A 72,089-nucleotide genomic window follows, 5' to 3' on the forward strand; every position below is an offset into this window, starting at 1 on the left:
GAAACTGTAATGTTTAATTAACTAAAATTCAGTAGAGAAAAAGGAAGGTTAAAAGAGGTTTACTTAGAGTCAAGACAAAAAGCTTTGAAATTAGCATTTCACTATTTCAGGACAAAGACCACTGTATCTAGGTATAGAGTACTATGGTTACTAACCACTTGGATAATTATTTATTCTTTTACCACCTTGTAGAGTAAAAATGTATATATTGCAATATGTTGAAAGTTTTTGTATTTTTTTATATTTAAAATTTTATTTTTATAGATTTAGTCTCTTTGCTTTTAAATCTAAAAATTTAGGTTTATTTGTTAATATTGGTAAAATTCTTTTTATTAAATTTGTTGGTGTAACTTTTTGAAATCAAAAGAAAAAACTCATTTAGTATATATATAACAAAAAATAAAATAAAATTGTATTGCACTTGAATTTAATAGAAAATTTTAATGGTGTTAATAATTTTTAAAAATTCGCATTATCATTTTCATTAGAATAAAATATTTAGACTAACTAATGATATTATAAAAATTGAGGTACCAAATTATGTCAAAATTAAAGTATAAAGATTAAATTTCAAGTTTAAACGAAATATAGAAATTAAATCTAGAATTTAACCATTCTTATGTAACCTAAAAAAAGTAGAGGAATTAGAATTGATATTTGGCCATTAGCTTCTCATGTTAAAAAAGAAAACAATTGACATTGTATAGGTGCCATGCAAAAATAGAGGTATTAGAATTTATATTTGATCATTAACTTTTCATTTAAAAGGAAGAAGAATTAATGGGGTCTTATAGCTCTTCATAGGGGTCTTTGACAAGGGGATCTGTTTTCATCTTATCTGTTCATTTTGTGCACTGAAGGGCTTAGTTTTTTGTTGAGAAAAGTGAAGAGGAGGGGTGATTTACATGGCCTTGCGGTTTGTCGAGGGAGCCTGACAGTTTCTCATTTGTTGTTTGCTGATGATAGTTTTCCTTTTTTTTTCTTTCATGCTAGTGAGTCGGAAGCTGGTTAAGGTGAAAGATGTGCTTAGAAAATATGAGGCAGCTTCTGGAAAAGTGATTAATTTCTTGAAATCAGGTATTATGTTCAGCTCAAACACAAAGAAAAATGTTTGACATGGTATTTGTAATGTTCTGTTACGGTGCCCTAAAATCACGGTCAGTGCTTGGGCTTTCCATCTCTCATTGGAGGCAATAAAAAACAGGTTTTTGTGTATATTAAAGAACGACTAAGTAAATGTATTCTTAGTTAGAAGAAAAATTTTTTGTCAAGGGTAGGGAAGGAGGTGGTGCTTAAAACGATTACTTAGCTATCCCGGTTTATAGTGTGAGTGTTTTTCTACTTTCTCATAATTTTTGTGATGACATGCAGAAGATGATGAATTCTTTTTAGAGGGGTTCTGATCGTGATTGTAAAAAGACTCATTGGGCTTCTTGGGATCGAATATATGTCCTGAAGAAGTATAGTGGCATGGGATTTCATCATTAGTACCAATTTAATTTGGCTCTGCTTGGGAAGCAATGATGGAGGTTCCTCACTTGGCCTGAGTCTCTTTCGTGAAAAATTTTCAAAGCTAAATATTTCTCGGATTATGGGTTTCTTGAGTTGCTGGAAGGTTCTTATTCTTCTTTTATTTGGAAGAGCATTCATAAGGCTAAAGTATTGCTTCTTAAAGGTATTAAATGGCGGGTTGGCACGGGAGATTTGGTTAATGTTTTTAATGACCCTTAGATTAATGATGGTAATAATTTTTATGTTAATGTTGTTCCAATAAAGGGTTGTGCTCATCTGAAAGTTTGTGACTTGTTTCACCCTAAGGGGGCTCTTGGGACATGGAGATGGTGGAAGGGCTTCTTGTGCCGTATGATGCGGAAATGGTTCTTAGTATGTCAATTAGTTATGTAACAGCCCGTTTTTTAGTGGTGTCAGAAACAGTGGTTTCGAGACCACAAATCCGACAAACTAGTTCGAAAAATATTATTATTTAATATTTACGAGTCAAATATGGTACAAAAATAAATGTTGAATTGGTAATTTATGCTATTTGAGAGAACAATTAAGTTAAAGTAATAAGACCCTAAAGTCAAGAGGTTTTAGAAAATGAGGTATTAGGACCTCGTTTCTATAAATCGAGCCGTAAATATTTTTATAAATATTTACGGAGTTTTATTAAGGTTGCATTAAAATTTTGTTTAGAAATTTTAATGTTTAGGTAGTTAATTAATTAAAATGGACTAATTTATAAAGGATGCAAAAGTCAATCGTTATTAGCTTAATTGTATTAATTGGCTAAAGAACCATAAGTTAAAGGTTTTAAAAGGTGTGGACGGTTTCAAGGTACAATTTAAACAATTCTAGGTAAGTTATAAGGGTTATAATGGTAAATTATTAAATAAATTAAAGATAAAAAATGTTAATTAAGTTATCATCTTCAATGTTTTACCACTGATTGTGGTTGATGAAACACCATTTATGAACCTCCTAACCTTTGACCAAGCTTCAATGTATGCATGTAAGTCCATTTTGATTCTGTTTCTTGTATTTTTTATATTTTTGAGATTGTTACAACTAGGTTTAGCTAGCCCCTATCTTCGTTTTTGAATCTGTTAAAGATTTTGAATGTTGCCATTGATGAATCTTTGTGATTTTAGATGTTAAATGATGAATTTGTGGTATTAGTTGTTATTTATAAGTATTTTCTTAAGTGATTTTGATGAATTTAACGATTAGGGTTTAAATTATTGAAATAGTAAAAAATACAAGGACTTAGTGTGAAATTGTTACAAATGTGAGCTGTAATGGATGCTATTAACATTCGGCTAGTATAAATTTTCAATAAAATTGGTTTATTTGCATGGTTAGGACATAGAGACTAAATTGAATAAAAATTAAAAGTTAAGGGTAATTTTGTAAAAATGTCAAAAATGACTAAATTGCATAAAATGAAGTGGTTTTACTTGTAACACCACAAACCCAGCCTGGACGTTATGGCCGAATCTAGCAATGTCACATTGAAGTATTTTTCGTAAAGTGTTATAACGCTGAAAAACCCTTAATATAATTGTCCTCTTTGTGTGCTCCTAATGGTGATTTTGAGATATTGACGTTCATTTCAAAACTTTCATCACAATCAAAAGGTATTTACTTTAAAAATATTTTGAATATCAAAATATTGTTTTATAGCGGAAGCTTTTTAAAACAATTGCATTCTTGCGTTTTCTTTGTAAAAATGTTGTTTCTTTTAAAAACTTGAGTTCCTAACACTAGCAGTTATAAACCAAAGCAAATTAAAAATCCCAAAATTAAAGTTAAAATCTATAATGGCCTTATTACAGTAAAAATACCCAAAATAAAATTAATTATAATTAAAAAAAATGTGAAAGTGTATGCAGTTGTGTGGCCGCCTTTGAGTCCCTCATAGCACCAATCCGCCTAAGCCTGGGGATTACCTATACAGATAAACAAAAGGGTGAGTTTACGAAAACTCAGTTTGTAATCCCATATCAAAATAACCATATAGTGAGCAGATACAGTCTGGGCCTAAGCCCATCTCAGTAAAGGTTCAATTTCAGTTAGGGCCTTAACCCAATGCAATATCAGTATCAGTTTGGGCCAGAGCCCATATTAGTGACAATAACAGTACAGATATGTAATCAAGAGATCCTACCCAGCCAGCCTCTACACTCCATCTCTGTCCAACCCTGCACTCCATGTGGGGATATAATCAACTCACCCATCCCTACACTCCAAGTAGTACCGGTTGCGGCACTAAACAGTATTTGCAGCAGAGTTGCCAATACAGTACACTTCCTCTAATCATAATAACCCATCCCCATGCAACACATCATGCATCATGTCATGTCATGTCATAGTATCATACATGTACTCAATGTGTCTAAAATGGCATGCTTAAATACAATCATACATCACATAGGGGCAAAATAGCCATTTACCAGATAGGGACATAACAGTCATTTTATCAATTGCGGGTCTAGGTAAACTTACCGACCCAACAGTAGGTCCACAGTTGCCTCAAGCGACCTGTGCAACCTAAACAGTCCAACAGTGAAAATGGGCCGACGGCTCATATTGAGGCCTATGTGGGCCCACACGCCTGTATGGCCTACACGGCCCATAATGGCCTTGGCCGTGCGTAATACACAACCTAGCCCAATAATTTCCACACGTCTGTGTGGTTTGCCCGTGTAGGGTCCACATGCCAGTAGGGCCCACACGACCCATTTCGGCCCAATATAGCCCAATACGACCTCAGCCCATGAAATCGCTCATGGCCAACCTTGTCAATCATCTGCCCATGTTTAGTCACATGGCCTACCACACGGGTAGCTACATGCCCGTGTGGTGTCAACTATTCGCACTTTTTGGCTTTTCACCGATTTACGATTAAAGGCAATGTTTACACACCTGTATTGACTACGGCTCGTAAGCACTTCAGAAAAATCCCAAACCTAAAGATTGATCAATACACACCCCTTTAATCACCATAGTGGTCGAACTAAAACCAACCAACAACTTACTCAATTTACGAGTGAACGAAACATACCCCTAACGCCTCACTCAACTGCTTACGAAGAGGTAAGGGAAGGGTCTCAATCCACACGATTTGCTGTTGAAAACAAAGCGTAGTCACTAACGGAAACACAAGGAATAAAAGAAATGGTTTATCACCAAACAACGACTACCCCAAATCATTATAACCTACCCTTCACTTACCAACGTATAACCAGCGGAGGACGAACGCACTCATTGTCTTGAACAATCGAAAAGAATGCAAAACGATGAGAATACAATTATAATTACACATTTACTTATGTTCTGGTCAAGCTATTTTCTCGAGTCATAGTTACTAAATTATTTATATCTGGAGCTACAAAACTCCAAATTAAGATCTGCTAATTTTCCGTAAGAGTAGAATCATATATCTTCTTACCATAAAATTTCTAGAATTTATGGATTAGCCAATAAGTATAGTTTATTCTTCAAAGTTACCCCTGTTCTGCTGTTTGACAGCTTCGACCTTCCTTTACTAAAACTTAATTATCTCATATTACGGAATTCAGATAATGTTCCTATCTATTTCTCTTGAATTTATTCATATGAATTCCAATCCATAATTATTTTTGAAAAATTTTTAGTGATTTTCCAAAGTTAAGACAGGGGAGTCGGGAATCACTCTAACCCTGTCTCACAAAAATTCAAATATCTCATAATATGAAATTCTTTTGCTTACATTGTTTCCTCTATGTGAAACTAGACTAAATAATCTTTAATTTCATATCTTATTCAGTCTCTAATTCAATTTCCACAATTTTTGGTGGATTTTCAAAGTCTGACTACTGCTGCTGTCCAAAATTGTTTTAATGCAATAAGACGATAACTATCATAAGTTCATTTTCAACTAATCATGAACTCACCATTTCATGGATCCCATGTTCAATTACACAATGACATAATAACATAACCATAAAGATTATTCATCATTCAAGCTTTCTTGCATACTTATCATATGTTCATATATACACATATACATAAACTTTCTCACCATAAGTCATTCTTCATCAAGGCATTGCTCATGAGTTTAACGTACATACCTGTACTCACTCGTAGTATATCACATAACCATACCTTCTTTAACATGCCCTCCTTGGGTCTTTCATCACATTATCCATTACATTACTCGTTGAACACTCGAAATACTATTGGATACGTGGAAACTTGCACATAAGTGCCACATAAACATACATAGCTGAAGCTACCTCATATCATGCAACGCTCGCAATGGAGCTACTCACGGGCTTGCTCATATAAGCTATCGATCAAGGTGTAACTACACGGGCTACTCACAAAAGCTTTCAGGTATTCAACCATTTAAGGATCACCTAGCCACCAGTAGGGCACACAAAACCATTGCCCAGAACTCAATCACACATAAAGCATCCATTATGAACTCGGACCACTCAACGAGCTCAGATGCCACATATATCATGAACCCAAACCACTCAATGAGTTTAGACTTCTTAATTCCTAGTGACATGTCACTTGTATCCTAAACTATTCCTAAGGTTCAAACGGGTTTTTCTCACTTGCACATTGCACCTCTATTACACTTGTTCGTGACGTCGTGAATAGCGACCATATTAGCATTCATGCTTACAATAGTACCAATTGCCCATTCATAGCATAATAAGGCATATTTTAAGAATTTACATAACATATATCACATATTTCATATATCACTTGTCATGTATCATCATTTTATTGCGTTTCATATAATATTTTTCCATGTCATATACACCATTCCATCAACTTTTCCAATATATTAAATCATAAAATATATGCAATAATAGTAAGGAATATAATTCAAGCATAACATTGCATTATTATTATCATACAAACTTACCTCAAATCCGAGCACAGCTAATTAGTCCATTTTAGTCCATAATCTCGTACTTTCCCGATTTAAGCCTGAATCTCAATTTTCTTGATCTAACATTTCAAATATAACTTATTTATTACTCACATTAATCAAATTAACCCAAAAATCATACTTTTAAAAATTTGCATTTTTACTCCTAAACTTTCACATATTAGCAATTTAGCCCCTAGGCTCATAAAATGAAATTTATTCAATTTCTTTGTACTTTAAGCCTCGCCGAATCATTTTCATAACTATAGCAGACCACAATTTTCACTAAATCACACTCTTATGAAAAAATTTTATAACTTTTATAATTTAGTCCTTTTTGGCGTTTTCACCGAAAACTACTTAGTAAAAGTCATTTAACAGACAACAAACATTCACATTCCTCCATTAAACATCAAAATACACATATGTAGCACATGTTTAAATTTTCAAACATTAACCATAGATTAAATAAATGATAGAAATAGATAGATCTTGTTACGATGATTTCAAAAAGCGTAAAAATCATTAAAAACGGGACAAGAACGGACTTACTATTGAGCTTGGAAAGCTTGAAAAAAACTTTAGAAATGGATTCCATGCAAATTTTAGCCAAAGATTGAAGATGAGCATAAATTTGGCTTTTATTTTCCCTTTTTATTATTTTAATTACCAAATGACCAAAATGCCCCTAACTTAAACATATTCTATTTCACCTATTTCATGTCCATTTTTGTCCAACAAATTAACCAATGGTCTAATTACCATATAAGGACCTCCAATTTTAAAATTTCATAGCAATTAGACACCTCTAGCTTCTAGAACTCAAGTTTTGCACTTTTTACAATTTAGTCCTTTTGACCAAATTGAGTGCCCAAACATCAAAATTTTTGAACAAAATTTTCATGAAATCATCCTGTGAAATTGTAGACCATAAAATATAATAAAAACAAATTTTACTGTGTCAAATTTGTGGTACTGAACCCACTGTTTCGACTAGGCCCTAATTCGGGATGTTACAATTTAAATGGACTATGTCATGAAACTATGAAAAGGAAATGCTCTGTAACACCCCAAACCTGGCCTGGACGTTATGGCCAAATCTGACGATGTCACATGAGAGTGTTTTTGAAACTGCATAGACCTTAAAATCATTCCAATTATTAACTTGTACTTAGCACAGGAAAACACATTCTAATTGATTTGATTTAAAACATTACTTTTTTTGCGGAAGCTTTTAAAAGCATTTTCGTATGCGTGGTGGTTTTGTAAAACATTCAATCCTTGTTAAAAACTCGAGTTTTCCTACTGCTAGTAGTAAAAACCGTAAAACATTTCAAAATTCCAAATTAAGCAAAAATTTGTAAAGGCTTTAATTACATCAAATTTTCCCCAAATATAAATTAAATCATAAGTAAACAGAAAATAGTCCAAGTGGAAAACCGTGTGGCCACTGCTGAGTCCTCCACTGCACCGACCCGTCAAGTTTAGGATTACCTACACAGATTAAACAGAAAAAGGGTGAGTTTTCGCAACTCAATGTGTAATCCTCACAGAAACAGACATGCATCAAATCATAATCAGAATCAGTTTGGGCAGGAGCCCCTTATAGAAATTAGTGTAGGCCTTGGCCCACTTAGATGCAGAATCAGACATATATATTAAGGCCTTGGCCCATATCAGATGCAGTATACAGAACAGAATAGATTAAACAGAGTCTTACCCACCAGCCTTTACACACTAACTCCGTCCAACCCTACATACCATGTAGGGATAAAATCGACCCACCCATCTCTACATACCATTCTGTACCGAATCCGTCACATAATCAGATAATTGCAGCTATGCTACCAGATGTCAAGCTTAGGAGCCTTTCAGAATACTTCCTTCATATACATTAACCCAACCCCGATGCAATACATCATACAATACATGACATGGAAATATGCAATTAACAGATCATACATACAAATTGATGTACATGCTAAGGCACGTATATAACATAATCAAATCATGAAATCAGGGGTCAAGTAACTCTCACCGACCCTACAGTAGGTCCCAGTCGACTTGGGCGACCTGAGCAACCATTTAGAGTATTTTAGAAAATTGGCCTCACATGCCCATGTGGCCTGCCCGTTTCGGCCCACACGGCCCAAATTGGTCTTGGTCGTGTGGATCACATGGCCTGACCCAGAATTCCACACGCCCATGTGGCCCACAAAGCTCAATAGGTCGGGCCCGTGTCTCGTACACGGCCTCGCCTGCCATTACATGGCCGTGTCATGCTCTCGTGTCTTGCGCGCATGGCCTGACTCATCGATCACATGCCCATGTACTACCACACGGCCTACCACATGGGCGACCACACACCCGTGTAATGTCGATAGTTTCATTTTTTGGCTTTCATCGATTCTCATTTTCTGTGTTTTTGGGTACACACCTGGTATCAATTTTAAGCTCAAACAACCCCGAGCACTCCAAAACCTATTATTACCGATAAAAACCAGGTTAACACTTAATATGCAGTAAACCGAATTGAAACAAAGAATCCTATAAGTGCATAAATGGCTTATAGATAACAACTAAACTCGATCCCGATTCAGGTCGAAAAGCGTGACTTCCAGCCTCTCAGCCTCCTCCTAAACATAGACTAAACTCATTAAATAAAGATTCTACAGTCCTCGAACCAAAACGTTAATAACACACTTACCAAACGCGCGATAACGATGCATGAAAACTGAAGGCAATTTGGAACCCAACGAAAATTACGAACAAAGAATAGGGAAAAAGGGGCATGGGAATTTCGGCAGAGAGAGAGATGGGAATCCGAATTTTGTAAAAAAAAGAAACCAACATTCGATACCCCCTAATCTTTCCCCCCTTAATTCTCTCCACCAAATCCCCACGGCTCAGAATTCTATTGCCACTCAAACTCTTCCTCATAATCTTGTAAAAATAAAGCCAAAGCCAGGAATCGAACTCAAGACCTCATGTAAACAAGTACTTCACCTAACCACCAGACCAGAAGGCCCATTCTATATAATCTTATGAAAAATTAAACTTAAGCCTATTGAGCAAAGTTAAGGCTTTATTCAGAAAAATACCAACATTTTCTGAAGCTAAGGCTTGAACTTGGGACCTCATACATACACCCAGAACACTTAACCACTGAAATAGATTCACACTTGTGTGTCATAAATCCAAAAAAATTAAAACATAAATTTTGGGGTGTTACATGCTCAATAAAAGTATACCTATGTTCATGAAAATGTTGATTTCAGATGAAGTTGTTTATGTATAATGACTTACGTACCTTATGTTAATTCAAGTGAATTATGAGTTGATGCACTGACATATGTTGTTGATGATGCTTAGGCTTGTGCCAAGCTTACGGTTTGGATTATATCATGCTTATTCTTAATGATATACGTTGAAATGGTAAGTGACCAAATGTAAATATGCTTATGTTCATGAAAAGATTGTATGAATCAAAAGATATATTTTCTTATGAAATGGCTTATCATGTGCTTGATCCCAAAAGAGTTATGTACAAATGCACTAACCCGTTTATTGATGATGATATTTCGGTTTGTAACACCCCAAATCCGACCCAGATGTTATGGCCGTATTCGGCGTATTACATTGAAGTGTTTTAGCGAAAACCGTGTTTTCATTGAAAACCCTTCTTAAAATGAAAGAAACCTGAATTAACTAAAAAAAACCTTCAGTTATGAAAGCCTTGTTTAAAACATTTTATTTTTTTTTTAAATTAGTTGCGGAAACGTAGAAAACATACTATAATTTAAGAAATCCATGTTCAACTTCTTGTAATTACAATGAAAATAATAATAATAATTCAAATAATAATAACATAATGAAAACCTAATTACAATCTGATCTGAACACACTTAAAAAGAAATAAAAACTTAAATGCTTAAAAAAAACTAAGTTCGAATTATCTTGCTAGCCGGCCACCCAGAGTCCCTCCAAACATCGAACCTTCTACTGAGCATCACCTGAAAATAAAACAAAAGAGCGGGTGAGTTTTCGCAAACTCAGTGTGTACAACCCTCGATGAAAAACAAGCATTCAAAGAGAAATCATCAAACATGCAATGCAATCCCATCCAAATTATCCATCCGCACACACCAGCTCCGTCCTCCGTCACACCATGTGGGAATATAAATATCGACCCACCTAGCCCACACACCAATGGTAGCCCGGTTGTGGAACTACCTTCATTTACATATTGGGCTTTAAAAGCCGTCGGTGGATCCACGATTGTCAGGTAACCACGCGATCCTCATTTACTTCCTCCGTTCCATAGTTCCCACCCCATATGCAGCCTAAGCATAACATCATATGTATGCATGTCACATCCATAAAACTTACATTCAACACCTAGGGGTATTTTGGTTATTTTTGCCCTTAGGGGCATTTTGATAATTTTCCCTTAATTATGGTTTTCACTTACCTTGACCTGTTAACAAGTCCCGCGAGCTAAGATGAAAAAATACTATGCACCAGGTAGGATTCCAGAGAAGATGAGGTGGGTCATTAAGACCGCTTAAGTACCAAGCTCTCCCTAGATCCAATATTAGACAAGCATATACTCGTTGCCACACTGTAACCCTTTCACTTGTCCACAGTCACAATATATTAATTATGTCTTATGTAGTTATCATATACTTGGCCCAAAACCCCTTACAACACCCAAACAAATTCACATACCTGTATCTGGCCCATTAAGCCTAATCATATTCATATGGCCCATTAGGTCCAAATCACCTGTATATGGCCCATTAGGCCCAAATCACATTTATATGGCCTGTTAGGCCCAGTCACACTCATATTCATGCTCACATACAAATTGCTATCACATAGCATCAATATTCAATTTTTGCCTATTATGGGCCCGATGGGCGGCCCAATAGCCCATCGGGCCCATTTAGCCCATTCTGGCCCGTATGGCCAAATCACAACCCAAGTCCACGAAATTGCCCATGGGTCTCAGGCAACCTATTGATCTCCCCCTTACGAGTGTTCGCGCACTTGCAAGACTACCGTAGCCAAACTTCCGGCTTTTTGGCATTTCAACTTTTCAGCATTTCGGCATTTCGGCATTTCGGCTTTTATCTATTCATAGTGTATGTGCAGTGTATGTACACACTTGGTAAGCAAGCGTGCCACGATTCCCTTAGTCACCAACCTACAACGATAACACCCTTCCATTAATCGTATGCTTAATCCATATTCTACCCAAAAATCGAAACCTCACCTTAACCTTACCTTGAACACCAATCCTTAATAGCTTTCCTTGATCACGTACTCCCTAGATCTGCATTAATCGTACTTATTAAAACCAGAATAATAGATGACTCGTATCCAACTCAAGTCCCCTTACCTTAACTATGAACATTCGGCCACCTTAGCCAATGGGAGAGGAATACTTACCAAAACCGCAACACCTAAGGAGCAATTCGACAATGAGCTAAGATCCGAGATCCAATACTAATTCCCTACCATAGTTGATTAGAAAGAGTGAGGGAAAATATTCGATACTTAGCAAAGAAAACTGATTGGAAGAGTAACACTTACACTAGATTCGGTCAAAGAGTATTCGGCTCTAGAGATTTGAGTGGCAATAATTGCTTATTCGGCACCAAAGGAGAGAGGAAAAAGAATCAGCTAAACCCAAAAGTGAAACAAAGAAATCATAACAAGGAAAATAAAAAGGAGAACAAGGGTTTTTGGCTTATGGAGAAATCAGCAGAAAGAAAAGGAAGAAAACAGAAGGGTTTTCGACATTTAGGGAAGAGGTTTTCTGGAAACAATGTGAGAAAAAGATTTCGACATTAGCCTCATACCTTTGAATTCGACACCTTTTTATAACCCTTATGGCCGAACTCCTCAAGCCTAAGTTCCCATTTTGGATCCATTTGCTCATCACTTCTTATCTCCTCGTTTTTCTCCTTGATAACCCCTTAATCTTTTCCTCAGATTTCTCTCCTGAAAACTTCCCTTGGAGTCCATTTGCATGCCACTTCCAACCTTCTAGAAGGCCAAAATTAAACTTCTAAAAACACTAAGCTAGGATTCGAACCTTGGACCTCCTTGCTAGCTATTAACGCCATCTCCCTACACTCTAAGTGGCGTCACTTAGCCACTCCTCCACAAGGCTTTTTGATGCTATTTTCCACTATCTTTATTTAAAAGCCCAACTACATGCCAACCTTGATTCTTTTAATAATTAAATTATAATTGCTTCTACCCCTTAATTTGAACTCAAACCTTGACTAAGACCTACCCTTGCGTAATTAACACTTAACCGGAATTGCTAAGTACAAAAAAAAAAGAAAATTCAAGATTTCGAGACTTTTGTGTTCCGGGTTTTTTGGGGCGTTACAAGGTTTATGTTAAGCTTGTGTAATTGGTTGATGTTTATGTCTATGTCTTGTATTATGCAAATGATATGGGTAAGAAAATGTAATGAAATGGTAATGTGATGATATAAAAGGATTGATGAGTTAAAGAACTTACTTATATGTGAGAAATTTATTTATGCTTTGGATGAATTTATCTATGTCATGAATAAACACACTGATTCATGAATTGATAATGTTATTTAAGCTTATGCTAAGTAAATGAAATGGAAAGTAAGTAAATAGATTGGAAAGTAAAGTAAGTAAATGAAGTAGTTCATAGTCTTATGAAAAGGTTAATGATTGTGTAATATGTCTTATAGATCCTATTATGTTAGGAATGAAAAATATAAGTGATGTTGATAGACTTATTCATTTGTGAGTTGATGGTTATAAAGTTTTACAAATCTTATGGTATTGGCATAAGTTTATATTTATCCTATAAAGTTCGTTATTGAAATGGAATGTTAGGTTTAAAGTTTTACAAATCTTATGGTATTGGCATAAGTTTATATTTATCCTATAAAGTTCATTATTGAAATGGAATGTTAGGTTTAAAGTTTATATGAGCTTACTAAGCATTCATTGCTTACATAATTACTTTCCTTTACAGATTATTAGAAGCTCTATTGGTTTGGAAGCTTGTTGAAGATCTATCACACTATCTAGCGATTATGTCGGTAGATTTTGATGTTTTGGTCAAGGTTATAATGACATGTATAGGTGGACTTAAGTTTTATGGCTAGTTGATGTTTATGGCATGCAAATGATGCTTTAAATTTGTGATACATTTGGTACTTTTGATACATTGTGGTTGGGTGATAATATGGTCAAGCTGATGCATGTTTTTATGACCAAAGTGGTAAATGATGGTGTGTTTGAAATGTGGTCAATTGTGGTATGTTTTGGTATGGAAATAAGTTAGATGAGTATGTTTGAATATGGCCAAATATGCATATGTTTTGGTATGTTGATTTGACTATGATTGAGGTTCCTTATTGGCATATTGGTTGGATGGATTATTGGACTATTGAGTTTGTATTTTTATGCATGTTTTGGACATATTTTAATGCCTTGGTCATCTGTGCAAATTGTATTTAGGTACATGCTTGAATGGGTGAAACAAATGGCTTGATTTTGGCCAATTTCTTGTCCACACGGCCAAAGACACAAGCATGCGTCTCAACCGTGTGTGACACATGGCCACGCGACACAACCGTTTGTCCCCTGTAGGTTTTAAAGGTTGCAAGTCAGGTAGTTATATGGCTTGACACGTGGGTGTGTGAGGCCATTTCAAGTGTTATACGGTCTAACACACGGGCCTGTGGCTCGGCCGTGTGACCCAACTCAGAGAGATACACTAGCACGGACATAGGCTGGGAGACGACTGTGTATCCCTATTTAGAATGTTACGCAGCCTGAGACACAGGTGTGTGTCTCAGCTATGTGAGTCACATGGTCTGGCCGCACGACCGTGCGACCCCTACAGTTTAATTTTTCCAATTTTTCCTTAATGTTTCAAATGTTTCCAATTTAGTCCAGAATCATTTCTAAAGTGTTTCTAAGGCCTCGAGGGCTCGATTAAGGGACGATATGCATGTATCTGAATGAATTATGTCATGTTTATACTAAGGTATTAAATGCATGTTTTTTAAGTTAAGATATTACGATAATGTTCTGTAACCCTATTTGGCGACGAATACGAGTTAGGGGTATGAAAAGTTGGTTCCCTACTGATTATCCGTTCATTTGGCATTTCTTGCCTAACAGTTGTTATTCAGTAAGATTTAGTTATCAAATGCTTTTCTGTTCCCTAATGTTGATAATTTTTAAAGTTGAATGACCTTGGCAAGCTTTTTGGAATGAAGTTTTAGCCCCTAAGATAAAAGAATTCATTTGGCGTTTATTACGTGGATTTAATCTTTGTAAAAACAAACATCAATCCATGGGCTTCTTAGTGATCCATTTTGTTTGACGTGTCGACAAGTTGATGAGGACTTGGATAATGTCTTTTTTGCATTGTCCGTTTGCTATTGTTAGTTGGAAAGATATGGGTATTGTGCTAGGTTCTCAATCGATAGGCAGTTTTATCTATTACGTGTCTCTTAAACAATAAGTTGAAAAAAGGAGGCGTATTTTGGGCATGCTATGGGGTATTTGGTTTTAGCGAAATATGGGTATTTGGAAATAGAAAATCATGACTGCTGATCATCTTATGCATTAGGTGGATGAGTTTTTGTAAGGATGGATGGAAGCTTGATTAGTTCATGCTTTTCAATTAGTTTCTAAAATATTGAGTGGGGGTGATGATGGGTATTGGCATTGACCATCGAACAGTAAGCTCAAATGTAATTTTGATGGCGTTCTTTTTGTTGATAGTGGGTAAATGAGGTGGGCCGCGACTGGGCGTAATAAGGTTGGTGAGTGTGTGCGGTGCATCTCAAGTTTTATGAAGAGCAAGGTTGACCATTTTGTTCCAGAATGTTTTTTTTGTTCGTGAAGCTTTCTCATTGCTTCGATCTTTGTATATGGATGATATTATTCTTGAAACTGATAATCAACAGTTGTCGCAAGCTCTATCTTCTGGTATGCTGGATGGTTTTGAACCTGGGATGTTATATCAGATTGTCAACACTTCATCTCTAGGTTTCAGTCTTTCTTTATTCATTGGATACAAAAGGATGCTAATCAAACTCGTGCTTTGGCTAGGGTGGCTTTATTGAAAGCAAATTACTTTGAATGTATTTCTCGTCCTACTTTTATTAGTGATATTATTAATGCTTTTTTCTATGTTGTCATGGTTTAGCCTAGACGAGTAACCTGACACTTATTTCTGTACCTGACTAGCTTGAATGAGCATTAAATGTTTCACACACTCGCGTACTGAGTTCTTTTACAAGGTTCCATTGGAAAATCAAAGGATATACAATTAGTTGTTAATGTGGACAAAATATGAATTCTGACTATCTGTATGATAGTTATTTGTTGCTCCAGAATTATTAAACTTTGTCATGATAGGGATATTAGATTGAATAAGAATTTGCAATTAGCAATTAAATGAATAAAGGAATTTATTGAATTGAATTGTATGAGCTTACTAAGTATTTAACATACTTACTTCTGTTATTATGTTATGTAGATTTTGGATACTCTAAACGTGCCGATTAGATCAATGGAGCTTACACCTACCATCTTCTGACATCGATAGATTTTGACGTTTCAAATTGTGATTACTTGTGGCATGTATATAGGATACTTATTTTGCAAATGTTTAACATGTTTTGGTATTTTAGTTGTAAGTGTACCTATATGCAAATTGATGTATGTATTGCATATTTCGCATTTTGGTAATATGTTGTTATAAGTTATGTTTGAATGGTATTTTGGAATGTTAGTTAGGATGCTATAATGGATGAATTGAATAGTTGATAAATTTTGATTATATGTGGTGTCAATGAGAGCACATTGATTAGTCACCTAGGTTGGATGATTTGGGCATGATTTAATATGTTTTGAATAGGTAAAAATGATTGGAAATGTTTTGGCTTGGTACCTAAAAAATGAATGATGTTTTTCCTTGTTTTGGAAGCCATTTTAGGTGCACACGACCTAGGACCTAGCTGTTACATTACCATGTGCCATTCACGGTCATTCCACATGACTATGTGGCTTATTTAATTTTGGTGCAGGTTTTTCTCACATGGTTATAGGTTGTTACACGGCCATGTGATCCTATTTCGAATTGCACACGATCGAGTAGACGACCTGGCGACATGGTCGTGTGACCCTATTTTCAAATTGTACATAGTTTGGCCACAGGACCATGTTCTTTTGCCACATGGCCTGGGCTCTATACATGGCCTGGCCAGACGACTGTGTGACCCTTATGTTCAGTTTTCATACATTTTTTTATTTTGTTTCAAATTAGTCCCTCATTGTTTCTAAATTTATTTTTAGGTTCCATAAGCTCGATATAAGGCCCATAATTGTATATATGCTATGAATGATGATTGGTTTTGAATATTTTATGTTTAAATTAATAAATGAATGGTTTTATATTATTATTTATTTTGATATGTGCTGTAATACTCTGTAACCCTAATCTGATAACGAAGACATGTTAGGGTGTTACAATAGTCATAATGGACTTCCTTGCAACAGATAGTCCCCAGCAGACTATCTCCTCATTAGATCGTATAAGGCAGACTTCCCATTTATAGATAGTCCTTAGCGAACTTCCCAACACTAGATAGTCTTAACGAACATCCTTTTCATTCGTTATTCGCTGGCAGACTTTACAAAATAGACAGTTCTTGGCGGACATTCCACATGAGATAGTCCTTGATGAACTTCCTTTTTGTGGTGACTTTTTTGCCAAGAAGCATTTAGTAATAGAATATGAAGATCTGTCTCACTGATCTGTTGCAATTTGTTGTAGCAAATTAAACTAGTATTCTTACTTAAGGAGCTTGAATATAAGTATTTTTATTATGTTTTATTTACTTTTTCAATTCTAGTTTTTAATTAATAAAAAGTGTGATTTGAGCCATTTATATGACCTCAGGGGTCGAAGTAGGCTCAAGGGAAGGCTAACGTGTTTGGTGACTGTGCAGGACACCATTCGGAGGCATGAGAACACGAGATTGGTCGCCATGTTGCAACACAGAGGTTTGATGTTGCAACATAATGACTAGAACACCAAAATAGAAAGACTATTTTTGGTGTCGCGACATAGCCAAAGGATGTCGTCGCACAACTTTAAATCTAAGCCTAAGCCAAGTAAACTGCTACCAATGTTATGACATAGTGTAGAGGATGTCGTGAAATCGACCTCATACATGAAGAATGACCTAGCTATGGGCATTTTGGTCTGCACAATGAAATTTAATGCAAAAGTGTAAGCTAAACTAGGGCTAAGGACGACGAGCAACTCTAATATTATAAATAGGCTTCATTAAACACTTTAGAGGCATCTTTTCTGTAACTTAGGAATTTTCCTTCAGTTTAGTTTTCAGTTTTTAGTTTCTTTTGTACATAGGATTTCTTTTCAATTTTTTTTCCATTAGTGTTCTTCAGAGAATTTGACTTGTTAATTCGGCAAACTCTTTGTGGATTTTTGCACTTCAATTATTCAATACAATTTAGGATTTCTCTAAAATTTTACTTTTGATCTATTTTCCATGTTTATTTTCTTTTTCGAGTTTATGTTGTTTGTGAGATCCATGAGGAACTAATCCTCTTATGGGGGATTAGTGAGTGGATGTGGGAGTAATTAATTTTTATTTAGAGATTCTTAGTGGATCAACTGTTTGGGATAGGAAGAACTTAAACCCTAAGCCTGACAACCTTAGAAAGTCATCTATGTGGGAATTAACCCAAAATTGGTATTCTTATCCGTAAACCCCTTACCCCAATTCGGTTTGGAGTGTGAGGTCAAGAGATAAGTAGCTCTTGCCTATTCGTTAATTTAGTGGAAGATCGAGAGATCTTGCTAGGTTAGCGACTAGTTGATTGAGTAGAACCAGAAATAAGAATTAGTTATAACCACTGAAGCGAGTTAGTCTCCTATGCTTAGATTTGATTAAGTCAACATATTAGTTCTTCATTTTTCTTTTTGCAATTTTATTTCTTTTCTTATAAAAACAATTTCTTTTCACTCTATGTTTTATCGTACTATAATTTAATTAACATACCTATTAGATCTTTTAACGTTTAGGTTATTATTAATTTAGTACTTGCCTCCCTTGGGTATGATCTTCAGAGTACTCATCTACTTCGTTGTAAAAAATTATATCATAACTTGACCCATATACTTGCGAAAACTTCCTAATATTCATATTTGGTTATAGAAAATTACTCTAGACGTTAGTATGTCTAGAGGCAATCAAGTTGTCACCGTTGGCGGGGAGGCAACATTAGTGAATTAATTTTACTAATCCCAAAAGAATAACTTGCAATGTTGTCTTGTACCATGAGAAAACCTACCGTTCGACGATCCCGACGAAGCTAACATACCAGATTTTCCACCACAACCACCAAAATTGTCATTAAACCTACCGATGACATGAGAAGAAAGAACTTTAAAAGAATATGTGCTATCAAATCTGGATATGGTACAAGGAAACATTGCAAAGCTAACTATTACGACAAATAATTTTGAGATCAAATCGACCATGATCCAGATGATCCAGAACAATCTGCAGTTTAGAGGAACCATGACGGAGGACCCAACCCAACAATTAAAATGGTTTCTCCAGCTTTGTGATACATTTAAATTCAACAGGGTCACTGATGATACTATTTGTCTTCGGTTTTTCTCATTTTCCTTAATTGATAATTCTTTTTCTTGTTTAGACTCGTAGGCATCATGATCTATCATGACATAGAATGAAGTTGGAGAGAAGTTCCTACACAAATTTTTTTCCTATTATCAAGACGATCCAACTCAGAGGAGAGATTGACACTTTTAAATAGTTAGAAGGAGAAAGCTTTCATGAAGCTTGGAAGCTATATAAGATGTTGATCCAAAGATGTCCGCGTCATGGTCTACTCGAATTATCACATTCCAAAAATCAGGTTAGTAAAAATTAGGTTAATGAACCGAGAGTTTCACACCCAAAATTCTTTTGAGATGGCCTTCCCACATTTGATAATAAATAGGTATCAAGTCTAGTGATCAAGTAGTGGTGGAGATGTCCTTGATGATCTGTGTTCAAATCCCTTTGCTCACATTATCTTTCTATGTGGTGCAATTTTGCTACAAACCTTAGCAAAGGTCAAACCATGTTTTTAAAATAAATGTTGTAGTTTGTGAACAAGAAAGTGAGTTAGCTTAGTGGTTAGGAGCTTAAAAAAAATTCCTAAGGGTTCTAGGTTTAAGCCCTTTCAGTCTCAATATTTTATCTAATTTTTTTCCAACATTATCATGGTCAAAACCCTTATTGCCATCCATAGCTAATTTCCATCCATGGGGAAAGGTTATTTCCTTTTTTGACAAGTCAATATTCCTTTTTCTTCAACCTTAATCCACATTTTGCTCCCTCGTCCCCTTAACTTGCCTTTTTTCTTCACCATTGCCTTATGTGTCATTCATTGAATCTAGACAGAGTGAAATACACCTTTTATTTTCATTTTTCTCTCATCCACTCCCTTTTGGCCACCCTTCCTCCATGCTCCTCCCTTCTCTCCACATTTTCTTTCATTTTAACCACTTTATCACCACATTTGCTCTACCTTATTTTCTCACCTCCACCACTCATTTTTCAATCAAACTATCACCATCACCATCACCAGACCTCCTCTTTGCCGCTGCTCCTCCAACTTGTTTGGTATATCGTCACCCCTTGTACCACCATTGACCATCGTGGCCACCACCTTGCACCATCATAGATAAAACTTTCTTTTTCTCTCCACTTCTTATTATTTTTTTATTTTACTCACCTCCCTTTCTCAAGTGCCGAAATACTCTTCCATTTTTCTCCTTCTTCATCAAACTCTCATCGGACCACTGTTGTCACCACTGCCTCGCCACCATCGACATTTGTGATTATTTATCTCTTTTTCACCATTTGCCAATATTTTCTATTCTCTATTGTAAACGAAATGCTACTTCTCTTATATTGTTTTATTTTATTTTAAGTTCATTATTCCAACTTTTACTTTTCGATCTTTTTTTTTCTTGATAATAATTTGTTAGTTACCATTCCCTATTCAAATTAAGAGCCTGGTGATCTTTCAATCTTTCTAATCCCATCGAGTTAGAGTAAGTATAAGTTGGTTGAATGAAAATCACCATTTCTTTCTTATGCCCCTTTTGGCCGAATGTATTATAAGAAATAAGATGTACTTTCCTTCGATTCCAACACCTTGTACCTTATTCGTTTTGATAAAGGGCCAATTGTTATCAATAGGGAACACCCCCTAACTTGGGAAGTTAAAAAAATTGATTTCATGCTAATCAAAATAGTGTAAGTATGGGTTGGGGATCTAGACTAATTCAATTATTATTAATAGCATACTTTAAAAAAATGACACTCTAATGATAGATCATTATTTTACATTCAAATCAGTAATCTATTTAGTTAATATCCAAGTGTGGGCATTCTTTAGAGTGATGTTTTACGTTGGATCTACTATCAGGTGTGGGTTTAACTTGATACAAGTTATATATTATTATCTAATTGATGTTGAATGTGAATACTATAATTATTCTAAAACGGGCAATACAAGTAATTGATTTCATACTAACTATTTTGTGAAAGCATGTTGTATGGTTATGTTTATTACTGATTTGAAAAGCATGTTGTTCTCATTCTTATGTTATGTTATAATATGGCATATATGATCATTCATGATTGTTAAAATGTGATGTTTTGATACATCGTGATAATATGTGATTTGCATGTCAAAACATGCCTATGTGATACCAAGTGTTAAATGATTGAATAAGCATGATCTACATTCATAAAAGTGAAATTTTGTAACTAGTGAAAATATGTTTGCTGTGGCCATATCATATGCATGGGGTGGGACATATGTAAGGAGGAAGTATTGGTAGTTTATCTGCAATACTGGCAGTGTTTTTGCACTACTGGCAATTTATCTGTATTACTGATGGCTTGACCACATTACTGGAAATTTATCTGCAATATTGGGAGCTTGTTTGCACTACTGACAGTTTATTTGCATTATTGGTGGCTTGACCACATTATTGGCAGCTTGTCTGTATTACTGGTGGCTTGTCCACAATTTGGAGTGTTTGGATGAATGAGTTCTAGAGAACTCGATTTTGGACTGTAGTGGTGATGGGTAGAATGTTTTAAATTAAATATGCATAACTATTTTTTAAAAAAACCCTCATTGCCATGAGCATGTGTATAAAGAGAATTGATTATCTTGTATGATGATTTTATGCTTATTGATTTTTTTTTTGTTAAAAGACTCACATTGGGCTTTAAAAGCTCACTCCTTTAGTTTCATAACCTTTAGATTTATAAACTATTGGGTTTTTATTTTGAACTTTGGACATTTTATTGAGTTGTTTCTTTATTTTACGACTTTAAATTGTTATGCATGCATGCTTGATGAAATTTCAAATATTTTAAATTAATGGGTTGATTTAAATTACTTATGATTTTACTTGGTTATAAATAAGATTGTATACTTGTCATTTTTCTAAGTATTTTTAAAAGTCTGCTGCTAAAGAATTTTTACTCAAAATCATTTTTTTTATGAAATAATAAAGTTACAATTTCCTTGTTTAATGACTTAAAACGACATTACAACAAAATACTAAAATTTTCAAATATTCGTATTTTAATAAGTATTTTTCAAAACCAAAATCACTCAAAAATTTAAATTTTAAAGTTTTTGTAAACACAACCGAAACCTAGTTACTCTCAACAAGTAAATGTTTTCCAACGGTTTTAATGTAACCTCCAAGATTTGGCTATAACGTTTAGGTCGGGTTTGGGGTATTACACAAACGGTTGAGGTTGCGGATGTTCTAGAATGGGTTGGATGCACACGAGTGATCATGACTATATGGACCAACAGGAGGAGCCTTGACGAACTAAACATACAAGGATGCGTATGATCTCATAAAAAACGTGGCGATGAATTTTTGCCAATGGCCAAATGAAAGATTTATTTATGGTCAGAGACCATCCACAATAAAAGTTGTTCAAGAGGATGACAAGTATCAATGGATTTTGTAAAGACTTAACCAGATAGAGTCCACATCTAGTGCCTCTTCAATATTTGGTGGAGATAAACCTTTTAGCCAATATTTTGATAACCTAGCTGAGCACGTGAATACATATGGAATATGGGTGGAAATCCTTATTCAAATACTTATAATTCCGGCTAGAGAGATCACACAAATCTAATATGGGGTAGAAACCAGAAAAGAGGTAATAATTCTAACCTTGTTAAAAATTCTAGTTACCAATCTCCATATTTGCAAAAACCTTAGGAAATAGTCAACCCAAATGAACATAGTCAACCCAAATGAACATATTGTTTGTGGCCAATGCTTGGATCAAATCGAGAGAGTGATGTAGTTAATCAGGATCGAAGTAAAATAGGTGCAGTCTGAGTGCACCAAAACACTAAGACATTGACTAAACTTGAAGACCAAATGACCCAATTGATGAGCATGATGGGAAATATCAAATGAAAAATTGGCACCGAGATCCCAAGTAACACCAAGAATAATCCTCTAACTGCCTCTGGATGTACTAATGTCCAGACTGTGAATAATACAGTAAAAGATATAATAGTAGGGCGATATTTGCAAGTCTATGGGTCCAGTTGTAATATAGTTACAATGGAGTCGGATCGTACTTTGAGGATCATACCCAAGGGAGGCAAATGCTAGATCAATTTAACTTGAACAGTAAAAGATCTAATGAGTACTTTAAATCAGTAAATGATCAATTCTAAGATTTTTATTAATAATAAAATGAAATAACATAAAGAAATAAAATTCAAGAGATTAAAGAATAGAATACATCAAATTTGATTATGGGTGATTAGCTCACTTCGGTAATCCCCATCAATTGTCGCTTTGAGTTCCTCGTCAATTGCTATCCCAGCAGGATCTTCTAATCTTCCACTCAAATAATGAGTCAGTAAAGACTATTTATCTTCCAATCCCACAGTCCATATCGGCTTAGGATGAAAGTGTTCACAAATAAGCCATACCAATTTTGGGTTAATTCCCACCTTGATGACTTCCTAGGGTTGTTAATCCTAGGGTTTTAAGTTCTTCCTTTCCTACATAATTGATCCTTTGAGTAACCTTGCAAAATATTTAATAGATCACACCTCCACTCGCTAATTCCCCATAGAAGGATTAGTTCCTCATGGCTTTCATAAACAATATGAAACTTATGTAAAGAGAGAATATGACAAATGAATTGAAGTGTAAAGTTTAAGAAAATGCCTGATTTGTATTAAAGATTAAAAGGAATTCATAGAGTTTGACTATCTCCACAAATCAAACCTTGAGATCAGACAAAAAACAAACTAAAAATAAACCTCAAACCTAATAAGGAAGAAAAACTAAACTAAAATTAAGAGTGAAATTCTAGGCTAAGTAAATGGTTCCCATAACATGTGACAAATGAGCCTATTTATAGATTTCAGGTGGCCGTCGTCCTTACCTCTAGGTTAATTGACATTCCCGGGCTTTAAGTTTGATTGTGCAGACCAAAACGCCCCCTGAATCGTGTTTAATCTTGTCCAGAGTTGATGTCATGATACACCAGGACTTGTGTCGTGACATAGGAGTCAGTATATTCCTTTTGTGATATCTTCAGGGGTATGTCGCGATACCTTTTGTCTGTGTCGTGACATCAAAGGCAGTTTCATGATTTCTCTATTCTGCTCCCTATGTTGCCGTATTGATCATTCTGTGTTGTGACATAGCAACCAATATCTATTTATTATGCATTCTAATGGTCTCTTGCACACTTACAAATATCATTAGCGCACCCTTAAGCGTCATTCGGCCCCTAAGGTCAGTAAAAGGCTTAATTTGCATATTTTATTATATTTAATGAAAACTTACAAAAACATAACTAAAACCTAATCCTAAAGTGCAAAAATTTGTTTAATTTTCTACACCAAATTACAATAGATTAAACTCTCCCACACTTAAGTAATTATTTGTCCTCAAGCAACACAAACAAAAACAAGAAATAAAAGAGATGTCCCTTGAGAAAATATCATACAAGTATTAACTTTGGAGCATATGACTAGGCGTTTTATATTCACTAACAACTTTGACATGGTGAATAATTGACTTACCACTTTTGACCACAAACATCCAAGTTCAGTATGTTACAAAGTATACAAACATGAAGGGTCTTACCTGTAGGAATCCATCAATAAGTAATAAAAGTAATTTGATTATCTGAGCAGAATACAAATAATCATTTATGCAATTTTTTTAATATAATGTCCATTCATGCATAAGGATATTTAGGTCACATAGGACTTTTGGCTTGTATCGTTCTGAGGCTTAGGACATGTATGGAATTCAAAAGAGTAAGCATCAATAGGGTTACAAACCAGAAAATAGTTTGGCACATTGTATCAATCCCTATTCTTCCCCATTAGTGACCCTTACCCGCTCACTGTTTTATTTCTCCTATTCTCACCTTCCTTGCTTCTCCATATAGGAAATCATAGCATGGCATAGTAACTATGGCTAGCCTACGAGTTGTTTTGCACTAATGAACTATTTTTTCTTATTTTGTGACTTTCTCAATTTTTTTCCAGCTAATCTCACTCACAAATGCTTTTTTAGCTATTTCAAGACTTTTTCTACTCTTTCCGATTTTCTTTTTGGATTTTTCTTTTTGTTTCACGCTTTAGGCTAACCTATCGTTCCTATATCACACCATTTATTCCTATTTCACTATTTTTACAAACTCCACCATGATGTATCTACTTAACCTTCAATACGTATGGCCAGACGTTTATAGTCGTGCAGAGTAGGACCAAAGAAAAAGGGCAAATACAAATTAACATTTCAGGCTTAGGGTTTGTAATGAGGTTCATCAAGAAGTTTCAATATGCTGAAAAATTGGTACTAAAGATGAAAAAATATAGGACAACTTTTTGGCTCAGGATGTGTTTCCAAACAATGACTTAGGTCATCTCTTAACATCTCAATATGCACAAATTTAATCAACCAAACAAACTAAAATTCAACCATTTATCATTCATACCAGCATGCTCATTTCCTTGTATTTTCTATATCATTTGGTACAGTTGATTGCTTAATGCCTATTACAGTGTAACATATAGAACATCTTAGTCTAATAGTATAAAATTTAAAATCATTTATCATCATGCCAAATTTATTTGTAAATACAAGCAACCTATGTACATGCTTCTAACCAATCGCTTGCATATCTACAAGCTCACACACACATATGACAAGAAAAATAAAAAAAAATAAAACAAATTTTCTATGTTACCCCCAGATTTTATTTAACACATTGTCCTCAATGTGTAGCCCATAAAAATATAAGGAAAGAAGTTACCCGATTGATCGTGGTCGTTCCAACTGCTAATGGTAGGTGCTTATTCTTTTGATTCATGCAATGCTCGAATTGTTTATGTCTCCTTCGTGTTGGGTTCCTACATAGAGAACTTAAACAAAAAGTAACATAACTGAAAATCTACTATTAATCCTATTACTACAAAGGTAAATTAAAACTATCCAAAAATTAATACGAGTATTTGAAAACAAAATTTTAATAATGCTCAGTCATCTTTCTCAAAATCCATCTCTCCATCTCCTTCTTCCTCCTCATTTTCTCATTCCTCTTTGCTTTCATGCACCTCTTTTTTGTGCTCCAGTTTTTTTTGACCTAAACATGTCAAGTGTATAATTGGGAACCCATATGTTGTTTTGCCTAACAAATTCTTGAAAAATTGTGTAACACCCCTAGCCCGTATCCGTCACCGAAATAGGGTTGCAGAGCATTACCGTAAAAGCATAACTTAAAAACATTCACATTCAATCATTTCTTAAATCATGGTATAATTCATTCAAACATAAACATATTGTCCCTTATTCGAGCCTTCGAGGCCTTAGAAATACTTTAGAAATGATTTAGGACTAAATCAGAAAAATTTGAAACATTAAGGAAAGAGATAGAAAATTCCATACTGTAGGGTTCACACGGCTGTGTGACTCACATAGCTGAGACACACATTCGTGTCTCAGGCTGTGTAACATTCGAAATAGGGACACTCAGCTATGTCCCAGCCCGTGTCCCTACCTGTCTAAGTCTATAACTTGGGTCACACGGCCAAGCCACACACCTATGTGCTAGGCCGTGTAACTTTCAAAAAGCAACCTTTAAAACCTACAAGGGATGCACAGCCGTGCTTAGGTCGTGTGGACAAGAAAATGGCTAAAATCAAGCCATTTCTTTCACCCTTCCCAAGCATAAACCTAAGTATTTTTGCACATATGATCAAAGCTTCTAAAGATGCTCAAAACCTGCATAAAAAGGTCCATACAATAGACTAATAATCCATACAACCAATATGCCATTTAGGCACCTCAAGCACATATATCAAACATACCTAAACATGTGCATATTTAACCATTTATCAACTAAAACATGTGCATATTTAACCATTTATCAACTAACTTGTTTCCATGCCAAAACAAATCACAATTGACACATATAATCCATACCATATTTCAATCATGCTTATCTATTCAAAACCATTCGAAAGCATACCATAACTTGACCATGTTGAGGTCAATTCATCACCTTCCATTTTAACCATTCAAACATGCATTAATTCATTGTCAAAATAACACACATCATCAAGGCATCAAAAGTACTAAGGTTACATTAACCAAAATAACATATACATTCCAAATTCATCAACTAACATAAACCACAAGTCCACCTATACATGCCATTTTAACCTTGATCAAGACATCAAAATCTACCAATATAATCATTGGATTGTGTGATAGATCTCCAAAGAGCTTCCAAACCGATCGAGCTTCCAATAATCTGTAAAGTAAGATAAAGATAACCACATAAGCAATGAATGCTTAGCAAGTTCGTAGAAAATTTAAACATAACATTTCATTTTAATAATGAACTTTATGGGGGTAGTTATAAACCTATACCAATTTCACCAAGTTTATCAAACTTTATAACCATCAACTTATAAATGAGTAAGTTCATCACTATCACATTTACTTTTCATTCCTAACATAATAGGATTTATAAACCATACTACTCAATCATTAACCTTTTCATAATTCTATGAACCACTCTATTCACTTTCTTACCATTCCAATTACTTACTTTCTATTACACTTACTTAGCATAAACTTAAATAACAACATCAATTCACTAATTAGTATATTTGTTCCTGAGCTAGGTAAATTCATCCATAGCATACGTAAGTTTCTCACATATAAGTGCATTATTCAACTCATCAATTCCTTTTTCATCATATTACATCTCAATTCTGAACTTACCGTTTCATTACCTTTTCTTACCTGTTTCATTTGCATAATACAAGACGTAAGCATAACGTTAACCACATGACAAACCATTTCATTAGAAATACATACCTTGATTCTTACCACACTTTCATGAACATAAGCATATTTCCATTTGGACACTTTCCATTTCAATGCATAACTTTTAAAATCAAACATAATACAATCCAACCAATAGCTTGGCACAAGCTTAAGCATCATTAACAATACATGTTAGCATATTCAAAAACAATCCACATGAAATTAACAAAGATAAGCCATTTCACATTAATATAATTCATTTTAACTCATTAATTCTCCTTAACATATCATACTTTCAATGAAACTTAGTTATGCATGCTTTGATCAATATCATTTCATACCTTTCCATAATTTCATAACATAGTCGATTTGAAACACTTTTTATTCTTTCCTTTCACATTCCCATTGAACCGTTTAGAATATCATTGGATACGTGGGGATAGCTCACACTAAGTGTGCTAACATATAACTATAACGTTTTCTTTCATTTATATCATTGCTCACACGAGTTGTGAAATACGCCTGCTCACATGAGTTGTGGGTCGAAATGTAAGCTACACAATGCTACTCACAAGATTTCTAGAGTATCCACAACAAGTGCAGGTCCTCATCCATCGGTAGGACATTGAAGACCAGCACATAAAACATGAAAACCTTAATGACACGTTATTTGAATCCTATGAATTCCTAAGGTTCAAATAGGGCTCGATAGTCGTTGAAACGTCGTTGGATTTCCATCGTTTCATTACATGATAAATTGCATAATAAAAAATATATATTTATTCATTTACAATAGAACCACACATTAAAAATTCAATTTAATCAACATTTAAGCGATTATAGTTCATATGAACTTACTTGGCTAAATTGCAGAAATATCAAAGTATAAAGACTGTTTGGTAATTTTTCTTGTCTCCTCGATTTTCCACTCGATCTTGATTTAAATTAATAATTTCATTCAATTCATTAATTTAGATAATAAAATAAATTCATTTTATGCAATTTAGTCATTTTTGAAGTTTTTACTAAATTGCCCTCAATTTTTCATTTTTATTCAATTTAATCCCTAAACCTAAAATATGCAAATTAGCCATTTTTATTAAAAAAACCCATGCCAACAGAATTTTCATAGCTTCCAATATAGCCCATATTTGGAACAATTTCACACCAAGTCCTTGCATTTTTTCTATTTCAACAATTTAGTCTCTAATTAGTAAATTCATTAAAATCACTTAACAAAATATTTTTAAATAACAACTAATACTTCAAATTCACCATTTAACATCTAAATCAAAAAGATTCATCAATGGCATCATTCAAAATCTTTAACAATTTCAAAAACGAAGGTACGGGCTAGCTGGACCGAGTTGCAACGATCTCAAAAATATCAAAATTACTAAAAACGGGTAGGAATTACTTACTATGCATAAAGAAATCACCTTGGCCAAAACCTAGCTTAACTTCCCATGGATATTTGGTTGTGTTGGAGAAGAAACCAAAAAGATGATAATAATTTAGCCTTTTGTTTCTTTTAATTTCAATTAATTATGAAATTACAAATTTGTCCATTTAAAAATCAACCAAATTTCAAGATTTTAATTACCCAAAACCGTCCACTAATAATTCAATTGGTATAATTACCAATTAAATCCAACAATTCACCTTTCATAGTCATTAGACACTTTAAATTAATAGAATTCAATGTTTGCATCTTTTACAATTTAGTCATTTTTATTTAATTTACCATCGAAACATTAAAATTTCTTAACAAAACTTTAAAACAACCTTAATAAAACTTGGTTTATAGAAACGAGGTCCCGATACCTCATTTTCTAAAACCACTTGTCTTTAGGGTCTTACCACTTGAACTTAATTAATCATTTATAAAACAAAAATTACCATATCAAAAACCCTTTTAAAACTATATTTGACTCATAAATACTAAATAATAATATTTACGAACTTACTCGTCGGATTTGTGGCACCAAAACCACTGTTTTCGACACAATTGAGAAACAGGTTGTTACAAATTGGACCCAACTCTTGTATCCACTATATCATACAATCTAGCTTTGGAAGAATACTCTCACCAATATCCTGTTGATCGCGTGTCAACTTTTGTGATGAAGCTGGTGTAGCCGTTGCTTCTTATTGTCGTTTGTTACAATATTTTAATTGTTTGGTTCGTAGTTCTGTGTACTGTTGGAATAAGGTGTTTTGGTAATACTTTAGAAAGGTTTCAATGATTGGTGGGTGGATGTCATGGGTACACCTGCCTTTTTGCATAGGGTCGCTGATAATACTCCCACCTTCTGGTCACTAATACATCTTTTCATGTTTTGGTGGATCCATCTGCCAATACATACCTGCTTAAATAACATAGAGTAAGACAACTAGAAAGGTATTAACAGTAGATATTTTTAGAGTAAGGAGGATTCGTGTGCATACAAATTGGATCGACATTTTAGCCTATAGAAACATAATGGCTTGATGAAAGGATGTTGGTGTACTAGTACTTGAACAATATTTCTATTCACCCCTTTTGTAACACCCCAAACCCGGCCTAGATGTTATGACCGGATCCAGTGCGCCACATTGATGCGTACAAAACATTCCGTATTACTTAGTTTGGAAAACCTTATTGGTGATGTAAAAGATACTTTTAATATAGGTTAAAGTGAATGGGAGCTGTGCACCAGGTAGGAAACCAGAAAAAGATGAGGTGAGTCTGTCAGACTGCTTAAGTACCAAGCTCCCTTCGAATCCAATCCTAGACATGCACACCGCCATTGCCACACTCTAACATCTCGTATAATTGTGAGAAAACCATTTGGTTAAGTCCATCTTAATAACGTGATTAAGTTTGAAAACGTTTGCTTAGCGGAAGTCTTACTTGTAATCGAGTTATTTTGAAATCACTTAATGTTTTTGGAAACGCGTCCTAAAGCTAACCCATTTTCCTTAGTTATCATAGTTTTTTTCATCATAATAAAATAAAATAATAAAAGTAAAACAAAACCATAAAAATAATTAAGCGGCCTTATTACACTTAAAACCCAAAACCATAAATGAAATTAAAAGGACGTCCAGTTCACCAGAAAGAAACCAGGTTCGTAGAAACATGTGGCAAGTCCGAATCCCTCACAGCTCCAAGCCCACTATGGATGAGGATTACCTGTGAGGATGAAAATAATGGGTGAGTTTTGGGAAACTCAGTGTGTAATTCAACCCAACCATAGCCTAAATCAGTTCAAACCACAGAGACAAAATAAGTTGGACTTAGCCCAGAACAGATTTCAGAATAAAGCCCATAGGCCCAGAACAGATCAGAACAGATATATCATGCTTATGTAGAAACCCAACCATATCCAACCATGTGCACCCCCATACCATCCTTTCACCATGTGGGGAGACTACTCGACCCACCCAACCGCTACATGCCACAGAAATATGTAGCATGGCTGCCAGATACAGAAAATGTGACAGAGTCACCAGATACAGATATTTTGTGGCAGTGCCACCAGAACAGATATATGTGGCAGGGCCACCAGAACAGATAATTTGTGGCATAGCCATCAGGACGCTTCCTCCATAATACAACCCATGTCCCCATGCAACAGATATACATTCATGGCATACATCATACAGATTTAATTCATCATGCTTTTCAGACAAAATTAACCCTAGGGGTATAAAGGTCATTTTGCATACATAGGGGTATAATGGTAATTTTGCATACATAGGGGTACTCTAGTACATCTAACTATTTCTAAGGTTTTCATGCATATCGTAGCCATTACGTTTAGCCAGAAACACTTACCGAGTGTTCTTACCGAATTGGGCCCGTTGGCCCATTAACCCAGTTTTGGCCCATTAAGCCCAAAATATCAAAACGCACAAAATCGCGCGTACTGCAGTTTTATCACTTTCGATTACCAGTAATAATTACCCATACGTCTTACGAGCATTCGCACACTTGCGAGTGCCCAAAATTCCGGCTTTTCGGCATTTCGGCTTTTCGGCTTTTGCCGATCTAGCCTATGAGAGGGTGTCAGTTACACACCTATTTTTGGGATTTCCTCGACGAGATCTACACACGAACTGCCTACAATTGAATCACTTAATATTACTCCAAATATCGAAATAAGATTGAGTATATAGTCCCCTACCACATTCGGCCGAACATGCCTAACACCCTTATTGCTCTTACCTTACTGCTGAAAGATGGTTAACTCTAAAGATCCGATCGTTCCACCTGTCCAAGCCCTTGATCAACCGCCTCTAGATCACGCTATTACCAAAACAAAATAGTTATTACGACCCCTTAGGGTTACAATTCCAAATCGACAACCTCCCTAACTTTTAGAGATTTCGGCTTTTCCTAAAATATGTAAGAAAACTAAGTTTTGGAGAAGACTTACCACCGATTCCTTAGTGAATGATTCCAATGAGTTTCCCACCCGATCCCGATGTAGATCTAAGCCCTCATATGATAACAAAAGTCGAGCTTTCAGTGACTCCAGTATTCGGCCAAGTCCCTTTTAATGTGGGGTTTTCGGCTTTTTGCAACTTGTGTTTAGAAAGGTAAAACGAGAGGGTTTTGCTATGGTCTTGTCGTCAAAACTTGAGGTTTTAGAGGGCTGGTGAATCGGCCACAAATGATGAAGAGAAGAGATGTGGTTTTGGTTATAAGAAATCGGCACAAAAAGAATCAAGCTTTCGGGATTTCGGCTTTTTATGGCCAAAGGCTATAAGGTTTTGAAACGGTTGAAGGGAAAAATGGAGATGAACAAGATGGTAGGAAGGTTCGGCAATGGAGGAAAGGAGATGAAGAAAAAGGTAGATGAGGAGAGGAGAAAAGAAAAGATGAGGAGAAAAGTCAGGAAACGGCACCAACTACCCTAAGTGCCGAATTTATACTAGCTCCTTTACCTAGCCGAATTTTGCCTCCTTAAAGAATCCCTTGGCCGGCCACCTCTTGCTCTTTAAGAGTCCAACATTCAGCCAACACATCTCTCCCTAATTAGTTCCTAATTTCTCTCCCTTATCCCCTCCTTGCTCCATCTCTTGAGCAACTCAAACTCTTGTTAACAATCTTTCACTTCATTTCCATTACCTACCTTTCCTGTTCATAAAAATCAATCCCTTGTTTTGCTATCAATGTGACTTGAACCTGGGTCCTCCCTAGCTTCCACACGCCACTTATAGCCTTCCCTGTGGCGTCATATGCCACTTCACCACTTGCTTCCTTGTGATCTATTTTACACAATTAATTCCTCAAAGCCCAATTTACCAGAACCCCTTTCTCTTATGGAATTAAAATTAATTAAAACTATCGGGTTATCCTAAGCTTGGGCCTTCTAGAGGCCCACTATCACAATTAAACCTACACTTAACAAGTAGAACACAGAATTTTTAATTTTACAAACTTTGTTTCAGAATTCCAAAAAATTTGGGGCGTTACAACTCTACCCACCTTAAAGAAATTTCGTCCTCGAAATTTACCTGATCCGAATAGATGAGGGTATTGCTATTGCATTGCCTCCTCTGGCTCCCAAGTAGCTTCTTCTCTGCCATGGTTACGCCAAAGCACTTTCACTAACTGTACAGATTTCCTCCTCAGAACCTTAACGTCTCGATCCAATATTTGTACAGGCTCCTCCTCAAAGGTCAAATCAGCTCGCACCTCAATTTCTGCAACCGGCACGACATGAGTAGGGTCAGCACGATAGCGCCTTAACATGGAGACGTGAAAGACATCGTGAATCCTGTCTAACTCTGAAGGCAATTCCAACTGATAAGCCACTGGGCCTACTCGCTTCAAAATTCGATAAGGCCCATGAACCGCGGACTCAACTTGCCCTTCTTACCAAACCTTAGTATCTTCTTCCAAGGTGAAACCTTCAAGAAGACCATATCGCCCACTGAGTATTCAATCTCCTTACGCTTCAGATCTTCATACGACTTTTGCCTATCAGACGCTTCCTTTAACCAATCTCTAATTAACCTGACCTTATCCTCAGTATCTGCCACCAACTCAGGTCCAAGAACTTGTCGCTCCCCCAGTTCAGTCCAACAACTAGGTGTTCGACACCTTCGCCCATACAGTGCTTCATAAGGTGCCATTCGAATACTCGACTGATAACTATTGTTGTATGCAAACTCTGCCAAAGGCAAGTAATCCTCCCAACTACCTCGGAAATCAATAACACATCCCCTTAACATGTCTTCCAGAATCTGAATAACTCTTTCCGACTGACCCTCAGTTTGGGGATGGAAAGCCGCACTAAAGTTCAATCGCGTTCCCAATGCCTCATGCAACTTTTGCCAAAATCGAGATGTGAATCTAGGATCCCATCAGAGATAATCGAGACCGGAACTCCATGCAGTCGTACAATCTTCGCCACATACAACTTGGCTAACTTCTGAAGTGAAAAGTCTGTGCGAACAGGTATAAAATGAGCCGACTTGGTCAACCTATCCACAATCACCCATATCGAGTCTTTCTTCGATGGTGTCAAGGGTAGTCCACTCACAAAGTCCATGGTTACTCTCTCCCACTTCCAAAGTGGTATTTTTACTGGCTGCAATAATCCAGAAGGTAACTGATGCTCAGCTTTCACTTGCTGGCATGTCAGACATTTCCCCACAAATTTCGTTACCTCTCGCTTAAGTCCAGGCCACCAATACAGTTCTCGCAAGTCATGGTACAACTTATTCCCTCCAGGATGCATGGCACAAAGTCCCCCATGAGCTTCCTTCAAAATTGACTGTCTCAAGCCAGAGTCCTTCGGAACACAAATTCTACCTCGAAAACACACAACCCCATCATCATTTAACCCAAACTCAAAAGTTTCCCCTACCTTAACTTGTTGAAAACGAGGGACCAAAGACTCATCTTTCAACTGCTTTTCCTTAATCTGATCCACCCGGGTTGGCCTTACTTGCAATTCAGCCAACAGACTTCCATCATCATACAGACTTAGACGAGCAAACATTGCTCTCAGATCAGATACAGCTCTACGACTTAGAGCATCGGCTACCACAGTAGCCTTGCCTGGGTGATATTCGATTGAACAATCATACTCCTTAAACAACTCGATCCATCTCCTTTGCCTAAGGTTCAGTTCCTTCTGAGTCAGCAAATACTTGAGACTCTTATGATCTGTGTATGTAATACACCTTTCTCCATACAAGTAATGTCTCCAGATTTTAAGTGCAAAGATCACTGCTGCTAACTCCAGATCATGAGTGGATAGTTCCCTTCGTGAGGCTTAAGTTGTCGAGACGCATAAGCAACCACCTTACCCTCTTGCATCAACACACAACCCAAACCTACGTGTGATGCATCACTGTACACAGTAAAATCTTTCCCAGACTCTGGTTGAATTAACACAGGTGCTTCAGTCAGAACTTTCTTCAACCTCTCAAAAGCTTCTTGCTACTTCTCCGTCCATACAAACGGTACTCCTTTCCTTATGAGTTTTGTGAGAGGTGCTGCCATCACAGAAAAACCTTCCACAAACCTTCTGTAGTATCCTGCCAACCCTAGGAAACTTCGAATTTCTGAAACCGACCTAGGTGGCTTCTATTCCAAAATTGCTTCAATATTTTGAGGATCCACTCTAATCCCCTCTACAGAGACCACATGCCCCAAAAAGGTTACCTCCCTGAACCAGAACTCACACTTGCTGAACTTCGCATAAAGTTCCTTCTCCCTTAACACTTGCAACACAGTGCGGAGATGCTCATCATGGTTTGCTTCGGTCTCAGAATATACCAGAATATCGTCAATAAAGACGACCATGAACCGATCTAGAAATGGTTGGAACACACGATTCATCAGATCCATAAACGCTGTAGGAGCGTTTGTTAGTCCAAATGGCATAACCAGAAACTCATAATGACCATAACGAGTCCTGAATGCTGTCTTATGAATATCTGCCTCCTTGACCCTTAACTGATGATATCCAGATCGAAGATCGATCTTGGAAAATACAGAAGCTCCCTTAAGCTGGTCGAACAGATCGTTAATCCTTAGCAGAGGGTACTTATACTTAATCGTCAGTTTATTCAACTGGCGATAATCAATGCACATGCGCATCGTCCCATCCTTCTTCTTCATGAATAGCACCGGTGCTCCCCATGGAGACACACTTGGCCTAATAAAGCCCCTATCCAACAATTCTTGAATTTGCGCCTTTAACTCCACCAACTCCTTCGGTGCAATCCTATATGGTGCAATGGACACTGGTGCTGTCCTAGGCAACAGGTCTATTCCAAATTTGACTTCTCGGTTGGGAGGCAATCCCGGAAGCTCCTCCGGAAAGACATCTTGGAACTCTGTTACAGTTCTAACCTTGTCCACTATCAGCCCCTCTACATCTGTTTGACTTACAAATGCCAAATAGGCCTCACAACCTTTTCGAATCCACTTTTCAGCCCTCAATGCCGATACCACATTAGACAAATAGTCCCTTCGTTCACCTATCACCATAACCTCATCTCCTTCCGTGGTCCTTAGCACCATTCGCTTAGCAGCACAGTCCAGAGTCGCCTTATGCTTAACAAGCCAGTCCATTCCCAGAATGAGATCAAATTCTCCAAACGGCAACTCCATTAGATCTTCAGGAAAGATCCTGCCTTGAGTTTCTAAGGGTACATCCTTATACAGCTTGTCTACCCTAACCGAGTGACCCAAGGGACTTAGCACAGATACCCTACTCACAATCTTCTCAGAATGCACTCCCAAAGACCTAGATATGGCACACGCAACATAAGAATGAGTAGATCCAATATCCACCAAGGCAGTATACGGCATATTAGAAACTAAAAACGTACCAGTTATGACATCAGGTGCGTCACCCTCCTCTCGACGACGAGCTGCATACACCAACGCTGGCTGTCGAGCCTCAGCATTTTCGGCTCCTCTGCCAGGCGCCCCTCGACCTCGACCATTTCCATTCCCATTTCTGCCCCTACCTTGTCCACGTCCTCTCGGTGGTTGTGGTCCACCTCTCATGGGTTGAACAACCCTTTGTACAGCAACCTGAGCCTGATCAGCTCTCTGTGGACAGTCCTTAACTCTGTGCTCCATAGATCCGCATCGGAAACAAGCACCAGAACGTTTCCTATACTCACCCAGGTGTACCTTACCACAGTCCCCACAGATTGGCTGTTTAACCACATTCATCGGAACGGCTCGAACTGGCTCCTCCACTCTCGCCCTTTTGACATTCTTGTTTGCTCCACCCGAAGGTCCAGAATCCCTCCAGAAACGGTTCCGATCTTTCTCACGGTTCTGCCTCTCAGTATGCTTTACCTCCTCAGTGATCTTAGCTTTTTCCACCAGAACCGCGAAGTCACGCTCCCTCTGCGGAGCAATCAGCACCTTAAAGTCATCTCTGAGTCCATCCTCAAAGCGAACGTTATACTCATACTCCGTAGCAACTATTCGCACAGCATACCTACTCAGCCTCAGAAATTCAGCCTCGTACTCAGCAACAGTTTTGCCTCCTTGGACAAGATTCAAGAATTCTTTCCTATGAGCGTCCACATAACTTGCCCCGACGTACTTTCCCTTAAAGGCTGTCTTAAACAGCTCCCAAGTAACCCTATTAGCTGGGGTTCCATCCCTCACGGTGAGCCACCACTGATAAGCCTCATCTCGCAGCAACGATACGGCCCCCTTCAGCTTCTGCTCCACAGAACAGTCCAAGTCATCCATAATTCGTTCCGTGGCCTCAAACCAATATTCTGCCACATTCGGGGCTACACCAGATACACCCCTAAAGATCTCCGCTCTGTTAGCCCGGAGTCGTTCAGAAATCGATCCTCGAATTCTGTTGCCCGAACTTGCCCCGGTAACCCTTTCTAGAACTCGAAGCATTGCCTGCGACAGGGCGTCATCCCCGGTACCACGATCATGTGATTCCACTTCCGTTGCCGAAGGTACCGGTGCTTTTGCTGCTGGCATATGTCCTGAAGACAAAGATCCCGCTCGAGCTCTTCCTCGGCCTCGTCCACGGCCTCTACCTCGAGCTGCTCGCGTACTCATATCGTATTATCTGATTACGAATTTTATGCGTTAATATCATTCCAATGTTTATTACAGATGTTTTATGATTCAGACAGTAATTCAGAATTGGTTTTCGCAGAATCGATGTCTAGCGACAGTCTCAGTCTTTTAGCAAGCTTTTCTAGGATTTCAGTAGCATCCTATCTAGAGTATTCGAATAAAGTTTCAGTACAGACAGATAATTCAGAATATATTCAGAAAAATTCAGAATACTTACAGGCTTGGGACGGAGATTCGGAATGCCACCTTCAGGAGTCCAGATTTTTTTTTAAAAACTGATTTTTTTTTAAAATCTTCATTTTTGTAAACCAATTCCACAGCCGAGTTGTTGCAACCTAGGCTCTGATAGCACTAAATGTAACACCCCAAACCCGGCCTAGACGTTATGACCGGATCCAGTGCGCTACATTGATGCGTACAAAACATTCCGTATTACTTAGTTTGGAAAACCTTATTGGTGATGTAAAAGATACTTTTAATATAGGTTAAAGTGAATAGGAGCTGTGCACCAGGTAGGAAACCAGAAAAAGAGGAGGTGAGTCTGTCGGACTGCTTAAGTACCAAGCTCCCTTCGGATCCAATCCTAGATATGCACACCACCATTGCCACACTCTAACATCTCGTATAATTGTGAGAAAACCATTTGGTTAAGTCCATCTTAATAACGTGATTAAGTTTGAAAACGTTAGCTTAGCGGAAGTCTTACTTGTAATCGAGTTATTTTGAAATCACTTAATGTTTTTGGAAACGCGTTCTAAAGCTAACCCATTTTCCTTAGTTATCATAGTTTTTTTCATCATAATAAAATAAAATAATAAAAGTAAAACAAAACCATAAAAATAATTAAGTGGCCTTATTACACTTAAAACCCAAAACCATAAATGAAATTAAAAGGACGACCAGTTCACCAGAAAGAAACCAGGTTCGTAGAAACATGTGGCCAGTCCGAATCCCTCACAGCTCCAAGCCCACTATGGATGAGGATTACCTGCGAGGATGAAAATAAGGGGTGAGTTTTGGGAAACTCAGTGTGTAATTCAACCCAACCATAGCCTAAATTAGTTCAAACCACAGAGACAAAATAAGTTGGCCTTAGCCCAGAACAGATTTCAGAATAAAGCCCATAGGCCCAGAATAGATCAGAACAGATATATCATGCTTATGCAGAAACCCAACCATATCCAACCATGTGCACCCCCATACCATCCTTTCACCATGTGGGGAGACTACTCGACCCACCCAACCGCTACACGCCACAGAAATATGTAGCATGGCTACCAGATACAGAAAATGTGACAGAGTCACCAGATACAGATATTTTGTGGCAGTGCCACCAGAGCAGATATATGTGGCAGGGCCACCAGAACAGATAATTTGTGGCAATGCCACCAGGACGCTTCCTCCATAATATAACCCATGTCCCCATGCAACAGATATACATTCATGGCATACATCATACAGATTTAATTCATCATGCTTTTCAGACAAAATTAACCCCAGGGGTATAAAGGTCATTTTGCATACATAGGGGTATAATGGTAATTTTGCATACATAGGGGTACTCTAGTACATCTAACTATTTCTAAGGTTTTCATGCATATCGTAGCCATTACGTTTAGCCAGAAACACTTACCGAGTGTTCTTACCGAATTGGGCCTGTTGGCCCATTAACCCAGTTTTGGCCCATTAAGCCCAAAATATCAAAACGCACGAAATCGCGCGTACTGCAGTTTTATCACTTTCGATTACCAGTAATAATTACCCATACGTCTTACGAGCATTCACACACTCGCAAGTGCCTAATATACCGGCTTTTCAGCATTTCGGCTTTTCGGCTTTTGCCGATCTAGCCTATGAGAGGGTGTCAGTTACACACCTGTTTTTGGAATTTCCTCGATGAGATCTACACACGAACTGCCTAGAATTGAATCACTTAATATTACTCCAAATATCGAAATAAGATTGAGTATATAGTCCCCTACCACATTCGACCAAACATTCCTAACACCCTTATTGCTCTTACCTTACTGCCGAAAGATGGTTAACTCCAAAGATCCGATCGTTCCACCTGTCCAAGCCCTTGATCAACCGCCTCTAAATCACGCTATTACCAAAACAAAATAGTTATTACGACCCCTCAGGGTTACAAGTCCAAATCGACAATCTCCCTAACTTTTAGAGATTTCGGCTTTTCCTAAAATATGTAAGAAAACTAAGTTTTGGAGAAGACTTACCACCGATTCCTTAGTGAATGATTCCAATGAGTTTCCCACTCGATCCTGATGTAGATCTAAGCCCTCAGATGATAACAAAAGTCGAGCTTTCAGTGACTCCAGTATTCGGCCAAGTCCCTTTTAATGTGGGGTTTTCGGCTTTTTGCAACTTGTGTTTAGAAAGGTAAAACGAGAGGGTTTTGCTATGGTCTTGTCGTCAAAACTTGAGGTTTTAGAGGGCTGGTGAATAGGTCACAAATGATGAAGAGAAGAGATGTGGTTTTGGTTATAAGAAATCGGCACAAAAAGAATCAAGCTTTCGGGATTTCGGCTTTTTATGGCCAAAGGCTATGAAGGTTTTGAAACGGTTGAAGGGAAAAATGGAGATGAACAAGTTGGTAGGAAGGTTCGGCAATGGAGGAAAGGAGATGAAGAAAAAGGGTAATGAGGAGAGGAGAAAAGAAAAGATGAGGAGAAAAGTCAGGAAACGGCACCAACTACCCTAAGTGCCGAATTTATACTAGCTCCTTAACCTAGCCTAATTTTGGCCCCTTAAAGAATCCCTTGGCCGGCCACCTCTTACTCTTTAAGAGTCCAACATTCAGCCAACACATCTCTCCCTAATCAGCTCCTAATTTCTCTCCCTTATCCCCTCCTTGCTCCATCTCCTGAGCAACTCAAACTCTTGTTAACAGTCTTTCATTTCATTTCCATTACCTACCTTTCCTGTTCATAAAAATTAATCCCTTGTTTTGCTATCAATGTGACTTGAACCTGGGTCCTCCCTAGCTTTCACACGCCACTTATAGCCTTCCCTGTGGCGTCACATGCCACTTCACCACTTGCTTCCTTGTGATCTATTTTACACAATTAATTCCTCAAAGCCCAATTTACCAAAACCCCTTTCTCTTATGGAATTAAAATTAATTAAAACTATCGGGTTATCCTAAGCTTGGGCCTTCTAGAGGCCCACTATCACAATTAAATCTACACTTAACAAGCAGAACACAAAATTTTTAATTTTACAAACTTTTTTTCAGAATTCCCAAAATTTGGGGCGTTACACCTTTCTTCAGTGAAAAAGTTTTTAATTTTATCCATATTTATGTCTCAAAATTACTCTAAATTAGTTTCATTAGTAAAATATTTTTCATAATATGGAGCATTATAAAAATAAAAAATAATTCGGGGGGTTACTCGCACTTCCTTCCTTCGCACAGACACTATTTCCCACATATGGCCTTCAGTGTTTTTAGACTCTTGGTCCTTTAAGGAAGCATAAAAATCTTTAACAATAGAGTTCACAGCATTATCTTTCGGGATTGTCCAAAAATGCTCCCACTTATGATATCAAACCAAAGGCCATATATCCTATCAAAGAATCTTAGACGGATCAAATCCTCTCTATTGAATGAATGTCTTTCCTTGAATTTTATTAAAATATTTTTTCAACAAATGTAATTTGGAAAACTAGAGTGATTTTGACCTATCGATGGCTTTGTTTCCACAGTTCGTCTAGCTTTTCTAGGAGGGATTATTACAAGACTTGGAACGAGAGAAAAATATCGGGAAATTCAATAGAATAGTAAAAAGTATTAAATTAGGAACCCTTAACCACGTAGAAGTTGTGTGAATGTCTCATTTCATGCGGTGTCTATTATTTCTTGAGTGTTCCTATTCCTTGTGGCACTAAGTATGGTTGAGGTATGGAGGTTTAAATAAGTGGAGATTGGGGATTTAAGGTTTAAGGAGTTGTAAGAGATTTTGAGAGGGTTGAGAGAATATAGGGTTAAGATGTGTTTAAGGAGGGAAATAATGTGTTTTAAGGTTGAAAAAAGGTGTCTTGATGGTTAAAAAATTAGGTAAAGAAGGGTTTAAACCATTGGGTTACATGAATGGGTCAGGTTAACCCTGTAGAAAATTATAGCGATGTCACGACATAGGGGTTTCGTGTCGTGACATCCTAAGTAGTTCACCATTGTCGCGACTTCAGGGTTTGATATCACGACACATTTTAAATTTTTGGATTTCTGAGTATACTAGCTTCGATACTGTGACACTGAAAGTCCGTGTCTCGATATCGAAAGGTTTTTCTCAATTTTATTAAACTTACCCTCGGTGTTGCGACACATGGCTCTTATGTTGTGACACTGGCTCTGTTTTTACTCAAAATTCCATTTTCTAGAGTGTTACGGTTTCTATAAAACACAAAATTTAATGAAAATTAAAATCTATTACTAAATAGTTAGCTAAATATACAATAATTTACAAAATCTTAGCATCAATTGAAATAATTTACGTTTTATTATCAGATTCATCCGACAATATCATCAATTCACAGATGGACGATTCTTCTATTCTGTTAGTTCCATCGCCTGTTGTGCCATTCCAGCTTTGCACGCTTGTCCCTTTCCTTAAACTTGTTTATTCTTTTTGTATGCATAAAAGGAAGTATATTTCTTGAATTAGGTGTGTTAGAAAGAAATAATTCTTTCCACTGTATTCCTAAATCCCTTCTACTTTCCTCGCTTAGTTGATTACAACATTTAAAGATTTCAGTCTCACCATTGATTTTCATGGTTAATTCATTTTTTTTCAAATCAACGGTGGACCTAGAAGTGACTAGGAAAGTTCTATTTAATAAGACTTGTATCTCTCAATCTTCTTCAAAATCTAGAATCACAAAATCTGCTGGGATAATTAAGCTGCGTACTTTGACTAACACATCTTCTAATACACCTTTCAAAGGTACTGAAGATCTGTCAGCCAACTGTAGTGTTATTTAAGTCGTTTTGAGGTCCCCAACTCGAGTTTTTCAAAACTAGATAAAGGCATTAAATTAATACTAGCTCCTAAGTTACATAGAGCTCTATGAAAATGAATGCTCCCTAACTCTATAGGAATAGTAAAACTTCTGTGTCTTTCAAGTTTTGGGGAACCTGTCTTGAAATAATAACACTATAGGATGCACTTAAATTAACTTGTTCTCTTACCTTAATTTTCCTATGCCTAGACATAATTTCTTTTAAAAACTTGGGATACTTAGGAACTTTCTTAATTAACTCAATTAAAGGCATTTAATGTTTTTTATAAGTTTAGGAAGCTTACAAACTCATCTTCGTCCTGCTTTTGCTTGTCTTCTACTCTTGAAGGGAATGGGATTTTTGTAAGGGCAACATCTTTAGTTATTTCCTTTTCTGGCTCCACCATCAGTGCAATTACCTCCTCTGATTTTGGTTCATCTTCAGCCTCTAGAGATTTCTCTTAAGGATCATCTTTGAAATAGGTTTTTCTAGGCTACTCAATACTTTGCCCAATCTAAGTGCTATTGCTTTCACGTGCTCCTTACCTTCCCCCCGAGGATTATTTTCTGTATTACTTGGAATACGTGTGCCAATTTTTCTTTTGATGTCACTTATCATACTCATCAATTGGGTCATTTGATCCTTAAGTTTAGTCAATGTTCTTGTTGAGTTGGTGCACTCAGATTTCATATGCTTTATATTTGTTCTCATTGACTACATTTCTCCCTCGATTCTATCCAGACGTTAACCACATGTACTATGGTCACTTGGGTAGACCCTATCCTGAGGTTTTTGTAAATAAGGAGGTTGATAATTAGTATTTTTAACTTGATTCAAACTATTACCTCCTCATTGGTTTCCTCCTTATCTCAGATTCGGGTGATATCTTTAGCAGGGATTGTAGGTATTTGAATAAGGGTTTTTACCCCTATTTCTTATATAATTCACATCATTAGCAGGATAGTTGACATATGGAAGAGCAGTTTGTCACCTCCACGCATAGACGGCGCATTGTTTGCAGTTTTAATACAGTTAAGTCTATCCATTAACTATTGATACTTGTCATATTCTTGAATAGCTTTTACCGTAGTGATTTTCTAGCTATATGTAAATCGTTCAATGGGCCACTGCCAGGAGTTCAATTCCATGTTATCAATGGTTTCGTACGCATCCTCGTATGTTCTTTTCATAAGGGCTCCTCTTACTATTCTATCTAGTCCTATTTTTGCATTTGCATCCAACCCATTATAAAACACCTACAATCGCATCCATTTAGGGAATCTGTGGTACGAACATTTCTGAATCAACATTTTGAAACGTTCTCATGCCTCATAAAAACTTTCTCCTTTCAACTATCTAAAGATAAAAATCTCTTTTCTTAGTTGATCCGCTTTACTAATGGGGAAGAAATTTTGTAGGAACTTTCCAGCGAGCTTATCCCATGTCATGATAAATCCCGGTGCTTGTGAGTCTAGTAAAGAAAAGACGTTATCAATCAAAGAAAAGGGGAGCAACCAAAGATGAATAGCATCGTAAGTGATCGCATTGTACTTGAAAGTGTCACAAAGTCGGAGAAACCATTTTAAGTATTGATTCAGATCCTTTATCATTGTGCCCTTTTACAGATTATTCTAGATCATTTGAATCATTTTCGATTTGATCTCAAAATTATTTGCTGTAATAGCCGACCTTGTTATGCTTTCCTGAACCATGTCCAGACTTGGTAATGGGTAGTCTCACAAGATTCTCTTGTTACGAGTCATGTGTAAGTTTACGTGTAACTGTGGTGGTGTTGGTGGATCTTCTAAAATGTTAGTGTCACCGAACAATGAATTTTCACGTGGCATGTTGCCTGCGACCAGTGGTGGTAGTACTATTGTTGCTGTTAATGATTTATCTGAATCTTTCTTTCTTTATCTATGATTGCTAGTATGGGTGTTCCCTTACTACGGGTCATAATTAAACCCAGAAAGAGAAGATTAGTAACAATAAAGAAAATAAAATCATATGTATCACCTAAAAATTTCTTAATAATAAAGAAAATAAAATCTTATGTATCACCTAAAAATTTCTTAATTATTCTTTTTAGAGTGCAGAAACTAAAATCAAACTAGTGACGTTGCCTCCCCGACAACGGCACCAACTTCTTGACCACTTTCGAATGTACTAACATCTAGATTGTGAATTCTACAGTAAAAGATATATCAGTGAGCTGTATCCACAAGTATATAGGTCTAGTTGTAATATAGTTACAATGGAGTAGGTGAGTACTTTGAGGATCGTATCCAAGGGAGGCGAGTGCTAGATCAATTTTAACCTGGACACTAAAAGATCTAATTAGTTCTTCAAATCAGTTATAGTATAGAAGTAAAAATCAAATGAGTTTTTAAGATTTTTACTAATAATAAAATGAAATAACATAAAGAAATAAAATTGAAGAGATTTAAGAATAGAATAAATCAAATCTGATTATTGTTGTTTAGCTCGCTTCGATAATCCCCATCAACTATCGTTTCAGATTGCTTGTCAATCAACTAGTCGCTATCCCAACATGATCCTCCGACCTTCCACTCAAATAATGAATCGACAAAGACTACTTATCTTCCAAACTCATTGTCCAGGTCAACTTGGAGTGAAGGTGTTCACGAATAGGCCATACCAATTTTGGGTTAATTCCCACCTTGCTGACTTCGTAGTGTTGTTAGGCTTAGGGTTTTAAGTACTTCCTTTCCTGAATAGTTGATCCATTGAGTAACCGTTCAAAATAGTTAATACATCATACCTCCACTCACTAATCCCCCAATAGAATTATTGGTTTCTCATGGCTTTCATAAATAATATGGAAGTGATGTAAAGAGAAAACATGACAAATGAATTGAAGTGTTAGAGTTTAAGAAAACGTTTGATTTGTATTAAAGATTAAACAAATCCATAAGTTTGTCTATTGAGATCAAACAATAAAAAAACTGAAAATAAACCTAAAACCTTAGACAAAAGAAAAGCTAATCTGAAATTAAGAGTGAAATTCTAAGCTAAGTAAATGGTTTTCATAACACGTGAAAAATGAGCCTATTTATAGATTTCAGGTAATCGTCGTCCTTAACTCTAGGTTACTTGAAGTTCCCTAGCTTTAAGTTTGATTGGGTAGACCAAAATGCCCCCTGGCTTGAGTTTAATTCCATTCAGAGTCGATGTCGATACACACCAGGGCCTGCGTCACGAAATAGGAGTCAATATACTCCTCTTGTGATAACTTTAGGGGTATGTTGCGACACTCTTGGTCTGTGTCATGACATCAAAGGCAGTTTCATGATTTCTTCATTATGCTCCCTATGTTACGACATTGATCATTCTGTGTTGCGACATAGTGACATCTATTTTTCAGGCCTTCTAATGGTCTCTTACACACTTACAAAGATAATTAGCTCACCCTTAGGCTTCATTCAGCCCCTAAGGTCAATATAAGGCCTAATTTACACATTTTATTATCTTTAATGAAAATTTACAAAAGCATAACTAAAACCTAATGGAAATGCTTGCTTTTGAGCTTCTAAAGTTAGAAAATTATTTTAATATGCTATGTCAAATTACGAAAGATTATCTTTGGAGAGAAGGGAAGAAGCATGTGAAGGCAATTGTGCTCTGCTCAGGTAAAGTATTGAGTAACCTAGAAAACCCAACTCAAAAGGAGGACAAGGAGGATGCCAATGATCTTCAATAAGAAGCTCTTTAAAATAATTATGCCGAACGAGAATCAGAGAAGATAGTTAAGTCAACAGCTGAGTTGGTAGTTGAGCCAAATAGAGAACTCGTACCAACCAAGATACCATTCCCCTTATGGTTAGAAGATAAGCGGAAATGAGATGAAGCAAAATTTGGAAGTTTTGTAAACTTATTCAAATCACTTAATGTTAACTTGCCTTTAATCAAATTAATTGAAAGAGTTCTTGAATATGCAAAGTATTTAAAAGAAATCATGTTTAGGTGTAGGAAAATTAAAACAAGAGAGTAAGGTAATAAAGGCACATCTTGTAGTGCGATAATTTCTAAATAGGTACCCCAAAACTGAAAGACCTAGGGAGTTTTACAATTCCTATAGAGATAGGGAATATTCACTTCAGTAAAGTGTTATGTGATCTAGAAGCTAGTATAAAATTGATACCTTTATCTATATAAATGAAACTCGGTTTAGGGTAGCTTTAAAACACGCATATCACACTACAATTTTCGGACAGGTCTTTTATACAATCGAAAGGAGTACTTGAAGATGTGTTGGTGAAAGTGTGTAACTTTACTATCCTGGTTGATTTTGTAATTCTAAAGTTTGAAGAAGACAATGAGATACCTATTCTGTTAGGAAGATAATTTTTAGCCAAGTCGAGGTCTACCATTGATTTAGAAAATATTGAGTTGATTATGAAAATAAATGGTGAGATTGAAATATTTAAATTTGGTCACCAACAGAATAAGGGAAGTAGGGAAAAGTTAGGGAAAACATGTTTCAAAATATTTGTAAAAGTCCCTAAGTACATTAAGCTAGAATAGGTATTTTCTGTGATAAGTGAGGTTTAAAGAACAAATTTAAAGAGCAGGACAAATGGAGTAAGGTGGAGTGGCATGATGGATGTTGGACCAATACGGATAAAAAAAGTAACCAAAGGTGCATCCATGTATTTGTTTGCGTTGGAATGTGCAAGTGTACACAGTTGTTATCAAGTAATAAGTAAGTAAAAGAGTTATCATCTCCACAGAGATTGTATCTGTTAATCAACTAAATGCAAACTAACCTAAATGTAATGAAATGCAACAAATACAATGAGATGGTGTAGAAGCATTTCATAAGTTTAACAACAATAACATGAATAAGCTAGAATAATTAAAACATTTAACTCAATTCAATTTTCATCATTTTTAACAATGTTCTGAAAATTTTTTATGGTAATTCGGTCATTCATTAACTTAGAATCTGATATAAGTTCTTTCGAAATCTTATACTGAGAGAAACATGTATATTTCTATGTTCATATTTAATTGAGGATTCCTTAGAATTTATGTGAAGTAACAGAGACAGGTTAGGTTTGAAATAATTTAATCACACAAATCTAAAATTTATACAAGGTAATAGAGATTTTTCAAGTTATTACAAACCTTTAATTTAATCAGGTTAGGATCTAAATCAAACATGCACCTTTCAATTATTGCGTCCATTAATTGCCATCTGGTTAGGATTGATCAGCTAATTCTAATGCATTCAAACATATTTTAATGCATGAAATACATAAATTATTTTAATTGGAAGTATGAAGAACTAAGGCATAGAACATCATAAATAGGAATCAAATGAATTTTACCAAATTAATGCAATCATTCCAGCTAAAACAAAATTAAGTCATCATTATCAACGAAAAATCATCAATTTGCAAACATGTTGAATAACTAAGAACAAATTAAAGAATATAAAAGAAGAAACTCTTGATGATTTCGGTGATTTTCCAAAGATCATTCATGATGGCTTCCTCTAGTTCTCGTGATTGCTCCTTCGTAAATTGCTCTTCAAGATGGTCGGCGAAGAGTGGTTTTCCTTAAGGGAAAATGCTAGCTAAAGGGAAGTGGGGAAATGGGAATGCTTTAGGCATGGACGGGAGAAGAGAAAAAGATGAGACCTGTTATGAATGAAGGATGATGGATGTGGGGGATGAGAGGTGGTATTTTTAGTAGAGAAGTAGCATAGGAGTTAGCTCAAAATAGCTAGGAGATCCATTGAATTGCTCCTTTGCTTGGCCGACCATGACTTGTGAAGAGTGGGTTGATTTTTTTCATGATTTTTTTGCTTGATTCTTGCTTGATTTGTGGCATGGGTTGTATGGCAATTAAGGAGACTTTGTTGGGTTGATTTGTAATTTTTCACACATGTAGGGACCTTCCTCCAATTGTTTCGAAGATGGTTTGGGATGCTTTTTCATGCCTTTGTCAAATTTGTGCTTCTCTTCCCCTTATTGGACGGTTTGGTAACTCAATTTAGATGTAGATCAATTCTTTTCAGTAACAATCTTAAAGCTGGGTCAAGGCAATATTTTTTAGTCCAATTCTTCCTCTTGCCATCCAAATGAGGTGGATTGAGTAAAAATTAACATGTAGCATAAAATAGTAAAATTATGTAAAATTAATACTAAATTATATAAAATTACAAACTTTACTAAAATTATGGATAATGTCTAAATATGAACTAAAATGACTCAATCAGTTATCCATATTCTCAGAATTTGCATAAATTTAAGTAAAAAGCTGCTAAATAAACCTATATACTTTAAATATATCATGTATACGTTGACAGAGCTGATGAACCATTCTGACAGAAATACTTGATATTTTAAAACTAAGTTAAACTTTTTTATATTATTGTATTTTAATAAACTTACAGGTTGTTTAGGAATTAATTTTATTTGAATTACTTAAAATTTTATTTTGAATGCTTTGAAATTCAGGAGGAGGGGCCAAAATAGAGTCAGTGTCGCAACACAGAGCCTCCGTGTCGTAGCATCGATCATAGGTTTATAAAATCGATAAATTCAGCTCGATGTCATGACACAACAATAAATTTAGCTCGATGTCATGACACAGCACCTCTATTTTGTGAAAAAGTAGCCAGTTTACCCCAAAGTCAAAAACTTCAATGTGTGTCGCAACACCGGGGTTTGGTGTCGCGACATCAGTATCTTGCCATGGGTGTTGCGACATGGAACATCTATGTCGTGACATCGCTGCAATTTTCTACAGGGTCGACCTGACCCATTGTGCAACTAACTGCCTTCAGACGTACTAATGTCCAGGGTAGGAAACCTACACAAAAGATGTGAAATAAGTGATATCCGCAAATTTACAAGTCAAGTTGTAATATAGTTACAACGAAGTAAGTGAGTACTCCGTGGATCATACCCAAGCGAGGCAAGTTATAAATTAATCCTAATCAAAACATAAATAGATCTATTTAGTACTTTAAATGAATTATATTACGGATAAACATAAAGAGAGATTTTTGGTGTTTTAATACTAATAAAGAAATTAACATAAATAAAAAGACTTTAGGAAATGAAAGATGTAAACTGAATCAGATCTAAGCATGGGTTATTATCTTTCTTTTGTAATCATAACCAACTATCACTTCGGGTTTTTATTCAATCAGCTAGTCATCACCCTAGCAGGATCTTTCGATCTTCCACTAAACTGACAAGTTGACAAGAATTACTTATCTCTCGACCTCACAGTCCAGACCGGTTTGAGGCTATGGTATTCACGGATAGACCATACCAATTTTGGGTAAATTCCCACCTAAATGACTTTCTAGGGTTGTTAGGCCTAAGGTTTAAGTTCTTCCTTTCTTAAACAGCTGATCTACTAAGAAATCCTTACACAACAATTAATCAGTCATACCTCCAGACACTAATCCCCCATAAGAGGATTATTTCCTCATGGATTTCATAAACACAATAAACTTAATGTTAAAGATAAAAATGAATAATAAATGAAGAGAAAATGTTTAAGAGAATCCTACATCTTATTGAATGACGTGCAGAATCCATAAAGAGTTGATCGAGTCTACAAATTGGATCTCCCAACACACACAAAGATAAAAAGTAGAAATAACTTAAAACTTAAGAAAAAGGAAAAACTTGAAAACTAAAATTACAAAGAAAATTCTTAAAGTACCAAAGTCGTCCATAAAAAGTGTTAAATGAGCCTATTTATAGATTTAGGGTTGCCGTCATCCTCAACTTTAGGTTAGATGATGATCTCGTATTAAACATTTGATTATGTAGACCAAAATGCCATTAGCTTGTAACTGTTTCTTGTATAGGACTAATGTTGTGACACCGTAGTGCTTGTGTCGTGACACCGTAGTGCTTGTGTCGTGACACCGAAGGCAGTATGCTCAGTCTTTGGGTGGTTTTAGGGGTGTGTCGAGACATCCCTTGGTTGTGCCGCAATAGCAAAAGCAATCTCGAAATTCTTGTAGTCGACTCCCTATGTTGTGACATACAAAATCCTTGTGTTGCAACACAATGACCAGTATTGAGTTGAACGCCCTCTAATGGTCTTATGGACACTTACTAAGTATATTATCTCACCCTTAGGCCTCCTAAGGTTAATAAAAGACTCAAACACACTTTTTATTGAATGTAAACGAAACTATGAAAACTTAATTAAAACATAATAAAAGTGATTGTATTCAAGCTACTCAAGTGCAAAAACTAGTTTAATCTACTACACTGAATTACGACAGGTCAAACTCCCCCACACTTAAGTCATTGCTTGTCCTTCAACAAAGCAAAAAAATAAAAAAATTAAAAGACGAACCTTGAGAAACTATAGTACAAATGTTGGTTTCAAAGTACATAACTAGGCATTCCATATTTAGGCATAATCTTGACATGATATATAGCTGACTCACCACTCTTGATAGCAAACACCTAAGTTCAGTATATTACAAAGCATACAAACATTTAGGTTTTCAAATGTATAGATCCATCAATAAATTATATAGGTAATTTGATTATCCTAGGAGAATACAAACAGTCATAAATGTGATTAATCAATATGATATCAATTCATGAAGAAGTTTACCTAGGTCATATAGAACTTTTCGGCTTGTAACATTCTGAGGCTTAGGACAAGTATGAAATTCAAGAATAGTAAGCAGGAAAATAGTTTCAAGAGCGAACATAGTTTGACACATCGTATTGTTCCCTATTTTCCCCCCTCAGTCACCCATACCCGTTCACCTCTTTATTTCTCCTTCTCTCAGCTTCATTAACATAGAAAATCACAACATAATACAATAACTATGACTAGCTCACGAGTTTTTTGTGCACTAAAGAATAAGGTTTTTTTTTTCTAATTTTGTGACTTTGTCACATTTTTTCTTCTTGCTCAATATATTTTTCACTCATGAATGCATTTGGTTTTCAAGAACTTTTTCTACTCTTTTTGATTTTCTTTTTGAATTTTTTTCTTTTGCTGTACATATTGGCTAACATATAATCACTATATCACACTGATCCTTCATATTTCTCTACTTACCTTCAACGAATAACAACGATTACTCACTGTTCAGAACCCCGATTAATTATCCACAGAACCTAGATTGCCCCCTAAAAAGCAAATTAAATCCCTCTTAAACAATCTCCAAAAAAACCACACAATTTAACAAAACCACACTTACCAAGCCGACGGAACCACTAGCAGCACGCCAAAACTAATCAAAAGAAAGAAAAATAGAGAAGAGGGGTAAAAGAAATAAAATTTTGGCAGCAAGGGATTTCGGAAAATAAGAAAATGGCAAAGAGCAAAAAGAAAAAGGAAAACAGGTTAGGCAAACACCTGATAAACCCTACCTCCCTATTTAGTGTTTTAGTCCAACTCAAACGTCCGCACGGCTTATCAGCAAAATAATGCCACACTCATGACTTGAACTTGGGATCTCAGACATAATCCCTTGCCACTTAGCCACTAGACCAGCAGGCCCAATCTGTTAAATTCCTACCAATAAATTCTTATAAGCCCATCAACCAAAAGTTAGGCTTAATTCAAATAAAAACCAAAACTTAGCGCAAGTTAAGGCTCGAACTTAGGACCTCCCAAACACACCCCATAGCACACAACCTCTTAAACCACATATATTTTATGCCAAAATGACTCAAAACAAAAGTCCCGATATTTCCAAGCTCAACAATCCCCAAAAGCCGAAATTACAGAAATTTGGGGCGTTACAACTCTACCCCTTAAAGAAAATTTGTCCTTGAATTTTTACAGAATCAGAAAAGGTGAGGATACTGCTGTCACATTGAATCCTCTGGCTCCCAAGTAGCCTCCTCAGTGCTATGATTCTGCCACATCACCTTCACTAAAGGAATGGACTTCCTACGCAGAACCTTAACATCGTGGTCTACAATCTGAACTGGCTCCTCCTCGAACATCAGATTTGGTTTAACATCAATCTCCTCTATAGGCACAATGTGCGTGGGATCAGAGCCGTAACATCTCAACATCGAGACATGAAATACGTCATATATGCATCTAACTTTGGTGGCAGCTCTAACTGAGACGCGACTGGCCAAACTCACTTCAGAATCCAGTACGGCCCAATAAACAGAGGACTCAACTTACCTTTCCGTCCAAACCTAAGAACCTTCTTTCATGGCAAAACTTTAAGGAAGACTAAGTCCCCCACATAATACTCAGTGGCCTTCCTCTTCAAATCAGCATAAGACTTCTGTCTACCAGAAGCCGCTTTCAGACGCTCTCAAATCAACCAGACCTTATCCTCGGTCTCTAAAATGAACTCCGGACCCAGAACACGTCGGTCAACCAACTTAGTCCAGCACAAAGGGGTGCGACACTTACGACCATAAAGTGCCTCATAAGGTGCCATCTGAATACTAGACTGATAGCTGTTATTGTAAGTGAACTCTGCCAAAGACAAGTACTCCTTCCAACTACCTCAGAAATCCATAACAGAACCCCTCAACATATCCTCCAGTATCTGAATTACCCTCTCTGACTGACCATCTGTTTGAGGATGAAATGCAGTACTGAAGTCAAGTTGTGAACCCAAAGCCTCATGAAGCTTCTGAAAAAATCAAGAAGTAAATCGAGGATCCCTATCGGAGATAATCGATATAGGAACCCCATGTAGTCTTACTATCTCTGAGATGTAAAGTTTAGCCAACTTCTGTAAAGAGAAGTGTGTCCTAACAGGAATGAAGTGTGCAGACTTGGTCAATCTATCCACGACGACCCAAATAGAATCCTTCTTAGTGGATGTTAGGGGCAACCTACTAACGAAATCCATCGTCACTCGCTCCTATTTCCACGTTGGTATCTTAACCGGCTGTAGCAACCCCGAAGGTAACTGATGCTTAGCCTTAACTTGCTGACAAGTCAAACAACGGGCAATGAAATTGGTCACCTCACGCTTCAACCCTGGCCACCAGTACAACTCTCGGAGATCTTTATACATCTTATTTCCACCAAGATGCATAGCGTACGGACTACAATGCACTTCCCTCAAAATAGATAGCCTTAAATCTCGATCATTAGGTACACAAATCTTACCTCAGAAGCACAATACCCCATCATTATTCAGCCCAAAATCTATAGTAGTCCCAGTCTCAACCCGACAAAATCGCATCTCAAGAGTTTTATCCTCTAACTGCTTATCTCTAATCTACTCAATCCATGTTAGCTTCACTTGTAGCTCTGCCAGAACACTCCCATCGTCATAAAGACTTAGTTGAGTGAACAACACTCTCAAATCAGCCACAGCCCTACGGCTTAATGCATCGGCCACTACATTGGCCTTTTCAGGGTAATACTCTATACTGCAGTTGTAATCCTTAAGCAGCTCAACCCATCATCGCTGCCTAAGATTCAGCTCCTTCTGAGTGAGGAGATCTTCAGGCTCTTGTGATCAGTGTAGATGGTACATTTCTCACAGTATAGATAGTGTCTCCAAATATTTAATGCAAAGACAACTGAATCCAACTCTAAATCATGCGTCGGATAATTTGCCTCGTGAGTCTTAAGCTATCGAGACGCATAGGCAACTACCTTACCGTCTTGCATCAAGACACAACCTAAACCCACATGTGACGCATCACTGTAAACCACTAAGTCCCTACTAGGCTCAGGCTGTATCAGAACTGGAGCTTGAGTCAAAACTGTCTTGAGCTTCTCAAAGCTCACATGTTGTGCGTCAGTCAAAACAAAAGGAACTCCTTTATGCAGTAACTTAATCAACAACGCTGCGATCAACGAGAACCCTTCTACAAAGTGTCAGTAATATTCTGCCAGTCCCAGAAAACTGCGGATCTCCCACAAATTCTTTGGCTCTTTCCAATCCAACACAGCTTCAATCTTATGAGGATCAACACGAATTTCCCCAGCAGACACCACATGTCCCAAAAAGGTTACCTCCTTAAGCCAAAATTCACATTTAGAGAACTTCGCGTAAAGCTATTTCTCATGAAGGATCTACAGAACAACACTGAGATGCTCATCGTGCTCGTCCTTAGACTTAGAGTATATCAAGATGTCATCGATGAACACCACCACAAACTGGTCTAAGTATGGCTGAAACACACGTTTTATCAAGTCCACAAATGCCACGGGTGCATTTGTCAACCCAAAGGGCATAACTAGGAACTCGTGATGCCCATAACAAGTCCTAAATGTCGTCTTATGCGCATCAGCCTCATTGACCCTTAACTGATGAAAACTAGATTGCAGATCGATCTTTGAGAACACTGACGCCCCTCTGAACTGGTCAAACAAGTCGTCAATTCTCGGAAGTGGGTATTTATTCTTGATCGTCAACCTATTCAACTGACGGTAGTCGATACACATCCTCATCGTACCGCCCTTCTTCTTTACGAACAGAACCGGTGCTCCCCATGGAGACACATAAGACAAATAAACCTACGATCCAACAGCTCTTGAATTTGAGCCTTAAGTTCTACCAGCTACTTTGGCGCTATTCGATATGGGGCGATAGACATCGGAGTTGTACCAGGAATCAACTCAATACCAAGTTCTACCTCGCGACTCAGAGGCAAACTTGGTAACTCCTCTGGAAAAACATTTGGAAAGTCACTCACAGTACGAATGCCCTTAACCAAAGAGTTCATAGAATCAGAAACACTGATGTAGGCCAAAAATGCCTCACATCCTTTCCTCACTAGCTTCTCTGCCACTAACACAGATATCACATTAGACAAATAATTTCATCGTTCCCCAATCACGACTATCGCGCTATCCTCCTCGCTCCTCAAAACAACCCTCTTTTCAGCACAATCCAGACTTACATGATGCTTCATCAACCAGTCCATGCCTAGAATTAGGTCAAACTCCCCAAATGAAAGTTCCATCAGATCACCTAAAAATATCGTCCCTTGGACTTCCAACGGAACATCTCTAAATAATTTATTAACCCAAATGGATTGACCCAACAAAATCACAACCAAAATCTCACTAGAAGTGCTCTCATACGGAATTCCCAAAGTCTCAGACACAGAACATGCAACATAGGAATGTGTAGAGCCTATGTCTATCAGTGCAACATAAGGTACATCAAGAATTAAAAATGTACCCTTGATGACATCTGAAGCATCTCCATCCTCACGACAACGTGCAGTATAGATAAGTGTAGGCTAGCTCGCCTCAGTCGGCATAGCACCTCTGCCTCGTGCTCTCTGGCCTCGACCCATACCGTTACCACCCCTAGCCTGTCCTCGGCCCTTAGGTGGCTGCTGTACTCCTGTCGGCGACTATGCAGTCTCAGCAAACGAAGCTTGTATCTGATTACCCCTTAGTGGAAAATCCTTAACTCGATGCTCAGTTGACCCACACCTCAAACAAGCTACAGTAGCTCTCTAACACTCGCTCAGATGGCGTCTATTACAAAGCTGATAGATCGCCACCCTAGTAAGTGAAGCAGTAGGTCCAACTCTCGCGGGCCCATCAGTCTTGGCCTTGTTCTTAGACCTCATCCCAGCACCAGGAGACTCAGAATCCCTCTTAGCCTTCCCTTTTTCACAGTTTTGGCGCTTAGAGCGCTTCACCTCCTCAGCTATCTTGGCCTTCTCAACCAAGACTGAGAAATCCCACTCCCTCTAAGGAGCTATCATAATTTGTAAATTGTCTCGAAGACCATCCTTGAATCAAACATAGCGCTCATACTCTGTCGCCAACATGCCCCTCACATAATGGCTTAGTCTCAGAAATTCGGCCTCATACTCGGCCACCGAATGGTCCTCTTGAGTGAGATTCAGGAACTCACGTCGCCTAGCGTCAGTGTAGCTAACTCCCACATACCTACTCTAATAGATGGCCTTAAAAAATCCCATGATAACAGATCGGGCTGAGTGCCCTCTTTAACAGTCAACCACCACCAGTAAGCCTCATTGAGAAGTAGAGACACTGCCCCTTGAGCTTCTGCTCATCAGTGAAGTCCAAATCATCCATTATGCGTTCGTGGCTTCCATCCAGTACTCGACCACATTCAGAGTGACTCTAGCGATGCCCCTGAATATTTCAGCCCCATTCGACCTAAGTTGTTCCGTAACCAACCCACAGCCTCCAAATCTAGTATTGGCACTAGCGACCCTCTCCAGAATTCGCAGCATGGCCTGGGACAATGCGTAATCCCCAGCTACACGATCATGAGACTCAGCACCAGCCTCAGTAACAGGTGACACCGGCGTCTTGCTAGTGTCCAGATTAAGGATCGTATCAGATGCGAAGGACTCAGCTCGAATCCCTCTATGGCCTCTACCTCGGCCTCTAGTACCCCGTCCACGAGTACCACGTATGCTCATGTAACTATCAAATTAATTTGTATTTAGAATTTTTATGCACATCAGTTTACAGTTTCGATAATTATTAACAGATATCTTATGAAATATAGTAATAGATTTTCAGAGCCAATTATCACGAGAAACAGTCTCACTACAGTTTCAGTCCACACTACCTATAGTGTTTCAGTAAAATACTACTTACAGTAGTCTCATAACACACATAGTATTTCAGACAGATTCAGACAGCATTTCAGGATGAACATGCTGTTAGACAGCACGTATCAGAATTTTAGGGAACTTACAAGATCAGTGCTGAAGGCTCGGTGTACAACATACTTGTCACCAAAATTATTTCAAATCATTTTACAAATCATTTTACAAAAACCAAATTTTTTTGAAATCCAAATCTACAGCTGAGTTTTGCAACCTGGCTCTGATACCACTAAATGTAACATCCCAAACTCGGCCTAGACGTTATGGCTAAATCTGGTGAAGTCACATGAGAATGTATTTAAAATTGTGTTTACCCAAAAACCATTCCAGTTACCACCTTTTACTTAACTCAGAAAACTTATATTGATTAATTATCTTGAAAACATTTCTTAGTTCGCAGAATCTTAAGAACAAATAAAGTTGCAGTTCCAAAATCCATAAATAGTATTTCAAAATTTTGAACCTAAACCAAACAGTCTAAGACCAGAAATTACATAATTCTCCCAACTATAGCAATTAAAATAATAAAAATATTAAAAACCTTTAAAACCAAAGTGTATGTAGTAATGGTCATCGTCGAGCCCTTCCGCTGTACCGATCCACCTACTGTTGGGGATTACCTGACAGACAAACAAAATAATGGGTAAGTTTTCACAAACTTAGTGTGTACATCCCCACAGTAAAGCATGCATGTAAACTGATAGCAATCAAACAGTCATAATTGAGCTTGAGCTCTTAACAGGAATAGTGTAGGCCTTAGCCCACTCTGAATAGTATCAAATACATTCGGGCCTTGGCCCATATAGACATATATGCATATCAATCAGAATAGTAATGCCCACCAACCCTGTACACCATCTCCGTCCAACCCAACAAACCATGTGGGGATAAAATCAACCCACCCAGGCCTACACACCAAGTATGGGGATAAAATTAACCCATCCAACCCTACACACCAAATGGTACTGTATATGGCACGTATCAGATATATGCAGCATAGTTGGCAGATGACAGACTAATAGCCTTTCAGTCTTCCTTCTCTTCAACAAAATGCCCAACCCAATGCAATGCAACATAAATAATAAGGCATGCTCATGTGCAGATATCAAATCATAACATCATCATCAAATCAGAACAAATACACATGCTTTAATTATCATGCTTTTACATACATTTTAGTATCAAAGCAGAGTATAGGGGTATAAGTAAGGCTTACCAACCCTACAATCAGGTCACAGTTGACTTGGGCGACCCATGCAACCTTGTAGAACATTTCAAACAAATCGGGCTCATAAGCCCGTGTGCCTTGCCCGTGTGGGTCCACATGTCCATGTGGCTCACGCAGCCCAGATTGGCCAAGTCCAAGATCCCACACGCCCGTGTGATTCACCCGTGTCGCCCACACAACCCAGTTGGTCAAGCCTAAACCTCGCACACGGCCTCGCCAGCCTTACGCGCCCGTGTCTGTCGTACTCGTGTGGCGCGCGCAAGGCCTACTTTGTCGACCACACAGTCGTGTATCACCACACGACCTCCACATGGGCAGTCCACAAGCCCGTCTGGCATCGACAGTTTCAGTTTCAACTTGTGCCGAAACCCATTTTCTGTGCAATCGAAGTACACACCTGGTTTCGATTGAAGCCTAACGCAATCCCGAACACTAAAGAACTTATTACTGTCAATCATAAGCCAAATTTTCAGTCTCTTGATTTGAATAGTTCAGAATAGACAAATCCCGAAACGAGAGATCTACTTACCTTCAACGAATAACGGCGATTACTCGTTGTTCAGAACCTTGATTAGTGATCCACAGAACCTAAATTGCCCCCTAAACAACAAATTAAACCCCTCTTAAATGATCTCCAAAAGAAACCACACAATTTAACAAAACCAGACTTACTGAGCCGATGGAACCACTAGCAGCACGCCAAAACTAATCAAAAGAAAGAAAAATGGAGGAGAGGGGTAAAAGAAATAAAATTGTGGTAGCAAAGGGGTTTGGCAAAAGAAGAAAACTGCAGAGAGAGCAAAAAGAAAAAGGAAAACAGGTTAGGCAAACCCCTGATAAACCCTACCTCCCCCTTTAGTGTTTTAGTCCAACTCAAATGTTTGAACAGCTTATCAGCAAAATAATGCCACACTCACGCCTCGAACTTGGGATCTCAGGCATAATCCCTTGCCACTTAACCACTAGACCAGCAGGCCCATTCTGTTAAATTCCTACAAATAAATTCTTATAAGCCCATCAACCAAAAGTCAAGCTTAATTCAAATAAAAACCAAAACTTAGCCCAAGTTAAGGCTCGAACTTGGGACCTCCCAAACACACCCTAGAGCATACAACCTCTTAAACCACATATTTTATGCCAAAATGACTCAAAAAAGTCCCGATATTTCCAACTCAACAATCCCCAAAAGCTAAAATTATAAAAATTTGAGGCGTTATAGCCTAAAACGGCCTAAGTCCATGAAAACGCTCATGGTGGCCTCTACGATCAAACCCCATGTTTTAGGCATTTGAATTACCACACGAGCAAGCGCACGTTCGTGTAGTGTCAATTTTCGTGTTTTTCGACTTTTGCTGATATATAATTGGGTAGTGTTTACACACCTATTTGTAAAAACATGCAACCAGCCCACGAGCACTCCAACCTATTTCAATCAAAAGCTTCGGTTAAACGGCTAACAAATAATTCGAAGCGAACCCTTATCAAAACACTTATATTGAAAAGATTATCTATCACTTGTCCAAATCGATACACACTAAAACTGTTGCAAGAGATTGGTTGGGATCCTTAAAGACTACCTGCATCCCAATTGCGATTTGTTAGCTAAACCACACTCGAAAGCCATTGATCCAAAAGTATAGTAACTTACAGAAAGTACCAAGTTAGTAAAAGAGAAAAAGCCAAGGCCTAACACAACCACACTCCTAGCAAAATGGCAGCATAGAAGGGTGTTAAGTAATAGACTTTTACAGTAGAAAGAGGAAGGAAATAATAAATGTGCACTCAAACCTGATATGGAGTATTCAGCTAACACCAAAAAGTAGAGAACTGACAGAAAGAAATGGTGCGATGAGTATTCGGTTTTAAAAATGCAAGGAGGGACACTCTAAATAACTGAAGGAATAGAGAGAAAAGGGAAAATGGAGTGAGCAGAGAGAAGACGAGAAGAGAAAGAAAAGTGACTTGTGGAGAGGGAAAGATTCGATTACCAGGAGAGCAAAAACCGATTAGGGAGAAGGATCCTATTCGACCAATAAAGAAACAAAAACCTGAGAGACCCCTTTGCAATATTTGGCCTAAGGTAACAACGGAGGTACAATTGAAAAAAAAGTAGAAGAGGAAAAGAATCGGTAAACCAAAGAAGGCACCAAAAGCCCCTAGCTCAATTCGGCATCCAAAAGAGAAACAACGCTGAAAACTAGAAGGATAAACTACCTCAGCCAAAATTTGAGTAGCTAACATACTAAAGGTGAATTCCCCTTGATTAGAGTACCCATCCAGTACAACCCTTCCACCATCTCAACATCCCAAATTTTCCTCCTCAAATCTCTCCCAAAATCACTCAAACCGATCGCTCAACAACTCAACCACTTAGTTTGAATTTCATTCCAACTTTTTCAAACTCTATTTAAACACCATAGAGTTTCGGCCAACCTAGAACTCTCCCACCACACTTGCAGCAAAATAAACACTCCCATGCTTCAATAGGACTTGAACCACAGACCTCATACAACACTCTACACGCCACTTACCACTAGACTAACAGGATTTTTATGTCATGCTTTATCCATATTTATTTAAGAAGTCTACTGACTAGAGACAGGGTTTAATCAAGTAAAAACCAATATTTTGCAAAAGCCCAGGCTTGAACTGAGGACTTCTCAAACACTTCCCAGAAAACTCAGAACACTTAACCACTGGAGCAGCTACATAGTTGTGTCACTTTCTTGCACAACTAAATATTTATGTGTTGTCTCCTAACTTCATCCACTCAAGACTTAAAACTTCTAGACTCAGAATTTGGGGCGTTACAAATTTGGTTGGAATGTAGGTAATCACTAAGGAGCTAGTGATCAGTCTTTTACAACGGTTTAAGTGTGCAAAGCCTCAGTGTACAAGCAAGGCAAATGACAATCGTTCTTTTGGATAAGTATTATAAGAGGGGTTGTTTAATCCTATTGTTAAATGTTTAATGGTGTATTATGATGGAATATAGGTAGGAGTGCTCAAAAGCAGTGTGCGCACTTTTCGTAACCAGGTGTGTGTAAACACTGCCCTTAATCGTAAATCGGTAAAAAGCCAAAAATTGTGTATAATCGACACCACACTGGCGTGTAGCTACCTGTGCGGTAGGCCGTGGACTAAATATGGGCGTATGACCGACGAGGCCGACCATGAGCGATTTCATGGGCTGGGCCATATTAGGCCGTATTGGGTCGAATTGAGCTGTGTGGGCCCCACGGGTGAGTGGGCCCCATATGAGCAAGCCACATGGACATATAAAAATTATTGGGCCAGGCCATATAATCCACACGGCCAAAGCTATTTTGGGGCTGTGTGGGCCACACGGGTGTGTGGGCTCACATGGGCCCGTAATATTGGCCGTGGGCCCATTTTCACTATTTGACTACTAAGGTTGCACGGGTTGCTTGAGACGACTGTGAACCTACTGTTGGGTCGGTAAGCTTATCTAGACCCCTAAGTGACTGAATGACTGTTATGCCCCTGTGTGAGATGTACATATATATATGTTCATGTATGACTATGTATTAGCATGCCTTTTATTTTTAACTGTATTGAGTACATGTATAACATTATGACATAGCATGACATGTTGTATATTGCACTGCATTGGGTTGGGAGTTATATTATACGAAGGAAGTGTACTGATAGGCCTCGAGCCTGATTTACTGGCAGCTAGCTGCATATTACTGTATGGTGCCGCATTTGACAATACTTGGAGTGTAGGGCTGGGTGGGTTGATTATATCCCCACATGGAGTGTAAGGTTGGATGGAGATGAAGTGTAAAGGCTGGTTGGGTAGGAATATTGTGATTGCATATATGTGACTGTTATTGTACTGAGATGGGCTAAGGCCCAAACTGAACTGATACTGTTACTGATATAGGGCTTATACCCAGACTGTGATTAATTGTACGATTTTTTTTTGTGCATGGGGATTACACACTGAGTTTTCATAACTCAACCCTTTCATACACTGTGCAGGTTACCCCTAGACTTAGGTGGATTGGTGTAGCGGGGGACTCAGAGGTGGCCACACAATTGCTATTATTTTCGCATTTGATTTTGATTATAAGTATTATTAATTGGGGTATTTTTATTGTAATAAGGCATTTTTGGATTTTAACTTAATTTGGGATTTATTTTCGTGCTTATGTTTCATAAACACTAGTGGTAGGAAAACACGGGTTTTCAAAAGAAAAATAAATGTTTTATCAAAGACACCACGGACACGCAACTTGTTTTAAGAGCTTCAGCTATAAATGACGTTTTCAAAAATTAACAACGTTTAAATGTAAATAATTTTTGGACAATGGCTCACATTTTGAAAATGAACGACACTAAGATCACATAAAGAGGTTAAATATAAAAAGGGTTTTTCCTCGATATCACACCTTACGAAAAACACTGCAATGTGACTTCACTAGATTTGGCCATAACATCTAGGCCAGGTTTGGGGTGTTACAGAGCTTTTTGAGTTATCCGAGTATCCTTATTGATTCTGAATGGTTCGACGAACATTAGCAAGAAATGAATGATTATGTAAAAATGTATCCTATTCAGGTACGTGTGATTTGTTTATGTAATTTAGAAATGAAAAGTGAGTATGTTTCAAATGACTATATGTGAAATACATGACAGTGAATGATGAATGTATGCAAATGAATTATGAGTAAGTGAAATAGATGTAATGCATGAGATTGAGATGTGCTTTTGTGCAAGAAAGTATGAAAAAATGAGCTAGATGAATCAAGTATGTATGAGATTTATATGATCATTGAGAAATGAGGTAAGTGAAGCTATTTAATGTAATCATATGAATTTATGAGTATGATGAGGGTATATGTGGTTAAGATTTGTTAAATTTAGCCTAGTTGAGTTGATTTATTTGCTTATGGTTACTAAGCTTTTAAAGCTTACTTTGTGTGTTTTTCCTATGTTTATAGAGTTTCAAAAATCTGCTCGGGTTAGAAGTTAGAGAAGACCTCATCACATTATCCCGTTATTATTTCAATAAATAAAAGTTTTGAGTTTTTGTTATGTGGCATGTATAGGCCAGTTTTGATATGATTGGCTTTGAATTTGTTTATAAATAGCCAAGAGAAAATAACTTAATAATAATGTTAATGCTTGTGAGTATTCAGTCATACCTTAAGCTTATTTCGGAAGTATGTTTTATGGTAATTATGTTTGTGATGTTGGTTATATGATTCAGAAATGAGAAATGGTAAGCATGATGTATAAAGGGCTTTATAATTAACTAATTTTGGAAGTATAAAAAAGAGGTATTTTTGGTCATGTGATAATGCTAGTTAATATCTATTATGTTAACTTAAATTAATCCGTGTGATATGGTCGAATTGGTGTATTATATAAATGTGTAAAGCTTATAAATTTGGTATACTTGATTTGATATTTGAGATTAGGAGTAACTATTGCTACTATAGCATAGTGCGCATGAAATTGTGATGTACTAAAACTATATTTGACTATTTGGTGATACTTGTTTAATGACTCATATTTGGACTATTAATAGGTCGTATAATATAGTTTGGTTTGAGTTGATTTGTTAATGCACGCAAGTTTATAAAATGATGCATTTAATAATTAGCCATTGATTTAGTTGTATACAATGATGAGATGAAATATGTGATTGTTATATAGAATAAAATATGCTTGGTCTTAAATTAGGTATTCGAATACCATGTATGTGAGGTCCTTTTTGGTTCGAATATTATATTCATAAAGTGCAGGTATTTGGCTGGTTGCATGTTGGTTGATTTAAATATAAGATTAAATAATTGATAATGTTTTGATTGAGTTTAGATACAGGGTTCATATATGTATTATAAATAATAAAGCTTGTTTAACCATTTATTTGGTTAAATAGTTCATATGTGCGCATTCGATAATTATGGAATGATAAATGGTTTGGCTTTTGGATTTATAAAGCATTTGTAATATGATTTGATATATGCTAGTTGGTTTGGAATGTGAATTGAAAATGATATTGATAAGGTAAATTATTAAATATGTTCTATATATATGTGAAAGAGTAATAAGCATAATTTAATTTTGTTGGTTATATGTTGCATATGTCCAAATGTAATTTATATGATTGAGTAGATGGTTATTATTCAATTTAAAAATTTATTGTAAAGGGGTTAATATTACTATGTGCATAATTGAATTGTATGACCGTATTGAATTGTATTTTAATCAATAATGCCTTGTAACCCTAATCCGGTGATGGATATGGGTTAGGGGTGTTACAATGCCTATTTACAATGTAATATATAGAACTTAGTAGTCTAATAATAAAAAATTTAAAATCATCTATTATCATGCCAAAATTTATAGTAAATACATCAACCTATATACATGCTCCTAACCAATCACTTGTATTTCTACAAGCTCAAGTACACAATTGACAACAAAAATTAAAATAAAAACATAAAAATAGACATAAAAAGTTGAAACAAATTTTCTATGTTACCCAACCATACTTTAGATAACGCAATGTCCACAATGTGTAGAACTGCAAAGATAAGGAAAGTTGTTACCTGATTGATCATGGTAGGTTTGTCGTCTAATGGTGGCTACTTCATCCTTTGTTCGTTGTAAGTTTTAAATTGTTGTGTTTCTTTCTTGTGGAGTTCTTTCATAGAAAACTTAAAAAACAGAAAATAAAATAACAATTTATTGTTAATTCTACTCCTAAAATAACAAATAAAAATTATCCCAAAATTAATTATAATCTTAAAAAAAACAGAATAAGCATCTCAATCATCTTCTCCTCCTCAAAATCCATCCCCTCTCCTTCCCCACCATCACTTTTTTCCAATTCATCACTTTCTTGCTCCTCTTCTTCTTGCCCAAGATGCCTTTGGCTGAACATATCTAGTGAATAATTAGGGATTCTAATTTTATTATGTCTTGCAAATTCTTGGAATATTGGGCCTGACTCTTGCAACTAGTGTGTCATCCAATCCAACTTTGGATGATTACTCTTGCCAACTTCTTTTCGAGTTGTTGGTTTTGCTTTCCTTTGAGATAAACTGGGGTAGTTGATCTACCATGAAATACACTAATATTTACATCCTTTTTACATATAACTTTGGCTTGTTTAATAAATATATCAAAGCATCTTAGTATATATTTAGGATTTTCATACTTAAAGTAGTAATTTATGCTTTTTAGTAGTTTTTATTACATTTTATATATTTAAATAAGGTTACATGGTTTGTAGGTCAAGTCGGGAGCTAAAGATGCTTTTTTGGGCAAAAATTGATGCCTATGTCACGACACCAAGATACTGATGTCTCAACGTCGAAAACAAAAGCTAAAAACAAGTTTTGGAATGAAACTATCCTCAATGTCATGACATGGCCCTTCAATGTCGCGACATCAAACTCTGATGTTGCAACACTGCATGCCTGTGTTGCAACCAACCCTCCGCTCAGCCCAAAATGTAACACCCCTAACCCGTATACGTCGCTGGACTAGGGTTAAAGGCGTTACTAGACAAATCAGAACATTATACAAACATTTCATATACATCATCCAAAATCATAATCAAAGATTACCATAGAGTGTTTTATATAGGCCATCGAGACATTAAGCATGCATTAGAAAGGGGTCGGGACTAAACTGAGCTCATAAAAAAATTTTCAAAACTTAAACATTTTTTAAAGTTGTACAGGTCACACGCCCGTGTGAATAGGCCGTGTGCCTCACACGACTTTAGACACGCTCGTGTGTCTAGGCCGTGTCAAAACAAGGCATACATACTGACTTGTCCACACGGCCACAAGACACACTCGTGTGCCATGCCGTGTGAAAATTAGAGAGGCTACTGACTTGAGTCACACGGCCAGTCACACGCCCATGTGTCTAACTCGTGGTTGAAGCTGACTTGGCCAAATGGCCTTGTACATGCCTGTGCATGTGACCTTGTGGTAAGCTCAGGCTCATTTCAAAATGGCCCTCGAGCAACACGGCTGAGACACATGCCTATGTCCCTGCCCGTGTGAGCAAAAATAGGCCATTTACAAGGTCAAAATGCCACCCATTAAGGGTCCTCCCTACAAGCAACAAATAAGCATCAATTGCATACCAAATGTTCATCCATTTCACAACCAATACATACACCAATCATACCATTGCATTATCAACCAATTTCATGCTTAATAATCATACCAAATAATGCCAAAACATAAGATAAAATAATATCGAAACATTTGTTTCATAACCTCATTTTATTTCATTTAATCACATGCTATAAACTTGCCAATTTCATAAATTTGCACATACCAAAACTTACCAAAATTGACCATTTCATTTGGTCATTCATAAACACACCACATAAGCATAATTTGCATCACATAACATATATCAAAATCAAACCATAAGTTCAACAATAATTAAGCCATTTCACATAGCTAAATATACACTTCACAAAACATATTCAACTACCTTTAGCCTATACATGCCATATTCCAATATTTACATTTTCAAAATGTACCAAAATAGAGTTCGATAGTGTGGTGGTGATCCTCGATGATCCCTGAGCTTTCGGTAGCTTCCATATCTATAAAACAATGCAAACACACACAAAGTAAGCTTTCAAAAGCTTAGTAAGCCATATACAAATAAACTTAACTTATAATATCAATTTAAACCAATTCATTCACACAATTTAAGGCAAAATACATTCTCATGGCCATATATCTCCATTAGTTCATTTGATTATAATTCACATATATATATTTTATATCTCATTCTTATAGTAACTTATACTTGTATCATATATTCACCAAGGTACATGTACTTACCTTTCATTCTCAAACATGGCATACAATTCAAACGTACCTGAATTGGATACACAACCACATAGTCATTCATTCTCTCAGAATGCTCGTTGAACCGTTCGGAATTATAAGGATATGAGGATTGCTTGAAAAGCTCGTACAATGCCAACGTCCTAGACGTGGTCTTACATGTAATCAAATATCGATGCCACTGTCAGATAAGGTCTTACACGAAATCAAATACGATGCCGATGTCCTAGATATGATCTCACACGTAAATCATAAGTCGATGCCAACGTCCCAGACATGGTCTTACACGATAACACATATCGGATCCTACGTCATCACATATGTATCCTAACTATTCCTATGGTTCGTACGGGGCTTTTTGGACATTGAAACTTTGTCGATACTTTCTCGGATAACTCATATTCAATTTAATGAGCTATTCATCATTGTTCAATAACATATAAGCATAAATAAACCATTACAAAGACATTAGTTGTATATAGACTTACCTCGTACGGATTCGGATAGACAGAATCGGCTACTTGACGACTTTTGACTTTCCCCGATCTAATCCGTTTTCTTTAATTCTTGATCTATATAAATTCAAATTTAATTCTTTTATTCTCCAAATCATTCAAATCAATCCAAAAACACATAGGGCATTTTACAAATTAGCCCTCATATTTTCATATTTTTTACACTTTAGTCCTTAATTACAAATATAAAAAAATATTCAAAATTTCCATATACTCATGTTAAGCCGAATTCTCATAGTATTCATATAATCGCATATGTTTTATTTATTTCATATTTTAGTCCCTCAATTTACAGATTTCACAATTTAGTCCAAATTACTCAAATTCATCAAAATATCAAGTACAAGATATGTTAACCTAAAACATATCTTTCATTTACCAACAACTAACTTCATAAAGCTTATAATTTCATCAATGGCTCAACTCAAAATCATCAACAAAATCAAAAATTGAGACATGAGCTTGATAGTATACAAAGCAACGATTACAAAAACGTAGAAATTATCAAAAACAGATTAAAACACATACCTTAATCATAGATTTCCTTAGCCGAACCTTAGAGTACTTTTTCTTTTCTTTTGTTCATTAATTTTCAGCAACTTCATGAAGATAATGGCTAATTTTAATGTTTAGTTTTAATTTAATTAACATAATATACTAAATACCAATTTTTCCATTTTATTAAACCATTAATAAACTATTATAATAAGGCTATAATTGTCCACTCATGCTTTCAATGGTTTAATAACAACATAAGGACCTCTCAATTATAAAGACATAGCAAATAGGCACTTTAGCAAATATAACTCATCTTTTACATTTTCAGCGATTAGGTCATTTTTGCAAATTAAACACACAAATGATCAAATTTTCATACGAGACTTTCACACATGTCACATATAATAAGCAAAGAAAATAATATTAAAATATTTTATTGACTCGGATTTTTGGTCCAGAAACCACTATTCCAACTAGGGTCTAAACCGAACTGTTACAATTCTCCCCCTTTAGGAATTTTCATCCCTGAAAATCTTACTGTTGAACAGATTTGGATATTGCTGTCTCATAACATCTTCAGGCTCTCACGTAGCCTCTTCAACACCGTGTCGATGCCATATTATTTTTACTAACGAAATTTTCTTGTTTCGCAGTTCTTTAATCTCATGAGCGAAATTACGGATTGGTTCTTCGTCTTAGGTCATATCAGACTAAATTTCAATCTCAGACGGAGAAATTACATGCGAGGGATTGGATTTGTATAATCGAAGCATTGATACATGAAATACATTGTGAATCTTTTCTAGCTCAGGTGGCAACAACAATCTATAAGCAACCGGCTCGATACGTCAATAATCTCATACTGCCCGATGAACCTCGTACTCAATTTGCCTTTTCTGCCAAATTGGAGTACTTTCTTCAACGGTGAGACTTTCAAAAACATTTTGACTCTGATCTCAAATTCAATATCTTTTTGTTTCAAATCTGCATATGATTTCTGAAGAACGAAAGCTATTTTTAGATTATCTCGAATCACTTTTACTTTCTATTCAGTCTCTTTTATGAAATCCACCTCGTGAATCTTATTCTCGCCGAGTTCAGTCCAATACAAAGGTGTACGGTGATACGTGATATTCGCGACAGGTTTTAAAAATTTATAATTAATCGTTCTTGAAACTAACTATTATCACGATGAAGGCAAGTGTACCTATCAAACAGTAGTATAGCTTTAGCAAGACCAGATTGTTGAACCCAAAGGAACCAAGAGTACTAGTAATTACTTTCTTTTTATTATCTAGCTTAAAAATTAAGGGATTTGTTTATCTAAACTAATTAACTAAACTAAGGGTGCACAGAGAGAAAATTGGGGAAAAGCTTTTGGGAAAACTCGCTTGATTAAGACAATCCAAGGAAAAATCCACCTAGACTTCACTTGTTACTTAACTCTGAATCAGACGATTTATTCATTTGACTTGATCCGTAGAAATCCCTAAGTTATATTATTGATAAACTGTAATTTATACATATTTATATCCCATGCTTAACACATTTTATGGATGATTTTTTTTTAAAATTGGTGAATTCAATGCTCCTAATGCCTTAATTTCATGTTTTATACTTAGGTGAGCATAGGAGAGTGAAAGGAACGAGAAACGGGCCAAAAACGGAGAAAATGGGCTAACGTACGAAATCAACATGGCTTGGACTTCCTTACACAGGCAGACCACACGGCCGTGTCCCTTTGGCAAGGTCAAAGCATGATTTACACGGGTAGATCACACACCCGTGCCCATTTAATAGCCTTGACCACGGCCTTAAGCAATTGCACACAAGCGTGTCCCTACCGAGCCCAAGTTTAGTCCAATTCAAAAAAGGCCAATTTTGAGGGCTCTTAGGCATTCCAAAGCCTATTTAAACACCCGATGAGGCACTTAGACAGGGGATGGAGAGGAGGAAGCAAAAAATTGCTCAAGGAAAGTCGATCGATCCATCTCAGAAGCTAGATTCACCATCAAGATTGAAGATCTCCCTTCAAATTCCCTAAGGAGTTTTGGGTTTTCTTATGTTTTGTTATTTTTATTCTTTTGAGATGTGTTCTTTCATTAGTATGAACTAAAACCCCTAAATACCTTATGGGAATGAAACCTAAGATGGATCTTATTATTATTATCTGAATTGTATGATAAATGTTTGACTTGTTCTTAATTATGTGTTCTTAATGCTTGTTTTGATATTCCAAGATATTGATTCAAGTTAAAGCTCTTATTCAGAGGAGGAATAAACACTGTCTAAGAGTAAATTTGTCATAATTAAGCGGAGTTGGTTGCGCGCCTAGAGATAGGGTGACAAGAAATTTCTTGGATTAGGGTAAAACCTAATAAGGGGATCCATAGATCGAGTTAATGCACCCTAGGGCGTTAATTAGAAAGAGATTTCAATTATTCAATCTAGGGTTAGACGTTGTTAGTCTTGAGAGAGATAATAATATAACTTAGGGATCTCTACGGAACAAGTTGAATGAATAAATCGTCCGATTCAGAGTCAAATAACAAGTGAAGTCTAGGTGGATTTTTCCTTAGGTATTGTCTTAATCAATTGAGTTTTCCGAAAAGTATTTTCCCCAAATTTATTTTCTGTGATTTCTTAGTTTAATTAATTAGTTAGATAAACAAAACCCTTTTATTTTTAGGCTAGATAATAAAAAGAAAGTTGATACTAGTACTTTTAGTTCCTTTGGGTTCGATAATTCGGTCTTGCTAAAGCTATACTACTGTTCGATAGGTACATTTGCCTTCATCGTGATAATAGTTAGTTTCAAGAACGATTCATTATAAATATTTAAAACCTGTCACGAATATCACGTATCAAGTTTTTGACGTTGTTGCCGGGGCACTAAAATATTAGGAACCCTCGATTTTTACTACTTTAGCCATTTTACTTTTATTGCAATTTAAAATTTTATTTTCTTTTCTAATTCTTCATTTATTTTCTTCTAACAGGTTTTTCTAGTTTATGACCAGAAGAAACCCGTCAGGACCACTACTTTTTGAAGGTGAGATCGACTGCACAGTTCGCAGGAATCGGAGAGAAATAAAGAGAAGCCTAAGATACAAAGAGGACGAGCAAGAGGATGATACTTCAACCGCAACCGAGGAGATGACTGAAAACCAAGAAAATTCGCTACCTCTTGCGATTGCTGCTGATCCAGTAAATCAGAATCCTGCTCCACACACTATGTATGATTATGCTAAACCTAATTTAACAGGAACTGAGTCAAGTATAGTTAGACCTGCTATTGTTGCAAATAATTTTGAACTGAAACCTAACAGGATTCACATGATACAATAGTTTGTTCAGTTTGATGGTTTGGAGGACGAGGATCCCAATGCTCACTTGGCAAATTTCC

The 72,089-nt window shown here is 36.7% G+C and overlaps 2 non-coding genes across 2 annotated transcripts; one reads left to right on the forward strand and one right to left on the reverse strand.

The window, feature by feature from the left end:
• Positions 1 to 19,287: 19,287 nt before the first annotated feature.
• LOC121228507 (small nucleolar RNA R71) lies at positions 19,288 to 19,394 on the reverse strand. The gene has a single exon (XR_005926083.1). It is a non-coding gene; the product is annotated as a small nucleolar RNA R71 (small nucleolar RNA).
• A 24,901-nt stretch (positions 19,395 to 44,295) lies between these two features.
• Positions 44,296 to 44,402, forward strand: LOC121228486 (small nucleolar RNA R71). Its single transcript, XR_005926062.1, has one exon. It is a non-coding gene; the product is annotated as a small nucleolar RNA R71 (small nucleolar RNA).
• Positions 44,403 to 72,089: the final 27,687 nt, after the last annotated feature.

Source organism: Gossypium hirsutum, chromosome A04 (assembly GCF_007990345.1).
Source record: "Gossypium hirsutum isolate 1008001.06 chromosome A04, Gossypium_hirsutum_v2.1, whole genome shotgun sequence".
NCBI lineage: Eukaryota > Viridiplantae > Streptophyta > Magnoliopsida > Malvales > Malvaceae > Gossypium > Gossypium hirsutum.